Source organism: Grampus griseus (assembly GCF_964374135.1).
Source record: "Grampus griseus genome assembly, contig: HAP1_SCAFFOLD_513, whole genome shotgun sequence".
Lineage (NCBI taxonomy): Eukaryota > Metazoa > Chordata > Mammalia > Artiodactyla > Delphinidae > Grampus > Grampus griseus.
Window position 1 is genome coordinate 87,337 of NW_028132944.1, and position 72,089 is coordinate 159,425.

Genomic DNA, 72,089 nt, shown 5'->3' on the forward strand with positions numbered 1-72,089 from the left:
ATTGAGAGATTACTACAAACAAATATATGCCAATAAAATGGACAACTTGGAAGAAATGGACAAATCCTTAGAAAAGCACAGGTTCTGAGATTGAACCAGGAAGAAATAGAAAATATAATCAAATGACTCACAAGCACTGAAATTAAAGCTGTGATTAAAAATCTTCAAATATACAAAAGCCCAGGGCCAGGTGAGTTGACAGGTGAATTCTATCAAACATTTAGAGAATATCTAACACCTATCCCTCTCAAACTCCTCCAAAATACAGCAGAGGGAGGAACACTCCCGAAATCATTCTATAAGGCCACCATCACCTTGATACCAAAACTAGACAAAGATGTCACAAAGAAAGGAAACTACAGACCAATATCACTGATGAAATAGATGCAAAAATCCTCAACAAAATGCTAGCACACAGAATCCGACAGCACATTAAAAGGATCATACACCTTGATCAAGTGGGGTTTATCCCAGGAACGCAAGGATTATTCAATATACGCAAATCAGGTCCAAGTCGGCGGAGCCTGCCATGCAGACGCACTTCCAGACGCATGCACATCCCCCTCCTTCCTGGATCCAAGACTCACAAGGTCGGCCACCCTGAGTCTTGGCTTCCTGGTTCATAGACTCACGACTTGGGAGAAGGTGAGGAAGATGGTGGAATAGTAAGACACAGAGATCACCTTCCTCAAAACAGATATATCAGAAATACATCTACACATGGAACAACTCCTACAGAACACCTACTGAACGCTGGCAGAAGACCTCAGAAGTCCCAAAAGGCAAGAAACTCCCCACGTACCTGGGTAGGGCAAAAGAAAAAAGAATAAACAGAGACAAAGAATAGGGACAGGACCTGCACCAGTGGGAGGGAGCTGTGAAGGAGGAAAGGTTTCCACACACTAGGAAGTCCCTTCGTGGGCGGAGACTGCGGGTGGCAGAGGGGGGTAGCTTCGGAACCATGGAGGAGAGCGCAGCCACAGGGGTGTGGAGGGCAAAACGGAGAGATAACCTCACAGAGGATCGGTGCCGACCAGCACCCATCAGCCCAAGAGGCTTGTCTGTTCACCCGCCGTGGCGGGCAGGGGCTGGGAGCTGAGGCTCGGGCTTCGGCCAGCGCGCAGGGAGAGGACTGGCAGCCTGAACACAGCCTGAGGGGGCTGGTGCGCCACGGCTGGCCAGGAGGGAGTCTGGGGAAAAGTCTGGACCTGCCGAAGAGGCAGGAGACTTTTTCTTCCCTCTTTGTTTCCTGGTGCACGAGGAGAGGGGATTAAGAGCGCTGCTTGGAGGAGCTCCAGAGACATATACGAGCCACGGCTAACAGAGCGGACCACAGAGACGGGCAGGAGACACTAAGGCTGCTGCTGCCACCACCAAGAAGCCTCTGTGCGAGCACAGGTCACTATCCACACCTCCCTTCCGGGGAGCCTGTGAAGACTGCCACTGTCAGGGTCCCAGGATCCAGGGACAACTTCCCTGGGAGAACTCACGGTGCGTCTCAGGCTGGTGCAACGTCACGCCGGCCTCTGCCACCGCAAGCTCGCTCCACATCGTGCCCCTCCCTCTCCCCGGCCTCACTGAGCCAGATCTCCCAAATCAGTGGCTCCTTTAATGCCGTACTGTCTGAATGAAGAACAGACGTCCTCTGGCGAACTACACGCAGAGGCAGGGCCAAATCCAAAGTTGAGCCCCGGGAGCTATGCAAACAAAGAAGAGAAAGGGAAATCTCTCCCAGCAGCCTCAGGAGCAGCGGATTAAATCTCCACAATCAACTTGATGTACCCTGCATCTGTGGAATACCTGAATAGACAACGAATCATCCCAAATTGAGGAGGTGGACTTTGAGTGCGAGATTTATTTTTTCCCTTTTTCCTCTTTTTGTGAGTGTGTATGAGCATGCTTCTGTGTGAGACTTCGTCTGTATATATTGCTTTCACCATTTGTCCTAGGGTTCTATCCATCCGTTTTTTTTTTTTTTTGTAGTTCTTTTTTTGTTTTTTACTTTCTAAAAAAAATTTTTTCTTAATAATTATTTTTTATTTTAATAATTTTATTTTATCTTAATTTATCTTGTTTTCTTTTACCCTCTTTCTTTCTTTCTACTTTTTCTCCCTTTTATTATGAACCGTATGGATGAAAGGCTCTTGGTGCTGCAGTCAGGAGTCAGTGCTGTGCCTCTAAGGTGGGAGAGCCAACTACAGGACACTGGTCCACAAGAGACCTCCCAACTCCATGTAATATCAAATGGCAAAAATCTCCCAGGGATCTCCATCTAAACATCAACACCCAGCTTCACTCAACGACCAGCAAGCTACAGTGCTGCACACCCTATGCCAAAAAACTAGCAAGTCAGGAACACAACCCCACCCATTAGCAGAGAGGCTGCCTAAAATCATAATAAGGCCACAGACACCCCCAAAGCACACCACCAGTCGTGGACTGGCCCACCAGAGAGACAAGATCCAGCCTCATCCACCAGAACACAGGCACTAGTCCCCTCCACCAGGAAGCCTACACAACCCACTGAACCAGCTTTAGCCACTGGGGACAGAAACCAAAAACAACAGAAACTACAAACCTGCAGGCTGCAAAAAGGAGACCCCAAACACAGAAAGATAAGCAAAATGAGAAGGCAGTAAAAAACACAGCAGATGAAGGAGCAAGATAAAAACCCACCAGATCTAACAAATGAAGAGGAAATAGACACTCTACCTGAAAAAGAATTCAGAATAATGGTAGTAAAGGTGATCCAAAATGTTGGAAATAGAATAGAGAAAATGCAAGAAACATTTAACAAGGAAGTAGAAGAACTAAAGAGGAAACAAACAACGATGAAAAACACAACAAATGAAATTTAAAATACTCTAGAAGGGATCAATAGCAGAATAACTGAGGCAGAAGAACGGATAAGTGACCTGGAAGATAAAATAGTAGAAATTACTACTGCAGAGAAGAATAAGGAAAAAAGAATGAAAAGAACTAAGGACAGTCTCAGAAACTTCTGGGACAACATTAAATTCACCAACATTCGAATCATAGAGGTCCCAGTAGAAGAAGGGAAAAAGAAAGGGACTGAGAAAATATTTGAAGAGATTATAGTTGAAAACTACCCTAACATGGGAAAGGAAATAGTTAATCAAGTCCAGAAAGCACAGAGAGTCCCATACCAGGTAAATCAAAGGAGAAACACACCAAGACACATATTAATCAAACTGACAAAAGTTAAATACAAAGAAAACATATTAAAAGCAGCAAGGGAAAAACAACAAATAACACACAAGGGAATCCCCATAAGGTTAACAGCTGGTCTTTCAGCAGAAACTCTGCAAGCCAGAAGGAACTGGCAGGACATATTTAACGTGATGAAGAAGAAAAACCTACAACCAAGATTACTCTACCCAGCAAGGATCTCGTTCAGATTTGATTTAGAAATTAAAACCTTTACAGACAAGCAAAAGCTGAGAGAGTTCAGCACCACAAAACCAGCATTACAACAAATTCCGAAGGAACTTCTCTAGGCAAGAAACATAAGAGAAAGAAAAGACCTACAATAACGAACCCAAAATAATTTAGAAAATGAGAATAAGAACATACATATGGATAATTGCCTTAAATGTAAATGGACTAAATGCTCCCACCAAAAGACACAGATTGGCTGAATGAAGACAAAAACAAGACGCATATATATGCTGTCTACAAGAGACCCCCTTCAGACCTAGAGACACATACAGACTGAAAGTAAGTGGATGGAAAAAGATATTCCATGCAAATGGAAATCAAAAGAAATCTGGAGTAGTAATTCTCATATCAGACAAAATAGACTTTACAATAAAGACTATTAGAAGAGACAAAGAAGGACACTACATAATGATCAAGGGATTGATCCAAGAAGAACATATAACAATTGTAAATATTTATGGACCCAACATAGGAGTAACCCAATACATAAGGCAAATACTAACAGCCATAAAAGGGGAAATCGACAGTAACACATTCATAGTACAGGACTTTAACATCACACTTTCACCAATGAACAGATCATCCAAAATGAAAATAAATAAGGAAACACAAGCTTTAAATGATACATTAAACAAGAAGGACTTAATTAATATTTATAGGACATTCCATCCAAAAACAAGAGAATACACATTTTTCTCAAGTGCTCATGGAATGTTCTCCAGGATAGATCATATCTTGGGTCACAAATCAAGCCTTGGTAAATTTAAGAAAATTGAAATTGTATTAAGTATCTTTTCCGACCACAACGCTATGAGACTAGATATCAGTTACAGGAACAGATCTGTAAAAAAATACAAACACGTGGAGGTTAAGCATTACACTGCTTAATAACGAAGTGATCACTGAATAAATCAAAGAGGAAATAAAAAAATACCTAGAAAGAAATGACAATGGAAACAAGATGACCCAAAACCTAAGGGATGCAGCAAAAGCAGTTCTGAGAGGGAAGTTTATCACAATACAAGCCCACCTTAAGAAACAGGAAACATCTCGAATAAACAACCTAACCTTACACCTAAAGCAATTAGAGAAAGAAGAACAAAAAAACCCCAAAGTTAGCAGAAGGAAAGAAATCATAAAAGTCAGATCAGAAATAAACGAAAAAGAAATGAAGGAAACAATAGCAAAGATCAATAAAACTAAAAGGTGGTTCTTTGAGAAGATAAACAAAATTGATAAATCATTAGCCAGACTCATTAAGAAAAAAAGGGAGAAGACTCAAATCAATAGAATTAGAAATGAAAAAGGAGAAGTAACAACTGACACTGCAGAAATACAAAAGATCATTAGAGATTACAACAAGAAACTCTATACCAACAAAATGGACAACGTGGAACAAATGGACAAATTCTTAGAAATGCACAACCTGCCAAGACTGAATCAGGAAGAAATAGGAAATTTGAACAAACCAAGCACAAGCACTGAAATTGAAACTGTGATTAAAATTCTTCCAACTAACAAAAGCCAAGGACCAGATTCATTCTACGAGGTCTCCATCACCTTGATACCAAAACCAGACAAGGATGTCACAAAGAAAGAAAACTACAGGCCAATATCATTGATGAACATAGATGCAAAAATCCTCAACAAAATACTAGCAAACAGAATCCATCGGCACATTAAAAGTATCATAAACCATTATCAAGTGGAGTTTATTCCAGGAATGCAAGGATTCTTCAATATACGCAAATCAATCAACGTGATAAACCATATTAACAAATTGAAGACGAAAAACCATATGATCATCTCAATACATGCAGAAGAAGCTTTCAACAAAATTCAACACGCATTTATAATAAAAACCCTGCAGAAAGTAGGCACAGAGAGAACTTTCCTCAACATAATAAAGGCCATATATGACAAGCCCACAGCAAACATCATCCTCAATGGTGAAAAACTGAAAGCATTTCCACTAAGATCAGGAACAAGACAAGGTTGCCCACTCTCACCACTCTTACTCAACATACTTATGGAAGTTTTAGCCACAGCAATCAGAGAAGAAAATGAAATAAAAGGAATCCAAATCAGAAAATAAGAAGTAAAACTGTCACTGTTTGCAGATGACATGATACTAGACATAGAGAATCGTAAAGATGCTACCAGAAAACTACTAGAGCTAATCAATGAATTTGGTAGAGTTGCAGGATACAAAATTAATGCACAGAAATCTCTTGCATTCCTATACACTAATGGTGAAAAATCTGAAAGTGAAATCAAGAAAACACTCCCATTTACCATTGCAACAAAAGGAATAAAGTATCTAGCAATAAACCTACTTACGGAGACAAAAGACCTGTATGCAGAAAATTATAAGACACTGATGAAAGAAATTAAAGATGATACAAAGAGATGGAGAGATATACTATGTTCTTGGATTGGAAGAATCAACATTGTGAAATTGACTCTACTACCCAAAACAATCTGCAGATTCAATGCAAACCCTATCAAATTACCACTGGCATTTTTCACAGAACTAGAACAAAAAATTTCACAATTTGTATGGAAACACAAAAGACCCCGAATAACCAAAGCAATCTTGAGAACGAAAAATGGAGCTGGAGGAATCAGGCTCCCTGACTTCAGACTATACTATAAACCTACAGTAATCAAGACAGCATGATGCTGGCACAAAAACAGAAAGATAGATCAATGGAACAGGATAGAAAGCCCAGAGATAAACCCACGCATATATGGTCACCTTATCTTTGATAAAGGTGGCAGGAAAGTACAGTGGAGAAAGGACAGCCTCTTCAATAAGTGGTGATGGCAAAGCTGGACACGTACATGTAAAAGTATGAGATTAGAACACTGCATAACACCATATACAGAAATAAGCTCAAAATGGATTAAAGACCTAAATGTAAGGCAAGAAACTATCAAACTCTTAGAGGAAAACATAGGCAGAACACTCTATGACATAAATAACAGCAAGATCCTTTTTGACCCACCTCCTAGAGAAATGGAAATAAAAACAAAAATAAACAAATGGGACCTATTGAAACTTCAAAGCTTTTGCACAGAAAAGGAAACCATAAACAAGACCAAAAGACAACCCTCAGAATGGGAGAAAATATTTGCAAATGAAACAACTGACAAAGGATTAATTTCCAAAATTTACAAGCAGCTCATGCAGCTCAATAACAAAAAAACAAACACCCCAATCCAGAAATGATCAGAAGACCTAAATAGACATTTCTCCAAAGAAGATATACAGACTGCCAACAAACACATGAAAGAATGCTCAACATCATTAATCATTAGAGAAATGCAAATCAAAACTGCAATGAGATATCATCTCACACCAGTCAGAATGGCCATCATCAAAAAATCTAGAAACAATAAATGCTGGAGAGGGTGTGGAGTAAAAGGAACACTCTTTCACTGCTGGTGGTAATGTGAATTGGTACAGCCACTATGGAGAACAGATTGGCAGTTCCTTAAAAAACTACAAATAAAACTACCATATGACCCAGCAATCCCACTACTGGGTATATACCCTGAGAAAACCGAAATTCAAAAAGAGTCATGTACTAAAATGTTCATTGCAGCTCTATTTACAGTATCCCAGAGATGGAAACAACCTACGTGTCCATCATCAGATGAATGGATAAAGAAGATGTGGCACATATATACAATGGAATATTACTCAGCCATAAAAATAAACTAAATTGAGCTATTTGTAATGAAGTGGATAGACCTAGAGTCTGTCACACAGAGTGAAGTAAGTCAGAAAGAGAAAGACAAATACCGTATGTTAACACATATATATGGAATTTAAGAAAAAAAAATGTCATGAAGAACCTAGGGGTAAGACAGGAATAAAGACACAGACTTACTGGAGAACAGATTTCAGGATATGGGCACGGGGAAGGGTGCGCTGTGACAAAGCGAGAGAGAGGCATGGACATATATTCACTAGCAAACGTAAGGTTGATAGCTAGTGGGAAGCAGCCACATAGCACAGGGAGATCAGCTTGGTGCTTTGTGACCACCTGGAGGGGTGAGATAGGGAGGGTGGGAGGGAGGGAGATGCAAGAGGGAAGAGATATGGAAAAATATGTATTTGTATAACTGATTCACTTTGCAGAAACTAACACACCATTGCAAAGCAATTATACCCCAATAAAGATGTTAAAAAATAAAAAAGGAAGCTGTAGTAGCTATTCTCATATCAGACAAAATAGACTTCAAAATAAAGACTATTATAAGAGACAAAGAAGGACACTACATAATGATCAAACGATTGATCCAAGAAGAAGATATTACAATTGTAAATATTTATACACCTAATAGGAGCACCTCAATACATAAGGCAAATACTAACAGCCATAAAAGGGGAAATTGATGGTAACACACTCATAGTAGGGGACTTTAACACTCCACTTTCACCAATGGACAGATCATCCAAAATGAAAATAAAGAGGAAACAAGCAACGATGGACTTAATTGATTTATTAATTATTTATATTTGATTTATTAATTGCTTTATATATTATTTATTATAATTATTTAAAACAAGATGGAGATAATTGATATTCATAGGACATTCTATCCAAGAACAAAAGAATAAACATTTTTCTCAAGTGCTCATGGAACATTCTCCAGGATAGATCATATCTTGGGTCACAAATCAAGCCACGGTAAATATAAGAAAATTGAAATTGCAGCAAGTATCTTTCGGACCACAATTCTATGAGACTAAATATCAATTACAGAAAAAGATCTGTAAAAAATACAAACACATCGAAGCTAAACAATACACTACTTAATAACGAAGTGATCACTGAATAAATCAAAGAGAAAATCAAAAAATACCTAGAAACAAATGACAATGGAGACACAACGAACCTAAACCTATGGGATGCAGCAAAAGCAGTTCTAAGAGGGAAGTTTATAGCAATACAATCCTACCTTAAGAAACAGGAAACATGTCGAATAAACAACCTAACCTTGCACCTAAAGCAATTAGAGAAAGAAGAACCAAAAAAACCCCAAACTTAGCAGAAGGAAAGGAAGCATAAAGATCAGATCAGGAATAAATGAAAAAGAAATGAAGGAAATGATAGCAAAGATTAATAAAACTAAAAGCTGGTTCTTTGAGAAGATAAACAAAATTGATAAATCATTAGCCAGACTCATCAAAGAAAAAAAGGGAGAAGACTCAAATCAATAGAATTGGAAATGAAAAAGGAGAAGTAACCACTGATGCTACAGAAATACAAAAGATCATGAGAGATTACTACAAGCAGCTCTATGCCAATAAAATGGACAACCTGGAAGAAATGGACAAATTCTTAGAAATGCACAACCTGCCAAGACTGAATCAGGAAGAAATAGAAAATATGAACAGACCAATCACAAGCACTGAAATTGAAACTGTGATTAAAAATCTTCAAACAAACAAAAGCCATGCACCAGATGACTTCACAGGCAAATTCTATCAAACATTTAGAGAAGAGCTAACACCTATCCTTCTCAAACTCTTCCAAAATATAGCAGCGGGAGGAACACCCCCAAACTCATTCTACGAGACCACCATCACCCTGATACCAAAACCAGATAAGGATGTCACAAAGAAAGAAAACTACAGGCCAATATAACTGATGAACATAGATGAAAAAGTCCTCAACCAAATACTAGCAAACAGAATCCAACAGCACATTAAGAGGATCATACACCATAATCAGGTGGCGTTTTTTCCAGGAATTCAAGGATTCTTCAATATACGCAAATCAATCAATGTGATACACCATATTAACAAATTGAAGGAGAAAACTATATGATCATCTCAATAGATGCAGAGAAAGCTTTCAACAAAATTCAACACCCATTTATGATAAAAATCCTGCAGAAAGTAGTCATAGAGGGAACTTTCCTCAACATAACAAAGGCCATATATGACAAACCCACAGCCAACATCGTCCTCAATAGTGAACAACTGAAACCATTTCCACTAAGATCAGGAACAAGACAAGGTTTCCAACTCTCACCACTATTATTCAACATAGTTTTGGAAGTTTTAGCCACAGCAATCAAAGAAGAAAAGGAAATAAAAGATATCCAAATCAGAAAAGAAGAAGAAAACTGTCAGTGTTTGCAGATGACATGATACTAGACATAGAGAATCCTAAAGATGCTACCACAAAACTACTAGAGCTAATCAATGAATTTTGGAAAGTCACAGGATGCAAAATTAATTCACGGAAATCTCTGGCATTCCTATACACTAATGATGAAATATCTGAAAGTGAAATCAAGAAAACACTCCCATTTACCATTGCTACAAAAAGAGTAAAATATCTAGGAATAAACCTACCTAAGGAGACAAATACCTGTATGCAGAAAATTATAAAACACGGATGAAAGAAATAAAAGATGATACAAATAGATGGAGAGATATACCATGTTCTTGGATTGGAAGAATCAACATTGTGAAAATATCTCTACTACCCAAAACAATCTGCAGATTCAATGCAAACCCTATCAAATTACCACTGGCATTTTTCACAGAACTAGAACAAAAAATTTCACAATTTGTATGGAAACACAAAAGACCCCGAATAGCCAAAGCAACCTTGAGAACAAAAAAACGGAGCTGGAGGAATCAGGCTCCCTGACTTCAGACTATACTACAAATCTACAGTAATCAAGACAGTATGCTACTGGCACAAAAGCAGAAATATAGATCAATGGAACATGATAGAAAGCCCAGAGATAAACCCACGCATATATGGTCACCTTATCTTTGATAAAGGTGGCAGGAAAGTACAGTGGAGAAAGGACAGCCTCTTCAATAAGTGGTGATGGCAAAGCTAGACACGTACATGTAAAAGTATGAGATTAGAACACTGCATAACACCATATACAGAAATAAGCTCAAAATGGATTAAAGACCTAAATGTAAGGCAAGAAACTATCAAACTCTTAGAGGAAAACATAGCCAGGAAACTCTGACATAAATCACAGCAAGATCCTTTTCGACCCACCTCCTAGAGAAATGGAAATAAAAACAAAAATAAACAAATGAGACCTAATGAAACTTCAAAGCTTTTGCACAGCAAAGGAAACCATAAACAAGACAAAAATACAACCCTCAGCATAGGAGAAAATATTTGTAAATGAAGCAACTGAGAAAAGATTAATCTCCAAAATTTACAAGCAGCACATGCAGCTCAATAACAAAAAAACAAAAAACCCAATCCAAAAATGGTCAGAAGACCTAAATAGACATTTCTCCAAAGAAGATATACAGATTGCCAACAAACACATGAAAGAATGCCCAACATCATTAATCATTAGAGAAATGCAAATCAAAACTACAATGAGATATCATCTCACACCAGTCAGAATGGCCATCATCAAAAAATCTAGAAACAATAAATGCTGGAGAGGGTGTGGAGAAAAGGGAAAACTCTTGCACTGCTGGTGGGATGTGAATTGGAACACCCACTATGGAGAACAGTATGGAGGTTCCTTGAAAAACTACAAATAGAACTACCATATGAACCAGCAATCCCACTACTAGGCATATACCCTAAGAAAACCATAATTCAAAAAGAGTCATGTACCAAAATGTTCATTGCAGCTCTATTTACAATATCCAGGAGATGGAAACAACCTAAGTGTCCATCATCGGATTAATGGATAAAGAAGATGTGGCACATATAAACAATGGAATATTTCTCAGCCATAAGAAGAAACAAAATTGAGTTATTTGTAGTGAGGTGGATGAGCCTAGAGTCTGTCATACAGAGTGAAGTAAGTCAGAAAGAGAAAGACAAATACCTTATGCTAACACATACACGTGGAATCTAAGAAAAAAAAATGTCATGAAGAACCTAGGGGTAAGATAGGAGTAAAGACCCAGACCTACTAGAGAATGGATTTGAGGTTATGGGGAGGGGGAAGGGTAAGCTGTGACAAAGTGAGAGAGTGGCATGGACATATTTACACTACCAAACATAAAATAGATAGCTAGTGGGAAACCGTCACATAGCACAGGGAAATCAACTCGGTGCTTTGTGACCACCTAGAAAGGTGGGATAAGGAGGGTGGGAGGGAGGGAGACCCAAGAGGGAAGAGATACGGGAACATATGTATATGTACAACTGATTCACTTTGTTATAAAGCAGAAACTAACACACCATTGTAAAGCAATTATACTCCAATAAAGATGTAAAATATTATATATATATACGCAAATCAATCAATATCATACACCATATAGACAAATTGAAGAATGAAAACCATATGATCATCTCAGTAGATGCAGAAAAAGCTTTCAACACCCATTTGTCATTAAAAAAACCTTCCAGAAAGTAGGCATACAGGGAACGTTCCTCAACATCATATGGGCATATATGACAAACCCACAGCCAACATCGTCCTCAATGGTGAAAAAATAAAACCATTTCCACTAAGATCGGGAACAAGACAAGGTTACCCATTCTCGCCACTATTATTCAATATTGTTTTGGAAGTTTTAACCACAGCAATCAGAGGAGAAAAACAAATAAAAGGAATCCAAATCGGAAAAGAAGAAGTAAAGCTCTCACTGTTTGCAGATGACATGATACACTACATAGAGAATCCTAAACATGATACCAGAAAACTACTAGAACTAATCAATGAATTTGGTAAAGTAGCAGGATACAAAATTAATGCACAGAAATCTCTGGCATTCCTATACACCAATGATCAAAAATCTGAAAGTGAAATTAAGAAAACACTGTCATTTACCATTGCAACCAAAAGAATAAAACACCTAGGAATAAACCTACCCAGGAGACAAAAGACCTGTATGCAGAAAACTAGAATACACTGATGAAGGAAATTAAAGATGATAGAAACAGAGGGAGAGATATTCCATGTTCTTGGATTGCAAGAAGCAACATTATGAAACTGACTATACTACCCAAAGCACTCTACATATTCAATGCAATCTCGACCAAACTACCACCAGCATTTTTCACAGAACTAGAACAAAAAATGTCACAATTTGTATGGAAACACAAAAGACCCTGAATAGCCAAGGCAATCTTGAGAAAGAAAAACAGAGTTGGAGGAATCAAGTTCCTGACTCCAGACTATACTACAACGTTACAGTAATCAAGACAGTATGGCACAAAAACAGAAATATAGATGAATGGTACAGAATAGAAAGCCCAGACATAAACTCGTGCACATATGGTCACCTTATTTTTGATAAAGGAAGCAAGAATATACAATGGAGATAAGGCAGCCTCTTCAATAACTGGTGTTGGGAAAACTGGACAGCACATGTAAAAGAAGGAAATTAGAACACTCCCTAACACCATACACAAAAATACATTCAAAATGGATTAAAGACCTAAATATAATGCCAGACACTATCAAACTCTTAGAGAAAAAAGAGGCAGAACACTCTATGACATAAATCACAGCAAGATCCCTTTTACCCACCTCCTAGAGAAATGGAAATAAAACAAAAAAGAAACAGATGGAATGTAATGAAACTAAAAGCTTTTGCACAGCAAAGGGAACCATAAACAAGACAAAAAGACAAACCTCAGAATGGGAGAAAATATTTCCAAATGAGGAAACTGACAAAGGATTAATTTCCAAACTTTACAAGCAACTCATGCAGCTTTATATCAAAAAAACAAACAATCCAAAATGAGGCAGAAGACCTAAATAGACATTTCTCCAAAGAAGATAATTATGTTGCCAACAAACACATGAAAGAATGCTCAATATCATTAATCATTAGAAAAATGCTTATCAAAACAATAAGGAGATATCAACTCACATCACTCAGAATGGCCATCATGAAAATGAGTACAAACAATAAACGCTGGAGAGGGTGAGGAGAAGAGGAAACCCTCTTGCACTGTTGGGGCGAATGTAAATTTATACAGCCAATATGGAGATCAGTATGGAGGTTCCTTGAAAATCTAAAACTAGCACTAACATAACACCCAGCAATCCCACAACGGGGCATATATCCTGAGAAAACCATAATTGAAAAAGAGTCATGTAACACAATATTCATTGCAGCTCTATTTACAATAGCCAGGACATGGAAGCAACCTAAGTGTCCAACGACAGATGAATGGATAAAGAAGATGTGGCACATATATACAATGGAATATTATTCAGCCATATAAAACAATGAAATTGAGTTATTTGTAGTCACGTGGATAGAACTACAGTTTCTCATACAGAGTGAAGTAAGTCAGAAAGGGAAAAAACAAATACTGTATGCTGACACATGCATATGGATCTAAAAAAAAAAAAAAAGGTAATGAAGAATCTAGGGGCAGGACAGGGATAAAGGAACAGACCTACTAGAGAATGGACTTGAGAACATGGGGAGGGCAGAGGGTAAGCTGGGACAAAGAGATAGAGTGGGAAGTACATATATACACTACCAAAGGTAAAACTGATAGCTGGTGGGAAGAAGACCCAAAGCACAGAGAGATCAACTCACTGCCTTCTGATAAACTAGAGGGGTGGGATAGGGAGGGTGGGAGGAAGGGAGACCCAAGACGGAAGACATCTGGGGATATATGTATATGTATTCCTGATTAACTTGGTTATAATGCAGAAAATAACACACCATTGAAAAGCAATTATACTCCAATAAACATGTTAAAAGAAAAAAAGAAGTTTTCTACTGTTTATTCTCTGTCTTCTTTTTCATCCTTCCAGAACACTCAACCTGCCATATTACTTTCACTGTCCAATATATACAACTTAACTGTCCAATTTGGTACTTTGACATGTTGCCCATGCATTTAGTAATAATCCTTTAATATCTTTCATAATACTACCTGCAGTCTGAAGGAAGAACTTGTCTAGTAACTTTTCTTGGGCAAATAATCAGGAAGCCTCTTAGGAATGTGGTTTTATAATGGGAAAGGAAGAAGAAGAAGAAAATGTAGAGGAGAGGAAGAGAAAGAAGAGACACTTGAGACCTGAGAAACAGTCACCAGCTAAGCATGTGACAGAAGACCCGGACCTAATCTTTCCCTCCAGCTCAGCCACATCTTCACTACTATAAAATATTAAAATATTATAATAAATAGTAATAAAAATAAAATTACAGCATATAATATACAACTGGGAAAACATAAAGTTGTTCACAAATGAACACATCTAATAAATGGCCAAGAAAAATCACTGTTTATATTTTGTTGTATTGAGTGTTAGAAGTTTTCTATTTTCATAAACCCACAGACATGCATACATGTCTTTCAGGTTACTGATTTGAGGTCTTTTATCTTTTGCAACATAGATGCCTCTAGTGGAAAATTGCTCTCTATATGCTGCATTACATTTATCCCTAAAGCTCTTCTCCGTTTTCTTTGCATTTTCATTCATCCCAAAGTATTTTCTATTTATTTGTTATTTCTTCTTCAAGCCATTGTTTATTTGGAATGTGTTTCCAAACTCATAGATATCACAGAAACACAGTAGAATGGTGGTCAGCAGGGGCTGAGGGGTTCGGCAAAAGAGGAGATGTTGGGCAATGGGTACAAGCCTGCAGTCATATGATGAAGAAGCTCTGGGAGTCTATGGAACATCATGGGGTGTCTAGTTAACAACTCTCGGTTGTGTAGTTGAAACTTGCTCAGAAAATAGACCTTAAGCATTCTCATCACACAAACACACACACACACAAATACACAGACATACACATATTTAAATGGTTAATGTTGAAGTGATTAATGTATTAAGTGACCGATGGTGGTAATCACTGCACAAAGTACACATATGTCAAATCATCCCATTATGCACTGTAAATATGTCCAATTTAATTTGTCAATTATACCTCAAAAATACCAGAAGGAAAAGATGAAAGAAGAACCATCATACAAAGCAGTAACAAAGTTTGAGAATCTTTGTGTTCCTTCTCCTCCTTGCCTCTCTTAGGCACAGATACTATTCTCTGAGAGAGTTTCCCCTATCAATTATTCTCTGTAGGCCTTGTATCCAACTCAAAGTGGACTGTCCCTTCTAGTCACCTATACTGACCACATCTGAAGTAGGTAGGGTGAAAAGTGGGGAAAGGAGAGCTGGAAAGTCGTAACAATTCTTGAAAAATCAGTCTTTTTCATTTTGGCACATAGTTTAATTAGTTGTCAATTCCCTCAGAAACTTATTAGGCACCCCACATAATTATGTCCTCCAATCTTATGTATGTCCCAGGGACCTCACTCAGGTCCTTTTCTGGAAGTAATTTTCTGGCCTGATAAATTGCTGCCTTGGTCCTGAACATAATTCAACTACAATGAGGCTCCCTGACACACAGATGGAAAGACTACAACTTCTGTCTCTTTCCTCTGTTGTTACAGTCAACTGAAATTGGACTTCAAGTTCAAAACCACTTCTAATCTCATATCTTACACTTTAGGGATTACAAGTGTTGAGTTTCCTAATTCAACAAGGTTTTGAATATCTCGGCAGTAATTTTTCTTTCTATTTTTCTTTTATTTCTGACCTGCCAACCAGAAGTTTTTCCTGACATATGTCTCTTGAAATACACTGGTCAAGTCAAGAAGTGACCAACATTTGGTCTGCCTCTCAGGATACCATGGACAACCATTACTGCAAACATTTTGCCATTGAATATAATGTATCACCACATTTAAGGTTTCCAATATCAGATTCCTTGCCAACCACCTCCAGACTCTAAGCCAATGCCATAATTTTAAGATTTGTTACAGAAGCCTCCCACCTCAAAGAGTAATTTCTGTGTCAGGTCAAATAACACTAGCTAGAGGAGAGACAACTCCCAAATATCAGTGTTGATTTCTCCCTCGTATAATAGTCTGATAAGCGTTGGGCAGTAATCTGGACATCTTTATTTTCCTGCAGTTCTGGCATCTTGGACTCCTTTACTTCTAGGACCACAAGAAGAGATATGCTTAAAGAACACAACCCTTTTCACGGCTTACTGGACCTGTAAGCTACACACTTAGAAAACAAGCTGCATAGCAACAGTCATTTTGTAAATCTAGATAAACATTGGAAACCCAAGTGTCCCCCCAAAGTGGGGTCAAATCGGTCAGGAAAGTAATTTCAGACGTGAAAAAATATAATAAGACACTGAGGTTGTTGAGTTTTGCCATAAGAAGAGCATGTTGTGCACATGGAGAGCAGGCAGCACTTTGCCAGGTAAGGACCCTTTAAACTTCGCATTATTTGTACTACCCATGAATACAGAACTACTATAATTTTATGCAGAATATCCCAATAATTTCCCAAAGCATTTAATGTGTCATATCACATTATAAATACAGTTAAGTTGGAAAAGAAAAGGAACAGAGAATATGAAAGGGAATATAGTTTAAGAATCTCCGTATGTGCTGTACTAGGTATGTCTGAGCCTCTTTCCTGCTAGAGCAAACATGGTGATGGTGGTTATAGTGGTGACACTGATGATGACAGAGACAATGTTGATTGGCCACTCACAAAGTGCCAGTTATGTGCCCGGCATTGTGGCAACTGAATGACACACATTCATGTAAATTTTATGCCTAAGCAAGTAGGCACTGTAAAGGTGATTTTCCCCACATTTTAGTAAAGGGATTGAACTTCTGTGGCATTAAACAGTTTGTTCCTCAAATCAATCAAACAGTAATTAGGAAAATAACCAGGATTTGAAATTATATACAAAAAATCATCAATGTCACTCTAAATTCAGATGAAAATGATAGTGAGGACCTGAAAATTGGGATCAAAGAAAGATAGAAATCAACCAAAATTATGATGTGATATTACTAAAAGCAGGTTTTAATAGAAAGAAAGTATCTTTACCATCACACAAAAGGATTGCATTTTATTCAGGACATGGAGGATAAGTAACAATTGCTCATCTGGTAAAACCTGCCCAGGTGAGAGACAGACACAGAAGACAGCGAGAAAATCCTCAGAGGGCACCAAGGAGGAGAGATACAGCTTTTCCTCCTGAGGCTCTTGGGTGCTTTCTCAGGGATCTCCAAGGGGAAATGGTATAGTAGCTTCAGATAGGGAAACTCTGATTGTCAGGAATCACCATACGCACACTGCCAGCTGAAGGGTGGAAAATTTCTTCTGTATCCATGATGGGCTTTGAAGAAAAGATGAAGGTGGGGTTGTGGAACTAGGTAAGCCGATTGTCCTAATCCTTTCCAGAGACAGACAAAACCTGAAGCTGTTACTTGTTCTTCGGTGGGCACTTCTGCTGGCATTGCTGGGGAGGTAACACAGGAGTGCATTTCTCAGTGCACTTTATAGGTGGGCAAGGGTCTGTACACTTGGTAGGTGAGCAAGGTTCAGGGCACTTAGCTGGGCACACTGGAGGTAGCTTGCACTGCTGCTTGCACTGCTGCTCTTGAGAAGACATCTTTCTGGAGTCTTAATATCTGAAAGAAAGTATATGACCATGTTCACAAGAAGGAATTCCTTCAGAAAGAAGAGCCAAAGCTTTTATAAGTCAAATAGACAGTATCTCTCCAATCTCAAAGTATGGGTTTTAATCTCTTTAATACATTTTAATGAATTTCTGACTTCTCTCTCATTCTTTAGCAAAACTATTCATCAGCCCAGAGACAACCTTCTCTTTTCTCATACAACATTTCCAAAAAAAATCTTTTCTTTTTTTTTTTTAGCGGTACACGGGCCTCTCACTGTTGCAGCCTCTCCCGTTGCGGAGTACAGGTTCCGGACGCACAGGCTCAGCGGCACAGGCCCAGCCGCTCCGCGGCATGTGGGATCCTCCTGGACCGGGGCACGAACCCGCGTCCCCTGCATCGGCAGGCAGGCTCTCAACAACTGCGCAACCAGGGAAGCCCCAAAATATCTTTTTTTAAAGGAAACAAGCAATGCTTTCTCTTTTTGTTTCTTTCTTCCTTTTTTCTTAATGAAAACATCATCTACAAAACAAGGCCATCACAAATTTTAACATCCTGGGCAAGATCACAAGAAATTTCTATCACCATTTTTTCTCATGAGGTCCCGACACGATTACTTATGCACAAAGCAAAAGGCAATCAGGATGAATGTAAGGGCATCACACCTTCTAAGATTAATGCCTCTGAAATCACAGCAGAGGTCCAACAGAAAGGCACAGAAAAAGGTAAATACTTTACTCTTTATCCCTTCATGTCACAATTTCCTCTTAATTTCTTTTTCAATAGAGGAATTCAAACTAGGTATCAGAAATCTAGTAAATACAATATAACATTGTGCCCAGATTCCAGGTTCCCATCCACTAAGTAACATTATACCCATGATCATAACTTTGGACCCATCAAATTTGCGGTCTCCAGCATAAACTCAACATTCGGGGGCCCGAGAACAAAGTTGAACTGTAGCATCAGACTCACCAGGTTCTCCAAAGTCAATCGGAACTCGAGTAGCAGGAGGATAGCTGTCACTGTCGTGCAGCAGAGGCTCTTTTTATTGGTGTTTGCTGCCCCACCCAGGGGGAAGCGGAGCTACCAAAACCGGCCTGGTTCAGTCATTTCCGAACCCAATGCAAATCCATCCATAACTGGCTTGGCAGGGACTCTGAAAACAGGAAATGTCCTGCGCCAGGATCTCCTCACTAGATTATGTTCTCATGACTCACAGAGTCCCTGCCTTAGCTCTCCGTTTCAGTGGTTTATGGCAGTGAGAGGATTTTGAAGCTCCTCTAACTTGCAGACAAACGTTCCGTTTCTTGATTGGGGAAGATGACCCTTTTCTATCTTTCACCTTCCTTGACTTCTAAAACTGCCTGCCTAGTTGCACTTGAACTGGTGGCCATTTTATTGTGCATACTGGTTTGAGAAAGGCCTGGCTACCTGGTGACACCATTCTCTTTACCTCAAGCCCCTCTCATAATGCATTTCCTCTTGATCCATGGCTTGCTGAGTGAAGTCTCTTCTCCTCTTCTAAAATGGACTGAGGGAAGGTTGCGGATCATCTCCGATGACTTCCCACCGTGATACTGAAATGCGTTTAGTAAAGTGTTGACCTCTAGGGACCCCCTTTTACTGCTTTGCTCCTTCAAATTAAGAACATCCAGCAGTCACATTCTTATGAACTTTGTAAATCTGTTTCACTTCCGGCCACAAGGAATTCACTAGGAGCGTAGTTTCGTCTACCATAATTCCAATCAGCTGGCAGATCAGAACCTAGACTTACAATACAAACCAAGCCTTTTACTCATACCTCCCAAACGTGACATACCACCTGCTCTTACCTAACTTCTCCCAAAGGACCTCTTTGGATTTCTTCAACTTTTGAAGAAACCTCAGAGGAGTGTTTAAATATTCTGGCTTCCTGTTCCTTTGAAATTTTTGGAAAACCCTATCTAATATGCAATGACATTCAAGTCACTAATTTTATATGTATTTAATAGTTACGAATTATTTAAATACGTGTTTTGTTTCACATCAAGTCTAAGGGTAAATTACAGAGAAAGTTGATATCCCATTATTAAAAATGCAGTCACTGAAGTTCATTGCCATTCATATACAACTTCTTAATGATTAATAATAAGTTTGTTAAAATTTTAACCTACATTTTACATTTTCCATTTTGCTCACTGTGGAACATATGTCAAATAAGCCTATTTCCTGCTCTACTTTCTTCATAGAATTTGTCAGTGTGCTGGAAGGAAGGTTTGGTGGTTAATTTATGGGTCAGCTTCCCTGGCATATGGTCCCCAGTTAACTGGTCAAACATTATTCTGGGTGTTTCTGTAAGGATGCTTTTGCAAGAGAGTATTATTTACATCAGTGGCCTGAGTAAAGGCGGTTGCCTTCTCTAAGCTGGGAATTGCTCTTCCAATCCACTGACCTCCTCAATAGAACAAGGCTGACCGTCACCGAGGTAAAAGACGATTACCCTGTTGGATGGGCTTCCAGCAGGCTTTCAGCTCTGCAGATTTTGAGTTTGCCAAACTTTGTAATCTCTCTCTCTCTCTCAATCTCTCTCTCTCTCTCTCTCTTTCTCTCTCTCTCACACTGTCTCTCACTTTCGGTAACACATTTCTCTCTCTCTCTCTCTCTCTCTTTCTATATGTGTATATATATATATATATATATATTTATACATTGCAATATTTAATTTGAATATTTCATCTGGCTTATCATGTACAAGATTACGTATGGTCAATTAAATTAAAACATTTCAAAGTTATTATAAAGTGAAGTTAAAGTAAAAAAATACTATTATTACATGACACCTCTGATGTGGAATTATGACAAATATAATGAACTTTTAGAAAATAACTGAAGTTCAGGAACCAGTGCCCTAGCATGTTCTCCAAATACCTTATTTCTACCTTTTCAGAGATTCAGCTGTCAAGAGTTCCTCTACAGTTCCTCTCTCCTCTCCTGGACCTGAGCACTACTCTTTTCTCTGCTGCCCCCTTGGGCACTGAAGCTTCTCGTGATGGGCCGTGGCTGGTGAAGGGCCCTGTCTGGTTTAGAAATAAAGTTGCAACTCTCACTTTATATTACTGTGGAATGTGGGAACACATGTTTCATGGAATCAGGATGTCCCTCTCACCTGACATGAACACTTCCCTAGAGTGCCGTCGTGTGCTTAAAATTCCTTTATCAGGAAATAAATCCCTTGTATTCCATAAGTAAATATCAGGTTTCAATTGTGTGAAACCAAAAATAGATATAAGATACCATTTAAAACTCACAGCATCACATATAAGTGATTGAGAGTGGGGTTGGGAGTGGAGAGAAGATCAGAGCACTAAGGTCTGAAATCTAGATGAAATATGGACTTAGGGCTCATCTGATATACTTGCTTTCTTCTGCTCTTTCCAAACATGTCTTATGGCTTTGAAAACAGTAATACGAAAAGGTTTTCACTGTTTATTCTCGATCTTCCTTTTCAACCCTCCAGAACCCTCAACCTGCCATATTACCTTCACTGCCCCATATATACAACATAACTGTCCAAGTTGGTGCTTTGACATGTTGCCCATACATTTAGTAATAATCCTTTCCTATCTTTCATAATTCTACCTGCAGTCTGAAGGAAGAACTGGCCTAGTAACGTGTCTTGGGCAATTAATCAGGAAGCTTCTTAGGAATGTCATTTTATAATAGAAAAGGAGGAAGAAGAGGAGAATGAAGAGGAGAGGAAGAGAAAGAGAAGACACTTGAGACTTGAGAAGCGTCACCAGATAAGCATGTGCCAGAAGAACAGGACCTAACGTTTCCCTCAAGCTCAGCCACATCTTCACTACTATAAATTATTTAAATATTATAATAAATTTGTATAAAAATGAAATTACAGTATATAATATATAATTGAGAAAACATAAGTTGTTTAAAAATGAACACATCTAATAAACTGCTAAGAAAAATCACTGCTTCTATTTTGCCCTATTTAGTGTTAGGAGTCTCCTATTTTTATAAACCCACAGACATGCATACATGTCTTTCAGGGTACTGATCTGAGATCTTTTATCTTTTGCAACATAGATGCTTCCAGCCATAAGTTGCTCTCTATGCACTGCATTACATTTTTCCCCAAAGGTCTTCTATGCTTTATTTCCCTTTTCATTCATCCCATCGTATTTTCTATTTCTTTGTTATTTCTTCTTCGAGCCATTGTTTATTTAGGAATCTGTTTCCAAACTCATAGATGTCACAGAAACAGAGACTAGAATGGTGGTCAGCAGGGGCTGAGGGATTCGGCAAAAGAGGAGATGTTGAGCAATGGGTACAAGACTGCATCATACGATGAAGAAGCTCTAGGAGTCTACGGAACATCATGGTGAGTCTAGTTAATAACACTCAGTCGTGTAGTTGAAACTTGCTCAGAAAATAGACCTTAAGCATTCTCATCACACACACACACACACACACACACACACACACAAACACAAATACACAGACATACACATATTTAAATGGTTAATGTTGAAGTGATTAATGTGTTAATTGACCGATGGTGATAATCACTGCACAAAGTACACATATGTCAAATCATCCCATTATGCACCGTAAATATGTCCAATTTAATTTGTTCATTATACCTCAGAAAGACCAGATGGAAAAGATGAAAGAAGAACCATCCTACGAAACAGTAACAAAGTTTGAGAATCTTTGTGTTCCTCCTCCTCCTTGCCTCTCTTAGGCTCTGATACTACTCTCTGAGAGAGCTTCCCTTAACAATTCTTCTCTGCGGGCCTTGTATCCACCTCACAGTGGATAATCCCTTCTCGTCACCTATACTGACCACATCTGAAGTAGGTAGTGTGGAAAGGGGGGAAAGGAGGGCTGGAAAGTCATTACAATTCTTGAAAAATCAGTCTTTTTTGTTTTGGCACATAGTTTATTTAGTTGTCAATTCCCTCAAAAACTTGTTAGACACCCGACATAATTCATTCTTCCAATCATTTCTCTGTCCCAGGGACCTCACTCAGGTCCTTTTCTGGAAGTAATTTTCTGGCCTGATTAAATTTCTGCCTTGATCCCTGAACATAATTCAACTACCATGAGGCCCCCTGACACACAGGTGGATAGACTACAACTTCTGTCTCTTTTCTCTCTTGTTACAGTCAACTGAAATTGGACTTCAAGTTCAAAACCACCTCTAATCTCATATCTTACTCTTTAGGGATTACAAGTGTTGAGTTTCCTAATTCAACAAGGTTTTGAATATCTGGTCTGTATTTTTTTCTTTCCATTATTTTTTTTATTTCTGACCTGCTCGCCAGAAATTTTTTTCTCAACGTACATTTATTGAAATTCCCTGGTCAAATCAACAAGTGACCGATATTTGGTCTGCATCTCAGAATACCATGGACAACCATTACTGCAAACATTTTGCCATTGAATCAAATGTATCACCACATTTATGGCTTCCAATATCAGACTCCTTGCCAACCACCTCCAGACTCTAAGCCAATGCCATAATTTTAAGATTTGTTACAGAAGCCTCCCACCTCAAAGAGTAATTTCTGTGTCAGGTCAAATAACACTAGCTAGAGGAGAGACAACTCCCAAATATCAGTGTTGATTTCTCCCTCGTGTAATAGTCTGATAAGCATTGGGCAGTAATCTGGACATCATTGTTTTCCTGCAGTTCTGGCATCTTGGACTCCTTTACTTCCAGGACCACAAGAAGAGATATGCTTAAAGAACACAACCCTTTTCACGGCTTACTGGACCTGTAAGCTACACACTTAGAAAACAAGCTGCATAGCAACAGTCATTTTGTAAATCTAGATAAACATTGGAAACCCAAGTGTCCCCCCAAAGTGGGGTCAAATCGGTCAGGAAAGTAATTTCCGATGTGAGAAAATATAATAAGACACTGAGGTTGTTGAGTTTTGCAGTAAGAAGAACGTGTTGTGTACATGGAGAGCAGGCAGCACTTTGCCTGGCAAGAACCCTTTACACTTCCCTTTATTTGTACTACCCATGAATTCAGAACTACTATAATTTTATGCAGAATATCCCAATAATTTCCCAAAGCATTTAATGTGTCACATGATGTTATAAATACGGTTAAGTTGGAAAAGAAAAGGAACACAGAATATGAAAGTGTAATATACTTTAAGAATCTCCGTATGTGCTGTGCTCGGTATGTCTGAGCCTCTTTCCTGCTAGGGCAAACATGGTGATGGTGGTGACAGTGATGATGACAGAGATAATGATGACTTGCCACCTCACAAAGTACTAATTATGTGCCCAGCATTGTGGCAACTGAATTACACACATTCATGTAAATTTTATGCCTAAGCCAGTTGGCACTGTAAAGGTGATTTTCCCCACATTTTAGTAAAGGGATTGAACTTCTGAGGAGTTAAATAATTTGTTCCTCAAATCAATCAAGCAATAATTAAGAAAATAACCTGGATTTGAAATTATATACAAATAATCATCGATATAACTCAAAATTCACATAACACTGGTTGTGAGAGCCTGAAATTTGGATCGAAGAAGGGTAGAAATCAACCAAAATTATGATATGATATTGCTAAAAGCAGGTTTTCAAAGAAACAAAATACTTTTACCATCACAAAAAAAATTGTATTTTATTCAGGAAATGGAGGATAAGTAACAATTGCTCATCTGGCAGAAACCGCTGCCTAGATGACAGACACACACAGAAGACAGTGGGAGAATCCTCAGAGGGCGCTCAGGAGGAGAGATACTGCTCTTCCCTCTGAGGCTCTGGGATGCTTTTTCGGATACCTCCCAGAGGGAAGCAGCATAGCAGACTCCGATAGGAAACCTCTGACCGTCAGGAATCCCCACACGCACACTGCAGGCTGAAGGGTGGAAAGCTTCTCCTGTATCCATGATAGGCTTTGAAGAGAAGATGAAGATGGAGCTGTGGAACTAGATGAGCTGATTGTCCTTATCCTTTCCAGAGGCAGATAAAACCTGAAGCTGTTACTTGTCCTTGGGTGGGCACTTCTGCTGGCATTGCTCGGGAGGTGGCACAGGAGTGCATTTCTCAGGGCACTTTATAGGTGGGCAAGGGTCTGTACCCTTGGTAGGTGAGCAAGGATCAGGGCACTTAGTTGGGCATACTGGAGGTAGCTTGCACTGCTCCTTGCACTGCTGCTTGCACTGCTGCTCTTGAGAAGACATCTTTCTGGAGTCTTAATATCTGAAAGAAAGTATATGACCACGTTCACCAGAAGGAATTCCTTCAGAAAGAAGACCCAAAGCTTTGACAACTCAAATAGACAGGATCTCTCCAATCTCAAAATATGGGTTTTAATCTCTTTAATACCTTTTAATGAATTTCTGACTTCTCTCTCGTTCTTTAGCAAATCTATTCATCAGCCCAGAGACAACCTTCTCTTCTCATACAAGATTTCCAAAGAAAATATCTTTTTTTAAAAGAAACCAGCAGTGTTTTCTCTTTTGGTTTCTTTCCTTTTTTGTTTTATTGAAAACGTCATCTTCAAAAAAGGCCGTCACAAGTTCTAAAATCCTCGCCAAGCTCACAAGCAACTTCTATCACCATTTTTTCTCATGAGGTCCCGACAGCATTACTTATGTGCAAAGCAAAGGGCAATCAGGATGAATGTAAGGGCATCACACCTTCTAAGATTAATGCCTCTGAAATCACCGCAGAGGTCCAAGAGAAAGACACAGAAAAAGGTAAATACTTTACTCTTTATCCCTTCGTGTCAAAATTTCCTTTTAATTTCTTGTTCAATAGAGGAATTCAAACTAGGTGTCAGAAATCTAGTAAATACAATATAACATTGTGCCCAGATTCCAGGTTCCCATCCACTAAGTAACATTATACCCTTGATCATAACTTTGGACCCATCAAATTTGCGGTCTCCAGCATAAACTCAACATTCGGGGGCCCGAGAACGAAGTTGAACTGTAGCATCAGACTCACCAGGTTCTCCAAAGTCAATCGGAACTCGAGTAGCAGGAGGATAGCTGTCACTGTCGTGCAGCAGAGGCTCTTTTTATTGGTGTTTGCTGCCCCACCCAGGGGGAAGCGGAGCTACCAAAACCGGCTTGGTTCAGTCATTTCCGAACCCAATGCAAATCCATCCATAACTGGCTTGGCAGGGACTCTGAAAACAGGAAATGTCCTGCGCCAGGATCTCCTCACTAGATTATGTTCTCATGACTCACAGAGTCCCTGCCTTAGCTCTCCGTTTCAGTGGTTTATGGCAGTGGGAGGATTTTGAAGCTCCTCTAACTTGCAGACAAACGTTCCGTTTCTTGATTGGGGAAGATGACCCTTTTCTATCTTTCACCTTCCTTGACTTCTAAAACTGCCTGCCTAGTTGCACTTGAACTGGTGGCCATTTTATTGTGCATACTGGTTTGAGAAAGGCCTGGCTACCTGGTGACACCGTTCTCTTTATCTCAAGCCCCTCTTATAATGCATTTCCTCTTGATCCATGGCTTGCTAAGTGAAGTCTCTTCTCCTCTTCTAAAATGGACTGAGGGAAGGTTGCGGATCATCTCCGATGACTTCCCACCGTGATACTGAAATACGTTTAGTAAAGTGGTCACCTCTAGGGACCCCCTTTCACTGCTTTGCTCCTTCAAATTAAGAACATCCAGCAGTCACATTCTTATGAACTTTGTAAATCTGTTTCACTTCCGGCCACAAGGAATTCACTAGGAGCGTAGTTTCGTCTACCATAATTCCAATCAGCTGGCAGATCAGAACCTAGACTTACAATACAAACCAAGCCTTTTACTCATACCTCCCAAACGTGACATACCACCTGCTCTTACCTAACTTCTCCCAAAGGACCTCTTTGGATTTCTTCAACTTTTGAAGAAAGCTCAGAGGCGTGTTTAAATATTCTGGCTTCCTGTTCCTTTGAAATTTTTGGAAAACCCTATCTAATATGCAATGACATTCAAGTCACTAATTTTATATGTATTTAATTGTTACGAATTATTTAAATACGTGTTTTGTTTCACATCAAGTCTAAGGGTAAATTACAGAGAAAGTTGATATCCCATTATTAAAAATGCAGTCACTGAAGTTCATTGCCATTCATATACAACTTCTTAATGATTAATAATAAGTTTGTTAAAATTTTAACCTACGTTTTACATTTTCCATTTTGCTCACTGTGGAACATATGTCAAATAAGCTTATTTCCTGCTCTACTTTCTTCATAGAATTTGTCAGTGTGCTGGAAGGAAGGTTTGGTGGTTAATTTATGGGTCAGCTTCCCTGGCATATGGTCCCCAGTTAACTGGTCAAACATTATTCTGGGTGTTTCTGTAAGGATGCTTTTGCAAGAGAGTATTATTTACATCAGTGGCCTGAGTAAAGGCGGTTGCCTTCTCTAAGCTGGGAATTGCTCTTCCAATCCACTGACCTCCTCAATAGAACAAGGCTGACCGTCACCGAGGTAAAAGACGATTACCCTGTTGGATGGGCTTCCAGCAGGCTTTCAGCTCTGCAGATTTTGAGTTTGCCAAACTTTGTAATCTCTCTCTCTCTCTCAATCTCTCTCTCTCTCTCTCTCTTTCCCTCTCTCTCTCACTCTCTCTCACATTCTGTAACATATTTCTGTATGTATATATATATATTTATGCATTGCAATATTTAATTTGAATATTTCATCTGGCTTATCATGTACATGATTACCTGTGGTCAATTAAATTAAAACATTTCAAAGTTAATATAAAGTGAAGTTAAAGTAAAAAACTAATGTTACATGACACCTCTGATGTGGAATTATGACAAATATAATGAACTTTTAGAAAATAACTGAAGTTCAGGAACCAGTGCCCTAGCATGTTCTCCAAATACCTTATTTCTACCTTTTCAGAGATTCAGCTGTCAAGAGTTCTTCTACAGTTCCTCTCTCCTCTCCTGGACCTGAGCACTACTCTTTTCTCTGCTGCCCCCTTGGGCACTGAAGCTTCTCGTGATGGGCCGTGGCTGGTGAAGGGCCCTGTCTGGTTTAGAAATAAAGTTGCAACTCTCACTTTATATTACTGTGGAATGTGGGAACACACGTTTCATGGAATCAGGATGTCCCTCTCACCTGACATGAACACTTCCCTAGAGTGCCGTCGTGTGCTTAAAATTCCTTTATCAGGAAATAAATCCCTTGTATTCCATAAGTAAATATCAGGTTTCAATTGTGTGAAACCAAAAATAGATATAAGATACCATTTAAGACTCACAGCATCACATATAAGTGATTGAGAGCGGGGTTGGGAGTGGAGAGAAGATCAGAGCACTAAGGTCTGAAATCTAGATGAAATATGGACTTAGGGCTCATCTGATATACTTGCTTTCTTCTGCTCTTTCCAAACATGTCTTATGGCTTTGAAAACAGTAATACGAAAAGGTTTTCACTGTTTATTCTCGATCTTCCTTTTCAACCCTCCAGAACCCTCAACCTGCCATATTACCTTCACTGCCCCATATATACAACATACCTGTCCAAGTTGGTGCTTTGACATGTTGCCCATACATTTAGTAATAATCCTTTCCTATCTTTCATAATTCTACCTGCAGTCTGAAGGAAGAACTGGCCTAGTAACGTGTCTTGGGCAATTAATCAGGAAGCTTCTTAGGAATGTCATTTTATAATAGAAAAGGAGGAAGAAGAGGAGAATGAAGAGGAGAGGAAGAGAAAGAGAAGACACTTGAGACTTGAGAAGCGTCACCAGATAAGCATGTGCCAGAAGAACAGGACCTAACGTTTCCCTCAAGCTCAGCCACATCTTCACTACTATAAATTATTTAAATATTATAATAAATTTGTATAAAAATGAAATTACAGTATATAATATATAATTGAGAAAACATAAGTTGTTTAAAAATGAACACATCTAATAAACTGCTAAGAAAAATCACTGCTTCTATTTTGCCCTATTTAGTGTTAGGAGTCTCCTATTTTTATAAACCCACAGACATGCATACATGTCTTTCAGGGTACTGATCTGAGATCTTTTATCTTTTGCAACATAGATGCTTCCAGCCATAAGTTGCTCTCTATGCACTGCATTACATTTTTCCCCAAAGGTCTTCTATGCTTTATTTCCCTTTTCATTCATCCCATCGTATTTTCTATTTCTTTGTTATTTCTTCTTCGAGCCATTGTTTATTTAGGAATCTGTTTCCAAACTCATAGATGTCACAGAAACAGAGACTAGAATGGTGGTCAGCAGGGGCTGAGGGATTCGGCAAAAGAGGAGATGTTGAGCAATGGGTACAAGACTGCATCATACGATGAAGAAGCTCTAGGAGTCTACGGAACATCATGGTGAGTCTAGTTAATAACACTCAGTCGTGTAGTTGAAACTTGCTCAGAAAATAGACCTTAAGCATTCTCATCACACACACACACACACACACACACACACACACACACAAACACAAATACACAGACATACACATATTTAAATGGTTAATGTTGAAGTGATTAATGTGTTAATTGACCGATGGTGATAATCACTGCACAAAGTACACATATGTCAAATCATCCCATTATGCACCGTAAATATGTCCAATTTAATTTGTTCATTATACCTCAGAAAGACCAGATGGAAAAGATGAAAGAAGAACCATCCTACGAAACAGTAACAAAGTTTGAGAATCTTTGTGTTCCTCCTCCTCCTTGCCTCTCTTAGGCTCTGATACTACTCTCTGAGAGAGCTTCCCTTAACAATTCTTCTCTGCGGGCCTTGTATCCACCTCACAGTGGATAATCCCTTCTCGTCACCTATACTGACCACATCTGAAGTAGGTAGTGTGGAAAGGGGGGAAAGGAGGGCTGGAAAGTCATTACAATTCTTGAAAAATCAGTCTTTTTTGTTTTGGCACATAGTTTATTTAGTTGTCAATTCCCTCAAAAACTTGTTAGACACCCGACATAATTCATTCTTCCAATCATTTCTCTGTCCCAGGGACCTCACTCAGGTCCTTTTCTGGAAGTAATTTTCTGGCCTGATTAAATTTCTGCCTTGATCCCTGAACATAATTCAACTACCATGAGGCCCCCTGACACACAGGTGGATAGACTACAACTTCTGTCTCTTTTCTCTCTTGTTACAGTCAACTGAAATTGGACTTCAAGTTCAAAACCACCTCTAATCTCATATCTTACTCTTTAGGGATTACAAGTGTTGAGTTTCCTAATTCAACAAGGTTTTGAATATCTGGTCTGTATTTTTTTCTTTCCATTATTTTTTTTATTTCTGACCTGCTCGCCAGAAATTTTTTTCTCAACGTACATTTATTGAAATTCCCTGGTCAAATCAACAAGTGACCGATATTTGGTCTGCATCTCAGAATACCATGGACAACCATTACTGCAAACATTTTGCCATTGAATCAAATGTATCACCACATTTATGGCTTCCAATATCAGACTCCTTGCCAACCACCTCCAGACTCTAAGCCAATGCCATAATTTTAAGATTTGTTACAGAAGCCTCCCACCTCAAAGAGTAATTTCTGTGTCAGGTCAAATAACACTAGCTAGAGGAGAGACAACTCCCAAATATCAGTGTTGATTTCTCCCTCGTGTAATAGTCTGATAAGCATTGGGCAGTAATCTGGACATCATTGTTTTCCTGCAGTTCTGGCATCTTGGACTCCTTTACTTCCAGGACCACAAGAAGAGATATGCTTAAAGAACACAACCCTTTTCACGGCTTACTGGACCTGTAAGCTACACACTTAGAAAACAAGCTGCATAGCAACAGTCATTTTGTAAATCTAGATAAACATTGGAAACCCAAGTGTCCCCCCAAAGTGGGGTCAAATCGGTCAGGAAAGTAATTTCCGATGTGAGAAAATATAATAAGACACTGAGGTTGTTGAGTTTTGCAGTAAGAAGAACGTGTTGTGTACATGGAGAGCAGGCAGCACTTTGCCTGGCAAGGACCCTTTACACTTCCCTTTATTTGTACTACCCATGAATTCAGAACTACTATAATTTTATGCAGAATATCCCAATAATTTCCCAAAGCATTTAATGTGTCACATGATGTTATAAATACGGTTAAGTTGGAAAAGAAAAGGAACACAGAATATGAAAGTGTAATATACTTTAAGAATCTCCGTATGTGCTGTGCTCGGTATGTCTGAGCCTCTTTCCTGCTAGGGCAAACATGGTGATGGTGGTGACAGTGATGATGGCAGAGATAATGATGACTTGCCACCTCACAAAGTACTAATTATGTGCCCAGCATTGTGGCAACTGAATTACACACATTCATGTAAATTTTATGCCTAAGCCAGTTGGCACTGTAAAGGTGATTTTCCCCACATTTTAGTAAAGGGATTGAACTTCTGAGGAGTTAAATAATTTGTTCCTCAAATCAATCAAGCAATAATTAAGAAAATAACCTGGATTTGAAATTATATACAAATAATCATCGATATAACTCAAAATTCACATAACACTGGTTGTGAGAGCCTGAAATTTGGATCGAAGAAGGGTAGAAATCAACCAAAATTATGATATGATATTGCTAAAAGCAGGTTTTCAAAGAAACAAAATACTTTTACCATCACAAAAAAAATTGTATTTTATTCAGGAAATGGAGGATAAGTAACAATTGCTCATCTGGCAGAAACCGCTGCCTAGATGACAGACACACACAGAAGACAGTGGGAGAATCCTCAGAGGGCGCTCAGGAGGAGAGATACTGCTCTTCCCTCTGAGGCTCTGGGATGCTTTTTCGGATACCTCCCAGAGGGAAGCAGCATAGCAGACTCAGATAGGAAACCTCTGACCGTCAGGAATCCCCACACGCACACTGCAGGCTGAAGGGTGGAAAGCTTCTCCTGTATCCATGATAGGCTTTGAAGAGAAGATGAAGATGGAGCTGTGGAACTAGATGAGCTGATTGTCCTTATCCTTTCCAGAGGCAGATAAAACCTGAAGCTGTTACTTGTCCTTGGGTGGGCACTTCTGCTGGCATTGCTCGGGAGGTGGCACAGGAGTGCATTTCTCAGGGCACTTTATAGGTGGGCAAGGGTCTGTACCCTTGGTAGGTGAGCAAGGATCAGGGCACTTAGTTGGGCATACTGGAGGTAGCTTGCACTGCTCCTTGCACTGCTGCTTGCACTGCTGCTCTTGAGAAGACATCTTTCTGGAGTCTTAATATCTGAAAGAAAGTATATGACCACGTTCACCAGAAGGAATTCCTTCAGAAAGAAGACCCAAAGCTTTGACAACTCAAATAGACAGGATCTCTCCAATCTCAAAATATGGGTTTTAATCTCTTTAATACCTTTTAATGAATTTCTGACTTCTCTCTCGTTCTTTAGCAAATCTATTCATCAGCCCAGAGACAACCTTCTCTTCTCATACAAGATTTCCAAAGAAAATATCTTTTTTTAAAAGAAACCAGCAGTGTTTTCTCTTTTGGTTTCTTTCCTTTTTTGTTTTATTGAAAACGTCATCTTCAAAAAAGGCCGTCACAAGTTCTAAAATCCTCGCCAAGCTCACAAGCAACTTCTATCACCATTTTTTCTCATGAGGTCCCGACAGCATTACTTATGTGCAAAGCAAAGGGCAATCAGGATGAATGTAAGGGCATCACACCTTCTAAGATTAATGCCTCTGAAATCACCGCAGAGGTCCAAGAGAAAGACACAGAAAAAGGTAAATACTTTACTCTTTATCCCTTCGTGTCAAAATTTCCTTTTAATTTCTTGTTCAATAGAGGAATTCAAACTAGGTGTCAGAAATCTAGTAAATACAATATAACATTGTGCCCAGATTCCAGGTTCCCATCCACTAAGTAACATTATACCCTTGATCATAACTTTGGACCCATCAAATTTGCGGTCTCCAGCATAAACTCAACATTCGGGGGCCCGAGAACGAAGTTGAACTGTAGCATCAGACTCACCAGGTTCTCCAAAGTCAATCGGAACTCGAGTAGCAGGAGGATAGCTGTCACTGTCGTGCAGCAGAGGCTCTTTTTATTGGTGTTTGCTGCCCCACCCAGGGGGAAGCGGAGCTACCAAAACCGGCTTGGTTCAGTCATTTCCGAACCCAATGCAAATCCATCCATAACTGGCTTGGCAGGGACTCTGAAAACAGGAAATGTCCTGCGCCAGGATCTCCTCACTAGATTATGTTCTCATGACTCACAGAGTCCCTGCCTTAGCTCTCCGTTTCAGTGGTTTATGGCAGTGGGAGGATTTTGAAGCTCCTCTAACTTGCAGACAAACGTTCCGTTTCTTGATTGGGGAAGATGACCCTTTTCTATCTTTCACCTTCCTTGACTTCTAAAACTGCCTGCCTAGTTGCACTTGAACTGGTGGCCATTTTATTGTGCATACTGGTTTGAGAAAGGCCTGGCTACCTGGTGACACCGTTCTCTTTATCTCAAGCCCCTCTTATAATGCATTTCCTCTTGATCCATGGCTTGCTAAGTGAAGTCTCTTCTCCTCTTCTAAAATGGACTGAGGGAAGGTTGCGGATCATCTCCGATGACTTCCCACCGTGATACTGAAATACGTTTAGTAAAGTGGTCACCTCTAGGGACCCCCTTTCACTGCTTTGCTCCTTCAAATTAAGAACATCCAGCAGTCACATTCTTATGAACTTTGTAAATCTGTTTCACTTCCGGCCACAAGGAATTCACTAGGAGCGTAGTTTCGTCTACCATAATTCCAATCAGCTGGCAGATCAGAACCTAGACTTACAATACAAACCAAGCCTTTTACTCATACCTCCCAAACGTGACATACCACCTGCTCTTACCTAACTTCTCCCAAAGGACCTCTTTGGATTTCTTCAACTTTTGAAGAAACCTCAGAGGAGTGTTTAAATATTCTGGCTTCCTGTCCCTTTGAAATTTTTGGAAAACCCTATCTAATATGCAATGCCATTCATGTCACTAATTTTATATGTATTTAATAGTTACGAATTATTTAAATACACGTTTTGTTTCACATCAAATCTAGGGGTAAATTCCAGAGAAAGCTGATATCCCTTTGTTAAAAATGCAGTCACTGAAGTTCATTGCCATTCATATACCACTTCTTAATGATTAATAATAAGTTTGTTAAAATTTTAACCTACGTTTTACATTTTCCATTTTGCTCACTGTGGAACATATGTCAAATAAGCCTATTTCCTGCTCTACTTTCTTCATAGAATTTGTCAGTGTGCTGGAAGGAAGGTTTGGTGGTTGATTTATGGGTCAGCTTCCCTGGCATATGGACCCCGGTTATCTGGGCAAATATTATTCTGGGTGTTTCTGTAAGGATGCTTTTGCATAGACTATTATTTACATCAGTGACCTGAGTAAAGGCGGTTGCCTTCTATAAGGTGGGAATTCCTCTTCCAATCCATGGACTGCCTCAATATAGCAAGGCTGACCGTCACCGAGGTAAAAGACGATTACCCTGTTGGATGGGCTTCTAGCAGGCTTTCAGCTCTGCAGATTATGAGTTTGCCAAACATTGTAATCTATCTCTCTCAATCTCTCTCTCTCTCTCTCTTTCCCTCTCTCTCTCACTCTCTCTCACATTCTGTAACATATTTCTGTATGTATATATATATATTTATGCATTGCAATATTTAATTTGAATATTTCATCTGGCTTATCATGTACAAGATTACGTATGGTCAATTAAATTAAAACATTTCAAAGTTATTATAAAGTGAAGTTAAAGTAAAAAAATACTATTATTACATGACACCTCTGATGTGGAATTATGACAAATATAATGAACTTTTAGAAAATAACTGAAGTTCAGGAACCAGTGCCCTAGCATGTTCTCCAAATACCTTATTTCTACCTTTTCAGAGATTCAGCTGTCAAGAGTTCCTCTACAGTTCCTCTCTCCTCTCCTGGACCTGAGCACTACTCTTTTCTCTGCTGCCCCCTTGGGCACTGAAGCTTCTCGTGATGGGCCGTGGCTGGTGAAGGGCCCTGTCTGGTTTAGAAATAAAGTTGCAACTCTCACTTTATATTACTGTGGAATGTGGGAACACACGTTTCATGGAATCAGGATGTCCCTCTCACCTGACATGAACACTTCCCTAGAGTGCCGTCGTGTGCTTAAAATTCCTTTATCAGGAAATAAATCCCTTGTATTCCATAAGTAAATATCAGGTTTCAATTGTGTGAAACCAAAAATAGATATAAGATACCATTTAAGACTCACAGCATCACATATAAGTGATTGAGAGCGGGGTTGGGAGTGGAGAGAAGATCAGAGCACTAAGGTCTGAAATCTAGATGAAATATGGACTTAGGGCTCATCTGATATACTTGCTTTCTTCTGCTCTTTCCAAACATGTCTTATGGCTTTGAAAACAGTAATACGAAAAGGTTTTCACTGTTTATTCTCGATCTTCCTTTTCAACCCTCCAGAACCCTCAACCTGCCATATTACCTTCACTGCCCCATATATACAACATACCTGTCCAAGTTGGTGCTTTGACATGTTGCCCATACATTTAGTAATAATCCTTTCCTATCTTTCATAATTCTACCTGCAGTCTGAAGGAAGAACTGGCCTAGTAACGTGTCTTGGGCAATTAATCAGGAAGCTTCTTAGGAATGTCATTTTATAATAGAAAAGGAGGAAGAAGAGGAGAATGAAGAGGAGAGGAAGAGAAAGAGAAGACACTTGAGACTTGAGAAGCGTCACCAGATAAGCATGTGCCAGAAGAACAGGACCTAACGTTTCCCTCAAGCTCAGCCACATCTTCACTACTATAAATTATTTAAATATTATAATAAATTTGTATAAAAATGAAATTACAGTATATAATATATAATTGAGAAAACATAAGTTGTTTAAAAATGAACACATCTAATAAACTGCTAAGAAAAATCACTGCTTCTATTTTGCCCTATTTAGTGTTAGGAGTCTCCTATTTTTATAAACCCACAGACATGCATACATGTCTTTCAGGGTACTGATCTGAGATCTTTTATCTTTTGCAACATAGATGCTTCCAGCCATAAGTTGCTCTCTATGCACTGCATTACATTTTTCCCCAAAGGTCTTCTATGCTTTATTTCCCTTTTCATTCATCCCATCGTATTTTCTATTTCTTTGTTATTTCTTCTTCGAGCCATTGTTTATTTAGGAATCTGTTTCCAAACTCATAGATGTCACAGAAACAGAGACTAGAATGGTGGTCAGCAGGGGCTGAGGGATTCGGCAAAAGAGGAGATGTTGAGCAATGGGTACAAGACTGCATCATACGATGAAGAAGCTCTAGGAGTCTACGGAACATCATGGTGAGTCTAGTTAATAACACTCAGTCGTGTAGTTGAAACTTGCTCAGAAAATAGACCTTAAGCATTCTCATCACACACACACACACACACACAAACACAAATACACAGACATACACATATTTAAATGGTTAATGTTGAAGTGATTAATGTGTTAATTGACCGATGGTGATAATCACTGCACAAAGTACACATATGTCAAATCATCCCATTATGCACCGTAAATATGTCCAATTTAATTTGTTCATTATACCTCAGAAAGACCAGATGGAAAAGATGAAAGAAGAACCATCCTACGAAACAGTAACAAAGTTTGAGAATCTTTGTGTTCCTCCTCCTCCTTGCCTCTCTTAGGCTCTGATACTACTCTCTGAGAGAGCTTCCCTTAACAATTCTTCTCTGCGGGCCTTGTATCCACCTCACAGTGGATAATCCCTTCTCGTCACCTATACCGACCACATCTGAAGTAGGTAGTGTGGAAAGGGGGGAAAGGAGGGCTGGAAAGTCATTACAATTCTTGAAAAATCAGTCTTTTTTGTTTTGGCACATAGTTTATTTAGTTGTCAATTCCCTCAAAAACTTGTTAGACACCCGACATAATTCATTCTTCCAATCATTTCTCTGTCCCAGGGACCTCACTCAGGTCCTTTTCTGGAAGTAATTTTCTGGCCTGATTAAATTTCTGCCTTGATCCCTGAACATAATTCAACTACCATGAGGCTCCCTGACACACAGGTGGATAGACTACAACTTCTGTCTCTTTTCTCTCTTGTTACAGTCAACTGAAATTGGACTTCAAGTTCAAAACCACCTCTAATCTCATATCTTACTCTTTAGGGATTACAAGTGTTGAGTTTCCTAATTCAACAAGGTTTTGAATATCTGGTCTGTATTTTTTTCTTTCCATTATTTTTTTTATTTCTGACCTGCTCGCCAGAAATTTTTTTCTCAACGTACATTTATTGAAATTCCCTGGTCAAATCAACAAGTGACCGATATTTGGTCTGCATCTCAGAATACCATGGACAACCATTACTGCAAACATTTTGCCATTGAATCAAATGTATCACCACATTTATGGCTTCCAATATCAGACTCCTTGCCAACCACCTCCAGACTCTAAGCCAATGCCATAATTTTAAGATTTGTTACAGAAGCCTCCCACCTCAAAGAGTAATTTCTGTGTCAGGTCAAATAACACTAGCTAGAGGAGAGACAACTCCCAAATATCAGTGTTGATTTCTCCCTCGTGTAATAGTCTGATAAGCATTGGGCAGTAATCTGGACATCATTGTTTTCCTGCAGTTCTGGCATCTTGGACTCCTTTACTTCCAGCACCACAAGAAGAGATATGCTTAAAGAACACAACCCTTTTCACGGCTTACTGGACCTGTAAGCTACACACTTAGAAAACAAGCTGCATAGCAACAGTCATTTTGTAAATCTAGATAAACATTGGAAACCCAAGTGTCCCCCCAAAGTGGGGTCAAATCAGTCAGGAAAGTAATTTCAGATGTGAGAAAATATAATAAGACACTGAGGTTGTTGAGTTTTGCAGTAAGAAGAACGTGTTGTGTACATGGAGAGCAGGCAGCACTTTGCCTGGCAAGGACCCTTTACACTTCCCTTTATTTGTACTACCCATGAATTCAGAACTACTATAATTTTATGCAGAATATCCCAATAATTTCCCAAAGCATTTAATGTGTCACATGATGTTATAAATACGGTTAAGTTGGAAAAGAAAAGGAACACAGAATATGAAACTGTAATATACTTTAAGAATCTCCGTATGTGCTGTACTAGGTATGTCTGAGCCTCTTACCTGCTAGAGCAAACATGGTGGTGGCGGTGATGGTGGTGACAGTGATGATGACAGAGACAATGATAATTGGCCACCTTACAAAGGGCCAATTATGTGTCTGGCATCGTGGCAACGGAATTACACACATTCATGTAAATTTTATGCCTAATCAAGTTGACACTGTAAAGGTGATTTTCCCCACATTTTAGTAAAGGGATTGAACTTCTGAGGAGTTAAATAATTTGTTCCTCAAATCAATGAAGCGATAATTAAGAAAATAACCTGGATTTGAATTTACATACAAGTAATCATCGATATAACTCAAAATTCACATAACACTGGTTGTGAGAGCCTGAAATTTGGATCGAAGAAGGGTAGAAATCAACCAAAATTATGATATGATATGATATTGCTAAAAGCAGGGTTTCAAAGAAAGAAAATACTTTTACTATCACACAAAAGAAGTGTATTTTATTCAAGAAATGGAGGATAAGTAACAATTGCTCATCTGGCAGAAACCACTGCCCAGGTGACAGACACACACAGAAGACACTGAGAGAATCCTCAGAGGGCGCTCAGGAGGAGAGATACTGCCCTTCCCTCTGAGGCTCTGGGATGCTTTTTCGGATACCTCCCAGAGGGAAGCAGCATAGCAGACTCAGATAGGAAACCTCTGACCGTCAGGAATCCCCACACGCACACTGCAGGCTGAAGGGTGGAAAGCTTCTCCTGTATCCATGATAGGCTTTGAAGAGAAGATGAAGATGGAGCTGTGGAACTAGATGAGCTGATTGTCCTTATCCTTTCCAGAGGCAGATAAAACCTGAAGCTGTTACTTGTCCTTGGGTGGGCACTTCTGCTGGCATTGCTCGGGAGGTGGCACAGGAGTGCATTTCTCAGGGCACTTTATAGGTGGGCAAGGGTCTGTACCCTTGGTAGGTGAGCAAGGATCAGGGCACTTAGTTGGGCATACTGGAGGTAGCTTGCACTGCTCCTTGCACTGCTGCTTGCACTGCTGCTCTTGAGAAGACATCTTTCTGGAGTCTTAATATCTGAAAGAAAGTATATGACCACGTTCACCAGAAGGAATTCCTTCAGAAAGAAGACCCAAAGCTTTGACAACTCAAATAGACAGGATCTCTCCAATCTCAAAATATGGGTTTTAATCTCTTTAATACCTTTTAATGAATTTCTGACTTCTCTCTCGTTCTTTAGCAAATCTATTCATCAGCCCAGAGACAACCTTCTCTTCTCATACAAGATTTCCAAAGAAAATATCTTTTTTTAAAAGAAACCAGCAGTGTTTTCTCTTTTGGTTTCTTTCCTTTTTTGTTTTATTGAAAACGTCATCTTCAAAAAAGGCCGTCACAAGTTCTAAAATCCTCGCCAAGCTCACAAGCAACTTCTATCACCATTTTTTCTCATGAGGTCCCGACAGCATTACTTATGTGCAAAGCAAAGGGCAATCAGGATGAATGTAAGGGCATCACACCTTCTAAGATTAATGCCTCTGAAATCACCGCAGAGGTCCAAGAGAAAGACACAGAAAAAGGTAAATACTTTACTCTTTATCCCTTCGTGTCAAAATTTCCTTTTAATTTCTTGTTCAATAGAGGAATTCAAACTAGGTGTCAGAAATCTAGTAAATACAATATAACACTGTGCCCAGATTCCAGGTTCCCATCCACTAAGTAACATTATACCCTTGATCATAACTTTGGACCCATCAAATTTGCGGTCTCCAGCATAAACTCAACATTCGGGGGCCCGAGAACGAAGTTGAACTGTAGCATCAGACTCACCAGGTTCTCCAAAGTCAATCGGAACTCGAGTAGCAGGAGGATAGCTGTCACTGTCGTGCAGCAGAGGCTCTTTTTATTGGTGTTTGCTGCCCCACCCAGGGGGAAGCGGAGCTACCAAAACCGGCTTGGTTCAGTCATTTCCGAACCCAATGCAAATCCATCCATAACTGGCTTGGCAGGGACTCTGAAAACAGGAAATGTCCTGCGCCAGGATCTCCTCACTAGATTATGTTCTCATGACTCACAGAGTCCCTGCCTTAGCTCTCCGTTTCAGTGGTTTATGGCAGTGGGAGGATTTTGAAGCTCCTCTAACTTGCAGACAAACGTTCCGTTTCTTGATTGGGGAAGATGACCCTTTTCTATCTTTCACCTTCCTTGACTTCTAAAACTGCCTGCCTAGTTGCACTTGAACTGGTGGCCATTTTATTGTGCATACTGGTTTGAGAAAGGCCTGGCTACCTGGTGACACCGTTCTCTTTATCTCAAGCCCCTCTTATAATGCATTTCCTCTTGATCCATGGCTTGCTGAGTGAAGTCTCTTCTCCTCTTCTAAAATGGACTGAGGGAAGGTTGCGGATCATCTCCGATGACTTCCCACCGTGATACTGAAATACGTTTAGTAAAGTGGTCACCTCTAGGGACCCCCTTTCACTGCTTTGCTCCTTCAAATTAAGAACATCCAGCAGTCACATTCTTATGAACTTTGTAAATCTGTTTCACTTCCGGCCACAAGGAATTCACTAGGAGCGTAGTTTCGTCTACCATAATTCCAATCAGCTGGCAGATCAGAACCTAGACTTACAATACAAACCAAGCCTTTTACTCATACCTCCCAAACGTGACATACCACCTGCTCTTACCTAACTTCTCCCAAAGGACCTCTTTGGATTTCTTCAACTTTTGAAGAAAGCTCAGAGGCGTGTTTAAATATTCTGGCTTCCTGTCCCTTTGAAATTTTTGGAAAACCCTATCTAATATGCAATGACATTCAAGTCACTAATTTTATATGTATTTAATAGTTACGAATTATTTAAATACGTGTTTTGTTTCACATCAAGTCTAAGGGTAAATTACAGAGAAAGTTGATATCCCATTATTAAAAATGCAGTCACTGAAGTTCATTGCCATTCATATACAACTTCTTAATGATTAATAATAAGTTTGTTAAAATTTTAACCTACGTTTTACATTTTCCATTTTGCTCACTGTGGAACATATGTCAAATAAGCCTATTTCCTGCTCTACTTTCTTCATAGAATTTGTCAGTGTGCTGGAAGGAAGGTTTGGTGGTTAATTTATGGGTCAGCTTCCCTGGCATATGGTCCCCAGTTAACTGGTCAAACATTATTCTGGGTGTTTCTGTAAGGATGCTTTTGCAAGAGAGTATTATTTACATCAGTGGCCTGAGTAAAGGCGGTTGCCTTCTCTAAGCTGGGAATTGCTCTTCCAATCCACTGACCTCCTCAATAGAACAAGGCTGACCGTCACCGAGGTAAAAGACGATTACCCTGTTGGATGGGCTTCCAGCAGGCTTTCAGCTCTGCAGATTTTGAGTTTGCCAAACTTTGTAATCTCTCTCTCTCTCTCAATCTCTCTCTCTCTCTCTCTCTTTCTCTCTCTCTCACACTGTCTCTCACTTTCGGTAACACATTTCTCTCTCTCTCTCTCTCTCTCTCTCTTTCTATATGTGTATATATATATATATATTTATACATTGCAATATTTAATTTGAATATTTCATCTGGCTTATCATGTACAAGATTACGTATGGTCAATTAAATTAAAACATTTCAAAGTTATTATAAAGTGAAGTTAAAGTAAAAAAATACTATTATTACATGACACCTCTGATGTGGAATTATGACAAATATAATGAACTTTTAGAAAATAACTGAAGTTCAGGAACCAGTGCCCTAGCATGTTCTCCAAATACCTTATTTCTACCTTTTCAGAGATTCAGCTGTCAAGAGTTCCTCTACAGTTCCTCTCTCCTCTCCTGGACCTGAGCACTACTCTTTTCTCTGCTGCCCCCTTGGGCACTGAAGCTTCTCGTGGTGGGCCGTGGCTGGTGAAGGGCCCTGTCTGGTTTAGAAATAAAGTTGCAACTCTCACTTTATATTACTGTGGAATGTGGGAACACATGTTTCATGGAATCAGGATGTCCCTCTCACCTGACATGAACACTTCCCTAGAGTGCCGTCGTGTGCTTAAAATTCCTTTATCAGGAAATAAATCCCTTGTATTCCATAAGTAAATATCAGGTTTCAATTGTGTGAAACCAAAAATAGATATAAGATACCATTTAAGACTCACAGCATCACATATAAGTGATTGAGAGTGGGGTCGGGAGTGGAGAGAAGATCAGAGCACTAAGGTCTGAAATCTAGATGAAATATGGACTTAGGGCTCATCTGAAATACTTGCTTTCTTCTGCTCTTTCCAAACATGTTTTATGGCTTTGAAGACAGTAATACGAAAAGGTTTTCACTGTTTATTCTCGGTCTTCCTTTTCAACCCTCCAGAACCCTCAACCTGCCATATTACCTTCACTGCCCCATATATACAACATAACTGTCCAAGTTGGTACTCTGACATGTTGCCCATGCATTTAGTAATAATCCTTTCCTATCTTTCATATTCTACCTGCAGTCTGAAGGAAGAACTGGCCTAGTAACGTGTCTTGGGCAATTAATCAGGATGCTTCTTAGGAATGTCATTTTATAATGGAAAAGGAGGAAGAAGAGGAGAATGAAGAGGAGAGGAAGAGAAAGAGGAGACACTTGAGATTTGAGAAGAGTCACCAGATAAGCATGTGCCAGAAGACCATGACCTAACCTTTCTCTCAAGCTCAGCCACACCTTCACTACTATAAACCATTTAAATATTATAATAAATAGCTATAAAAATGAAATTACAGTATATAACATATAATTGAGAAAACATAAAGTTGTTCAAAAATGAACACATCTAATAAACTGCCAAGAAAAATCACTGCTTATATTTTGCTCTATTTAGTGTTAGGTGTTTTCTTTTTTCATAAACCCACAGACATGCATACATGTCTTTCAGGTTACTGATCTGAGATCCTTTATCTTTTGCAACATAGATGCCTCCAGCCGTTAGTTGCTCTCTATGCACTGCATCACATTTATCCCTAAAGGTCTTCTACGTTTTATTTGCATTTTCATTCATCCCAAAGTATTTTCTATTTATTTGTTATTTCTTCTTCGAGCCATTGTTTATTTAGGAATGTGTTTCCAAACTCAAAGATGTCACAGAAACAGAGACTAGAATGGTGGTCAGCAGGGGCCGAGGGGTTCGGCAAAAGAGGAGATGTTGGACAATGGGTACAAGACTGCATCATACGATGAAGAAGCTCTGGGAGTCTACGGAACATCATAGTGAGTCTAGTTAATAACACTCAGTTGTGTAGTTGAAACTTGCTCAGAAAATAGACCTTAAGCATTCTCATCACGCACACACACACACACACACACACACACACACACAATTACACGGACATAGGCATATTTAAATAGTTAATGGTGAAGTGATTAATGTATTAAGTGACTGATGGTGGTAATCACTGCACAAAGTACACATATGTCAAATCATCTCATTATGCTCCACAAATATGTCCAGTTGAATTTGTCAATAAGACCTCAGTAATACCAGATGGAAAAGGTGAAAGAAAAACCATCCTACAAAACCATAAGAAAGTTTCAGAATCTTTGTGTTCCTTGTCCTCCTTGTCTCTCTTAGGCTCTGATACTACTCTCTGAGAGAGCTTCCCTTAACAATTCTTCTCTGCGGGCCTTGTATCCACCTCACAGTGGATAATCCCTTCTAGTCACCTATACTGACCACATCTGAAGTAGGTAGTGTGGAAAGTGGGGAAAGGAGGGCTGGAAAGTTGTTACAAAGTTGTTACAAAGTTCTTGAAAAATCAGTCTTTTTTGTTTTGGCACATACTTTATTTAGTTGTCAATTCCCTCAAAAACTTATTAGGCACCCGACATAATTCATTCTTCCAATCATTTCTGTGTCCCACGGACCTCACTCAGGTCCTCTTCTGGAAGTAATTTTCTGGCCTGATTAAATTCCTGCCTTGATCCCTGAACATAATTCAACTACCATGAGGCTCCCTGACGCACAGTTGGATAGACTACAACTTCTGCCTCTTTTCTCTGTTGTTACAGTCAACTGAAATTGGACTTCAAGTTCAAAACCACTTCTAATCTCATATCTTACACTTTAGGGCTTACAAGTGTTGAGTTTCCTAATTCATCAAGCTTCTGAATATCTGGGCTATTCTTTTCTTTCCATATTTTTTTTATTTCTGACCTGCCAACCGGAAATTTTTTTCTGAACATACATTAATTGAAATACCCTGGTCAAATCAACAAGTGACCAATATTTGGTCTGCATCTCAGAATACCATGGACAACCATTACTGCAAACATTTTGCCATTGAATCAAATGTATCACCACATTTATGGCTTCCAATATCAGATTCCTTGCCAACCACCTCCAGACTCTAAGCCAATGCCATAATTTAAAGATTTTTTTATAGAAGCCTCCCACCTCAAAGAGTAATTTCTGTGTCAGGTCAAATAACACTAGCTAGAGGAGAGACAACTCCCAAATATCAGTGTTGATTTCTCCCTCGTGTAATAGTCTGATAAGTGTTGGGCAGTAATCTGGACATCTTTGTTTTCCTGCAGTTCTGGAATCTTGGACTCCTTTACTTCTAGGACCACAAGAAGAGATATGCTTAAAGAACACAACCATTTTCACGGCTTTCTGGATCTGTAAGCTACACACTTAGAAAACAAGCTGCATAGCAACAGTCATTTTGTAAATCTAGGTAAACATTGGAAACCCAAGTGTCCCCCCAAAGTGGGGTCAAATCTGTCAGGAAAGTAATTTCAGACGTGAGAAAATATAATAAGACACTGAGGTTGTTGAGTTTTGCAGTAAGAAGAACGTGTTGTGTACATGGAGAGCAGGCAGCACTTTGCCTGGCAAGGACCCTTTACACTTCCCTTTATTTGTACTACCCACGAATTCAGAACTACTATAATTTTATGCAGAATATCCCAATAATTTCCCAAAGCATTTAATGTGTCACATGATGTTATAAATACGGTTAAGTTGGAAAAGAAAAGGAACACAGAATATGAAAGTGTAATATACTTTAAGAATCTCCGTATGTGCTGTGCTCGGTATGTCTGAGCCTCTTTCCTGCTAGGGCAAACATGGTGATGGTGGTGACAGTGATGATGACAGAGATAATGATGACTTGCCACCTCACAAAGTACTAATTATGTGCCCAGCATTGTGGCAACTGAATTACACACATTCATGTAAATTTTATGCCTAAGCCAGTTGGCACTGTAAAGGTGATTTTCCCCACATTTTAGTAAAGGGATTGAACTTCTGAGGAGTTAAATAATTTGTTCCTCAAATCAATCAAGCAATAATTAAGAAAATAACCTGGATTTGAAGTTATATACAAATAATCATCGATATAACTCAAAATTCACATAACACTGGTTGTGAGAGCCTGAAATTTGGATCGAAGAAGGATAGAAATCAACCAAAATTATGATATGATATTGCTAAAAGCAGGTTTTCAAAGAAACAAAATACTTTTACCATCACAAAAAAAATTGTATTTTATTCAGGAAATGGAGGATAAGTAACAATTGCTCATCTGGCAGAAACCGCTGCCTAGATGACAGACACACACAGAAGACAGTGGGAGAATCCTCAGAGCGTGCTCAGGAGGAGAGATACTGCTCTTCCCTCTGAGGCTCTGGGATGCTTTTTCGGATACCTCCCAGAGGGAAGCAGCATAGCAGACTCAGATAGGAAACCTCTGACCGTCAGGAATCCCCACACGCACACTGCAGGCTGAAGGGTGGAAAGCTTCTCCTGTATCCATGATAGGCTTTGAAGAGAAGATGAAGATGGAGCTGTGGAACTAGATGAGCTGATTGTCCTTATCCTTTCCAGAGGCAGATAAAACCTGAAGCTGTTACTTGTTCTTGGGTGGGCACTTCTGCTGGCATTGCTCGGGAGGTGGCACAGGAGTGCATTTCTCAGGGCACTTTATGGGTTGGCAAGGGTCTGTACCCTTTTTAGGTGAGCAAGGATCAGGGCACTTTGTTGGGCACACTGGAGGTATCTTGCACTGCTGCTTGCACTGCTGCTCTTGAGAAGACATCTTTCTGGAGTCTTAATATCTGAAAGAAAGTATATGATCATGTTCACCAGAAGGAATTCCTTCAGAGAGAAGACCCAAAGCTTTGACAACTCAAATAGACAGGATCTCTCCAATCTCTAAATATGGGTGTTAATCTCTTTAATACCTTTTAATGAATTTCTGACTTCTCTCTCGTTCTTTAGCAAATCTATTCATCAGCCCAGAGACAACCTTCTCTTTTCTCATACAACATTTCCAAAGAAAATATCTTTTTTTAAAAGAAACCAGCAGTGTTTTCTCTTTTGGTTTCTTTGTTCTTTTTTTAATGAAAACCTCATCTTTAAAAAAGGCCATCACAAGTTCTAAAATCCTGGGCAAACTCACAAGCAATTTCTATCACCATTTTTTCTCATGAGGTCCCGACACGATTACTTATGTACAAAGCAAAGTGCAATCAGGATGAATGTAAGGGCATCACACCTTCTAAGATTAATGCCTCTGAAATCACAGCAGAGGTCCAAGAGAAAGGCACAGAAAAAGATAAATACTTTACTCTTTATCCCTTCATGTCAAAATTTCCTTTTAATTTCTTGTTCAATACAGGAATTCAAACTAGGTATCAGAAATCTAGTAAATACAATATAACATTGTGCCCAGATTCCAGGTTCCCATCCACTAAGTAACATTATACCCTTGATCGTAACTTTGGACCCATCAAATTTGCGGTCTCTAGCATAAACTCAACATTCGGGGGCCCGAGAACAAAGTTGAACTGAAGAATCATACTCACCAGGTTCTCCAAAGTCAATCAGAACTTGAGTAGCAGGAGGATAGCTGTCACTGTCATGCAGCAGAGGCCCTTTTTATTGGTGTTTGCTGCCCCAACCAGGGGGAAGCGGAGCTACCAAAACTGGCCTGGTTCAGTCATTTCCCAACCAAATGCAAATCCATCCATAACTGGCTTGGCAGGGACTCTGAAAACAGGAAATGTCCTGCGCCAGGATCTCCTCACTAGATTATGTTCTCATGACTCACAGAGTCCCTGCCTTAGCTCTCCGTTTCAGTGGTTTATGGCAGTGGGAGGATTTTGAAGCTTCTCTAACTTGCAGACAAACGTTCCGTTTCTTGATTGGGGAAGATGACCCTTTTCTATCTTTCACCTTCCTTGACTTCTAAAACTGCCTGCCTAGTTGCACTTGAACTGGTGGCCATTTTATTGTGCATACTGGTTTGAGAAAGGCCTGGCTACCTGGTGACACCGTTCTCTTTATCTCAAGCCCCTCTTATAATGCATTTCCTCTTGATCCATGGCTTGCTGAGTGAAGTCTCTTCTCCTCTTCTAAAATGGACTGAGGGAAGGTTGCGGATCATCTCCGATGACTTCCCACCGTGATACTGAAATACGTTTAATAAAGTGGTCACCTCTAGGGACCCCCTTTCACTGCTTTGCTCCTTCAAATTAAGAACATCCAGCAGTCACATTCTTATGAACTTTGTAAATCTGTTTCACTTCCGGCCACAAGGAATTCACTAGGAGTGTAGTTTCGTCTACCATAATTCCAATCAGCTGGCAGATCAGAACCTAGACTTACAATACAAACCAAGCCTTTTACTCATACCTCCCAAACGTGACATACCACCTGCTCTTACCTAACTTCTCCCAAAGGACCTCTTTGGATTTCTTCAACTTTTGAAGAAACCTCAGAGGAGTGTTTAAATATTCTGGCTTCCTGTCCCTTTGAAATTTTTGGAAAACCCTATCTAATATGCAATGCCATTCATGTCACTAATTTTATATGTATTTAATAGTTACGAATTATTTAAATACAGGTTTTGTTTCACATCAAATCTAGGGGTAAATTCCAGAGAAAGCTGATATTCCTTTGTTAAAAATGCAGTCACTGAAGTTCATTGCCATTCATATACCACTTCTTAATGATTAATAATAAGTTTGTTAAAATTTTAACCTACGTTTTACATTTTCCATTTTGCTCACTGTGGAACATATGTCAAATAAGCCTATTTCCTGCTCTACTTTCTTCATAGAATTTGTCAGTGTGCTGGAAGGAAGGTTTGGTGGTTGATTTATGGGTCAGCTTCCCTGGCATATGGACCCCGGTTATCTGGGCAAATATTATTCTGGGTGTTTCTGTAAGGATGCTTTTGCATAGACTATTATTTACATCAGTGACCTGAGTAAAGGCGGTTGCCTTCTATAAGGTGGGAATTCCTCTTCCAATCCATGGACTGCCTCAATATAGCAAGGCTGACCGTCACCGAGGTAAAAGACGATTACCCTGTTGGATGGGCTTCTAGCAGGCTTTCAGCTCTGCAGATTATAAGTTTGCCAAACTTTGTAATCTCTCTATCTCTCTCAATCTCTCTCTCTCTCTCTCTTTCCCTCTCTCTCTCACTCTCTCTCACATTCTGTAACATATTTCTGTACGTATATATATATATTTATGCATTGCAATATTTAATTTGAATATTTCATCTGGCTTATCATGTACATGATTACCTGTGGTCAATTAAATTAAAACATTTCAAAGTTAATATAAAGTGAAGTTAAAGTAAAAAACTAATGTTACATGACACCTCTGATGTGGAATTATGACAAATATAATGAACTTTTAGAAAATAACTGAAGTTCAGGAACCAGTGCCCTAGCATGTTCTCCAAATACCTTATTTCTACCTTTTCAGAGATTCAGCTGTCAAGAGTTCCTCTACAGTTCCTCTCTCCTCTCCTGGACCTGAGCACTACTCTTTTCTCTGCTGCCCCCTTGGGCACTGAAGCTTCTCGTGGTGGGCCGTGGCTGGTGAAGGGCCCTGTCTGGTTTAGAAATAAAGTTGCAACTCTCACTTTATATTACTGTGGAATGTGGGAACACACGTTTCATGGAATCAGGATGTCCCTCTCACCTGACATGAACACTTCCCTAGAGTGCCGTCGTGTGCTTAAAATTCCTTTATCAGGAAATAAATCCCTTGTATTCCATAAGTAAATATCAGGTTTCAATTGTGTGAAACCAAAAATAGATATAAGATACCATTTAAGACTCACAGCATCACATATAAGTGATTGAGAGCGGGGTTGGGAGTGGAGAGAAGATCAGAGCACTAAGGTCTGAAATCTAGATGAAATATGGACTTAGGGCTCATCTGATATACTTGCTTTCTTCTGCTCTTTCCAAACATGTCTTATGGCTTTGAAAACAGTAATACGAAAAGGTTTTCACTGTTTATTCTCGATCTTCCTTTTCAACCCTCCAGAACCCTCAACCTGCCATATTACCTTCACTGCCCCATATATACAACATAACTGTCCAAGTTGGTGCTTTGACATGTTGCCCATACATTTAGTAATAATCCTTTCCTATCTTTCATAATTCTACCTGCAGTCTGAAGGAAGAACTGGCCTAGTAACGTGTCTTGGGCAATTAATCAGGAAGCTTCTTAGGAATGTCATTTTATAATAGAAAAGGAGGAAGAAGAGGAGAATGAAGAGGAGAGGAAGAGAAAGAGAAGACACTTGAGACTTGAGAAGCGTCACCAGATAAGCATGTGCCAGAAGAACAGGACCTAACGTTTCCCTCAAGCTCAGCCACATCTTCACTACTATAAATTATTTAAATATTATAATAAATTTGTATAAAAATGAAATTACAGTATATAATATATAATTGAGAAAACATAAGTTGTTTAAAAATGAACACATCTAATAAACTGCTAAGAAAAATCACTGCTTCTATTTTGCCCTATTTAGTGTTAGGAGTCTCCTATTTTTATAAACCCACAGACATGCATACATGTCTTTCAGGGTACTGATCTGAGATCTTTTATCTTTTGCAACATAGATGCTTCCAGCCATAAGTTGCTCTCTATGCACTGCATTACATTTTTCCCCAAAGGTCTTCTATGCTTTATTTCCCTTTTCATTCATCCCATCGTATTTTCTATTTCTTTGTTATTTCTTCTTCGAGCCATTGTTTATTTAGGAATCTGTTTCCAAACTCATAGATGTCACAGAAACAGAGACTAGAATGGTGGTCAGCAGGGGCTGAGGGATTCGGCAAAAGAGGAGATGTTGAGCAATGGGTACAAGACTGCATCATACGATGAAGAAGCTCTAGGAGTCTACGGAACATCATGGTGAGTCTAGTTAATAACACTCAGTCGTGTAGTTGAAACTTGCTCAGAAAATAGACCTTAAGCATTCTCATCACACACACACACACACACACACACACACACACACACAAACACAAATACACAGACATACACATATTTAAATGGTTAATGTTGAAGTGATTAATGTGTTAATTGACCGATGGTGATAATCACTGCACAAAGTACACATATGTCAAATCATCCCATTATGCACCGTAAATATGTCCAATTTAATTTGTTCATTATACCTCAGAAAGACCAGATGGAAAAGATGAAAGAAGAACCATCCTACGAAACAGTAACAAAGTTTGAGAATCTTTGTGTTCCTCCTCCTCCTTGCCTCTCTTAGGCTCTGATACTACTCTCTGAGAGAGCTTCCCTTAACAATTCTTCTCTGCGGGCCTTGTATCCACCTCACAGTGGATAATCCCTTCTCGTCACCTATACTGACCACATCTGAAGTAGGTAGTGTGGAAAGGGGGGAAAGGAGGGCTGGAAAGTCATTACAATTCTTGAAAAATCAGTCTTTTTTGTTTTGGCACATAGTTTATTTAGTTGTCAATTCCCTCAAAAACTTGTTAGACACCCGACATAATTCATTCTTCCAATCATTTCTCTGTCCCAGGGACCTCACTCAGGTCCTTTTCTGGAAGTAATTTTCTGGCCTGATTAAATTTCTGCCTTGATCCCTGAACATAATTCAACTACCATGAGGCCCCCTGACACACAGGTGGATAGACTACAACTTCTGTCTCTTTTCTCTCTTGTTACAGTCAACTGAAATTGGACTTCAAGTTCAAAACCACCTCTAATCTCATATCTTACTCTTTAGGGATTACAAGTGTTGAGTTTCCTAATTCAACAAGGTTTTGAATATCTGGTCTGTATTTTTTTCTTTCCATTATTTTTTTTATTTCTGACCTGCTCGCCAGAAATTTTTTTCTCAACGTACATTTATTGAAATTCCCTGGTCAAATCAACAAGTGACCGATATTTGGTCTGCATCTCAGAATACCATGGACAACCATTACTGCAAACATTTTGCCATTGAATCAAATGTATCACCACATTTATGGCTTCCAATATCAGACTCCTTGCCAACCACCTCCAGACTCTAAGCCAATGCCATAATTTTAAGATTTGTTACAGAAGCCTCCCACCTCAAAGAGTAATTTCTGTGTCAGGTCAAATAACACTAGCTAGAGGAGAGACAACTCCCAAATATCAGTGTTGATTTCTCCCTCGTGTAATAGTCTGATAAGCATTGGGCAGTAATCTGGACATCATTGTTTTCCTGCAGTTCTGGCATCTTGGACTCCTTTACTTCCAGCACCACAAGAAGAGATATGCTTAAAGAACACAACCCTTTTCACGGCTTACTGGACCTGTAAGCTACACACTTAGAAAACAAGCTGCATAGCAACAGTCATTTTGTAAATCTAGATAAACATTGGAAACCCAAGTGTCCCCCCAAAGTGGGGTCAAATCGGTCAGGAAAGTAATTTCCGATGTGAGAAAATATAATAAGACACTGAGGTTGTTGAGTTTTGCAGTAAGAAGAACGTGTTGTGTACATGGAGAGCAGGCAGCACTTTGCCTGGCAAGAACCCTTTACACTTCCCTTTATTTGTACTACCCATGAATTCAGAACTACTATAATTTTATGCAGAATATCCCAATAATTTCCCAAAGCATTTAATGTGTCACATGATGTTATAAATACGGTTAAGTTGGAAAAGAAAAGGAACACAGAATATGAAAGTGTAATATACTTTAAGAATCTCCGTATGTGCTGTGCTCGGTATGTCTGAGCCTCTTTCCTGCTAGGGCAAACATGGTGATGGTGGTGACAGTGATGATGACAGAGATAATGATGACTTGCCACCTCACAAAGTACTAATTATGTGCCCAGCATTGTGGCAACTGAATTACACACATTCATGTAAATTTTATGCCTAAGCCAGTTGGCACTGTAAAGGTGATTTTCCCCACATTTTAGTAAAGGGATTGAACTTCTGAGGAGTTAAATAATTTGTTCCTCAAATCAATCAAGCAATAATTAAGAAAATAACCTGGATTTGAAGTTATATACAAATAATCATCGATATAACTCAAAATTCACATAACACTGGTTGTGAGAGCCTGAAATTTGGATCGAAGAAGGGTAGAAATCAACCAAAATTATGATATGATATTGCTAAAAGCAGGTTTTCAAAGAAACAAAATACTTTTACCATCACAAAAAAAATTGTATTTTATTCAGGAAATGGAGGATAAGTAACAATTGCTCATCTGGCAGAAACCGCTGCCTAGATGACAGACACACACAGAAGACAGTGGGAGAATCCTCAGAGGGCGCTCAGGAGGAGAGATACTGCTCTTCCCTCTGAGGCTCTGGGATGCTTTTTCGGATACCTCCCAGAGGGAAGCAGCATAGCAGACTCAGATAGGAAACCTCTGACCGTCAGGAATCCCCACACGCACACTGCAGGCTGAAGGGTGGAAAGCTTCTCCTGTATCCATGATAGGCTTTGAAGAGAAGATGAAGATGGAGCTGTGGAACTAGATGAGCTGATTGTCCTTATCCTTTCCAGAGGCAGATAAAACCTGAAGCTGTTACTTGTCCTTGGGTGGGCACTTCTGCTGGCATTGCTCGGGAGGTGGCACAGGAGTGCATTTCTCAGGGCACTTTATAGGTGGGCAAGGGTCTGTACCCTTGGTAGGTGAGCAAGGATCAGGGCACTTAGTTGGGCATACTGGAGGTAGCTTGCACTGCTCCTTGCACTGCTGCTTGCACTGCTGCTCTTGAGAAGACATCTTTCTGGAGTCTTAATATCTGAAAGAAAGTATATGACCACGTTCACCAGAAGGAATTCCTTCAGAAAGAAGACCCAAAGCTTTGACAACTCAAATAGACAGGATCTCTCCAATCTCAAAATATGGGTTTTAATCTCTTTAATACCTTTTAATGAATTTCTGACTTCTCTCTCGTTCTTTAGCAAATCTATTCATCAGCCCAGAGACAACCTTCTCTTCTCATACAAGATTTCCAAAGAAAATATCTTTTTTTAAAAGAAACCAGCAGTGTTTTCTCTTTTGGTTTCTTTCCTTTTTTGTTTTATTGAAAACGTCATCTTCAAAAAAGGCCGTCACAAGTTCTAAAATCCTCGCCAAGCTCACAAGCAACTTCTATCACCATTTTTTCTCATGAGGTCCCGACAGCATTACTTATGTGCAAAGCAAAGGGCAATCAGGATGAATGTAAGGGCATCACACCTTCTAAGATTAATGCCTCTGAAATCACCGCAGAGGTCCAAGAGAAAGACACAGAAAAAGGTAAATACTTTACTCTTTATCCCTTCGTGTCAAAATTTCCTTTTAATTTCTTGTTCAATAGAGGAATTCAAACTAGGTGTCAGAAATCTAGTAAATACAATATAACATTGTGCCCAGATTCCAGGTTCCCATCCACTAAGTAACATTATACCCTTGATCATAACTTTGGACCCATCAAATTTGCGGTCTCCAGCATAAACTCAACATTCGGGGGCCCGAGAACGAAGTTGAACTGTAGCATCAGACTCACCAGGTTCTCCAAAGTCAATCGGAACTCGAGTAGCAGGAGGATAGCTGTCACTGTCGTGCAGCAGAGGCTCTTTTTATTGGTGTTTGCTGCCCCACCCAGGGGGAAGCGGAGCTACCAAAACCGGCTTGGTTCAGTCATTTCCGAACCCAATGCAAATCCATCCATAACTGGCTTGGCAGGGACTCTGAAAACAGGAAATGTCCTGCGCCAGGATCTCCTCACTAGATTATGTTCTCATGACTCACAGAGTCCCTGCCTTAGCTCTCCGTTTCAGTGGTTTATGGCAGTGGGAGGATTTTGAAGCTCCTCTAACTTGCAGACAAACGTTCCGTTTCTTGATTGGGGAAGATGACCCTTTTCTATCTTTCACCTTCCTTGACTTCTAAAACTGCCTGCCTAGTTGCACTTGAACTGGTGGCCATTTTATTGTGCATACTGGTTTGAGAAAGGCCTGGCTACCTGGTGACACCGTTCTCTTTATCTCAAGCCCCTCTTATAATGCATTTCCTCTTGATCCATGGCTTGCTGAGTGAAGTCTCTTCTCCTCTTCTAAAATGGACTGAGGGAAGGTTGCGGATCATCTCCGATGACTTCCCACCGTGATACTGAAATACGTTTAGTAAAGTGGTCACCTCTAGGGACCCCCTTTCACTGCTTTGCTCCTTCAAATTAAGAACATCCAGCAGTCACATTCTTATGAACTTTGTAAATCTGTTTCACTTCCGGCCACAAGGAATTCACTAGGAGCGTAGTTTCGTCTACCATAATTCCAATCAGCTGGCAGATCAGAACCTAGACTTACAATACAAACCAAGCCTTTTACTCATACCTCCCAAACGTGACATACCACCTGCTCTTACCTAACTTCTCCCAAAGGACCTCTTTGGATTTCTTCAACTTTTGAAGAAAGCTCAGAGGCGTGTTTAAATATTCTGGCTTCCTGTCCCTTTGAAATTTTTGGAAAACCCTATCTAATATGCAATGACATTCAAGTCACTAATTTTATATGTATTTAATAGTTACGAATTATTTAAATACGTGTTTTGTTTCACATCAAGTCTAAGGGTAAATTACAGAGAAAGTTGATATCCCATTATTAAAAATGCAGTCACTGAAGTTCATTGCCATTCATATACAACTTCTTAATGATTAATAATAAGTTTGTTAAAATTTTAACCTACGTTTTACATTTTCCATTTTGCTCACTGTGGAACATATGTCAAATAAGCCTATTTCCTGCTCTACTTTCTTCATAGAATTTGTCAGTGTGCTGGAAGGAAGGTTTGGTGGTTAATTTATGGGTCAGCTTCCCTGGCATATGGTCCCCAGTTAACTGGTCAAACATTATTCTGGGTGTTTCTGTAAGGATGCTTTTGCAAGAGAGTATTATTTACATCAGTGGCCTGAGTAAAGGCGGTTGCCTTCTCTAAGCTGGGAATTGCTCTTCCAATCCACTGACCTCCTCAATAGAACAAGGCTGACCGTCACCGAGGTAAAAGACGATTACCCTGTTGGATGGGCTTCCAGCAGGCTTTCAGCTCTGCAGATTTTGAGTTTGCCAAACTTTGTAATCTCTCTCTCTCTCTCAATCTCTCTCTCTCTCTCTCTCTTTCTCTCTCTCTCACACTGTCTCTCACTTTCGGTAACACATTTCTCTCTCTCTCTCTCTCTCTCTCTCTTTCTATATGTGTATATATATATATATATTTATACATTGCAATATTTAATTTGAATATTTCATCTGGCTTATCATGTACAAGATTACGTATGGTCAATTAAATTAAAACATTTCAAAGTTATTATAAAGTGAAGTTAAAGTAAAAAAATACTATTATTACATGACACCTCTGATGTGGAATTATGACAAATATAATGAACTTTTAGAAAATAACTGAAGTTCAGGAACCAGTGCCCTAGCATGTTCTCCAAATACCTTATTTCTACCTTTTCAGAGATTCAGCTGTCAAGAGTTCCTCTACAGTTCCTCTCTCCTCTCCTGGACCTGAGCACTACTCTTTTCTCTGCTGCCCCCTTGGGCACTGAAGCTTCTCGTGATGGGCCGTGGCTGGTGAAGGGCCCTGTCTGGTTTAGAAATAAAGTTGCAACTCTCACTTTATATTACTGTGGAATGTGGGAACACATGTTTCATGGAATCAGGATGTCCCTCTCACCTGACATGAACACTTCCCTAGAGTGCCGTCGTGTGCTTAAAATTCCTTTATCAGGAAATAAATCCCTTGTATTCCATAAGTAAATATCAGGTTTCAATTGTGTGAAACCAAAAATAGATATAAGATACCATTTAAGACTCACAGCATCACATATAAGTGATTGAGAGTGGGGTCGGGAGTGGAGAGAAGATCAGAGCACTAAGGTCTGAAATCTAGATGAAATATGGACTTAGGGCTCATCTGAAATACTTGCTTTCTTCTGCTCTTTCCAAACATGTTTTATGGCTTTGAAGACAGTAATACGAAAAGGTTTTCACTGTTTATTCTCGGTCTTCCTTTTCAACCCTCCAGAACCCTCAACCTGCCATATTACCTTCACTGCCCCATATATACAACATAACTGTCCAAGTTGGTACTCTGACATGTTGCCCATGCATTTAGTAATAATCCTTTCCTATCTTTCATATTCTACCTGCAGTCTGAAGGAAGAACTGGCCTAGTAACGTGTCTTGGGCAATTAATCAGGATGCTTCTTAGGAATGTCATTTTATAATGGAAAAGGAGGAAGAAGAGGAGAATGAAGAGGAGAGGAAGAGAAAGAGGAGACACTTGAGATTTGAGAAGAGTCACCAGATAAGCATGTGCCAGAAGACCATGACCTAACCTTTCTCTCAAGCTCAGCCACACCTTCACTACTATAAACCATTTAAATATTATAATAAATAGCTATAAAAATGAAATTACAGTATATAACATATAATTGAGAAAACATAAAGTTGTTCAAAAATGAACACATCTAATAAACTGCCAAGAAAAATCACTGCTTATATTTTGCTCTATTTAGTGTTAGGTGTTTTCTTTTTTCATAAACCCACAGACATGCATACATGTCTTTCAGGTTACTGATCTGAGATCCTTTATCTTTTGCAACATAGATGCCTCCAGCCGTTAGTTGCTCTCTATGCACTGCATCACATTTATCCCTAAAGGTCTTCTACGTTTTATTTGCATTTTCATTCATCCCAAAGTATTTTCTATTTATTTGTTATTTCTTCTTCGAGCCATTGTTTATTTAGGAATGTGTTTCCAAACTCAAAGATGTCACAGAAACAGAGACTAGAATGGTGGTCAGCAGGGGCCGAGGGGTTCGGCAAAAGAGGAGATGTTGGACAATGGGTACAAGACTGCATCATACGATGAAGAAGCTCTGGGAGTCTACGGAACATCATAGTGAGTCTAGTTAATAACACTCAGTTGTGTAGTTGAAACTTGCTCAGAAAATAGACCTTAAGCATTCTCATCACGCACACACACACACACACACACACACACACACACACAATTACACGGACATAGGCATATTTAAATAGTTAATGGTGAAGTGATTAATGTATTAAGTGACTGATGGTGGTAATCACTGCACAAAGTACACATATGTCAAATCATCTCATTATGCTCCACAAATATGTCCAGTTGAATTTGTCAATAAGACCTCAGTAATACCAGATGGAAAAGGTGAAAGAAAAACCATCCTACAAAACCATAAGAAAGTTTCAGAATCTTTGTGTTCCTTGTCCTCCTTGTCTCTCTTAGGCTCTGATACTACTCTCTGAGAGAGCTTCCCTTAACAATTCTTCTCTGCGGGCCTTGTATCCACCTCACAGTGGATAATCCCTTCTAGTCACCTATACTGACCACATCTGAAGTAGGTAGTGTGGAAAGTGGGGAAAGGAGGGCTGGAAAGTTGTTACAAAGTTGTTACAAAGTTCTTGAAAAATCAGTCTTTTTTGTTTTGGCACATACTTTATTTAGTTGTCAATTCCCTCAAAAACTTATTAGGCACCCGACATAATTCATTCTTCCAATCATTTCTGTGTCCCACGGACCTCACTCAGGTCCTCTTCTGGAAGTAATTTTCTGGCCTGATTAAATTCCTGCCTTGATCCCTGAACATAATTCAACTACCATGAGGCTCCCTGACGCACAGTTGGATAGACTACAACTTCTGCCTCTTTTCTCTGTTGTTACAGTCAACTGAAATTGGACTTCAAGTTCAAAACCACTTCTAATCTCATATCTTACACTTTAGGGCTTACAAGTGTTGAGTTTCCTAATTCATCAAGCTTCTGAATATCTGGGCTATTCTTTTCTTTCCATATTTTTTTTATTTCTGACCTGCCAACCGGAAATTTTTTTCTGAACATACATTAATTGAAATACCCTGGTCAAATCAACAAGTGACCAATATTTGGTCTGCATCTCAGAATACCATGGACAACCATTACTGCAAACATTTTGCCATTGAATCAAATGTATCACCACATTTATGGCTTCCAATATCAGATTCCTTGCCAACCACCTCCAGACTCTAAGCCAATGCCATAATTTAAAGATTTTTTTATAGAAGCCTCCCACCTCAAAGAGTAATTTCTGTGTCAGGTCAAATAACACTAGCTAGAGGAGAGACAACTCCCAAATATCAGTGTTGATTTCTCCCTCGTGTAATAGTCTGATAAGTGTTGGGCAGTAATCTGGACATCTTTGTTTTCCTGCAGTTCTGGCATCTTGGACTCCTTTACTTCTAGGACCACAAGAAGAGATATGCTTAAAGAACACAACCATTTTCACGGCTTTCTGGATCTGTAAGCTATACACTTAGAAAACAAGTTGCATAGCAACAGTCATTTTGTAAATCTAGGTAAACATTGGAAACCCAAGTGTCCCCCCAAAGTGGGGTCAAATCTGTCAGGAAAGTAATTTCAGACGTGAGAAAATATAATAAGACACTGAGGTTGTTGAGTTTTGCAGTAAGAAGAACGTGTTGTGTACATGGAGAGCAGGCAGCACTTTGCCTGGCAAGGACCCTTTACACTTCCCTTTATTTGTACTACCCACGAATTCAGAACTACTATAATTTTATGCAGAATATCCCAATAATTTCCCAAAGCATTTAATGTGTCACATGATGTTATAAATACGGTTAAGTTGGAAAAGAAAAGGAACACAGAATATGAAAGTGTAATATACTTTAAGAATCTCCGTATGTGCTGTGCTCGGTATGTCTGAGCCTCTTTCCTGCTAGAGCAAACATGGTGATGGTGGTGACAGTGATGATGACAGAGATAATGATGACTTGCCACCTCACAAAGTACTAATTATGTGCCCAGCATTGTGGCAACTGAATTACACACATTCATGTAAATTTTATGCCTAAGCCAGTTGGCACTGTAAAGGTGATTTTCCCCACATTTTAGTAAAGGGATTGAACTTCTGAGGAGTTAAATAATTTGTTCCTCAAATCAATCAAGCAATAATTAAGAAAATAACCTGGATTTGAAGTTATATACAAATAATCATCGATATAACTCAAAATTCACATAACACTGGTTGTGAGAGCCTGAAATTTGGATCGAAGAAGGATAGAAATCAACCAAAATTATGATATGATATTGCTAAAAGCAGGTTTTCAAAGAAACAAAATACTTTTACCATCACAAAAAAAATTGTATTTTATTCAGGAAATGGAGGATAAGTAACAATTGCTCATCTGGCAGAAACCGCTGCCTAGATGACAGACACACACAGAAGACAGTGGGAGAATCCTCAGAGGGTGCTCAGGAGGAGAGATACTGCTCTTCCCTCTGAGGCTCTGGGATGCTTTTTCGGATACCTCCCAGAGGGAAGCAGCATAGCAGACTCAGATAGGAAACCTCTGACCGTCAGGAATCCCCACACGCACACTGCAGGCTGAAGGGTGGAAAGCTTCTCCTGTATCCATGATAGGCTTTGAAGAGAAGATGAAGATGGAGCTGTGGAACTAGATGAGCTGATTGTCCTTATCCTTTCCAGAGGCAGATAAAACCTGAAGCTGTTACTTGTTCTTGGGTGGGCACTTCTGCTGGCATTGCTCGGGAGGTGGCACAGGAGTGCATTTCTCAGGGCACTTTATGGGTTGGCAAGGGTCTGTACCCTTTTTAGGTGAGCAAGGATCAGGGCACTTTGTTGGGCACACTGGAGGTATCTTGCACTGCTGCTTGCACTGCTGCTCTTGAGAAGACATCTTTCTGGAGTCTTAATATCTGAAAGAAAGTATATGATCATGTTCACCAGAAGGAATTCCTTCAGAGAGAAGACCCAAAGCTTTGACAACTCAAATAGACAGGATCTCTCCAATCTCTAAATATGGGTGTTAATCTCTTTAATACCTTTTAATGAATTTCTGACTTCTCTCTCGTTCTTTAGCAAATCTATTCATCAGCCCAGAGACAACCTTCTCTTTTCTCATACAACATTTCCAAAGAAAATATCTTTTTTTAAAAGAAACCAGCAGTGTTTTCTCTTTTGGTTTCTTTGTTCTTTTTTTAATGAAAACCTCATCTTTAAAAAAGGCCATCACAAGTTCTAAAATCCTGGGCAAACTCACAAGCAATTTCTATCACCATTTTTTCTCATGAGGTCCCGACACGATTACTTATGTACAAAGCAAAGTGCAATCAGGATGAATGTAAGGGCATCACACCTTCTAAGATTAATGCCTCTGAAATCACAGCAGAGGTCCAAGAGAAAGGCACAGAAAAAGATAAATACTTTACTCTTTATCCCTTCATGTCAAAATTTCCTTTTAATTTCTTGTTCAATACAGGAATTCAAACTAGGTATCAGAAATCTAGTAAATACAATATAACATTGTGCCCAGATTCCAGGTTCCCATCCACTAAGTAACATTATACCCTTGATCGTAACTTTGGACCCATCAAATTTGCGGTCTCTAGCATAAACTCAACATTCGGGGGCCCGAGAACAAAGTTGAACTGAAGAATCATACTCACCAGGTTCTCCAAAGTCAATCAGAACTTGAGTAGCAGGAGGATAGCTGTCACTGTCATGCAGCAGAGGCCCTTTTTATTGGTGTTTGCTGCCCCAACCAGGGGGAAGCGGAGCTACCAAAACTGGCCTGGTTCAGTCATTTCCCAACCAAATGCAAATCCATCCATAACTGGCTTGGCAGGGACTCTGAAAACAGGAAATGTCCTGCGCCAGGATCTCCTCACTAGATTATGTTCTCATGACTCACAGAGTCCCTGCCTTAGCTCTCCGTTTCAGTGGTTTATGGCAGTGGGAGGATTTTGAAGCTTCTCTAACTTGCAGACAAACGTTCCGTTTCTTGATTGGGGAAGATGACCCTTTTCTATCTTTCACCTTCCTTGACTTCTAAAACTGCCTGCCTAGTTGCACTTGAACTGGTGGCCATTTTATTGTGCATACTGGTTTGAGAAAGGCCTGGCTACCTGGTGACACCGTTCTCTTTATCTCAAGCCCCTCTTATAATGCATTTCCTCTTGATCCATGGCTTGCTGAGTGAAGTCTCTTCTCCTCTTCTAAAATGGACTGAGGGAAGGTTGCGGATCATCTCCGATGACTTCCCACCGTGATACTGAAATACGTTTAATAAAGTGGTCACCTCTAGGGACCCCCTTTCACTGCTTTGCTCCTTCAAATTAAGAACATCCAGCAGTCACATTCTTATGAACTTTGTAAATCTGTTTCACTTCCGGCCACAAGGAATTCACTAGGAGTGTAGTTTCGTCTACCATAATTCCAATCAGCTGGCAGATCAGAACCTAGACTTACAATACAAACCAAGCCTTTTACTCATACCTCCCAAACGTGACATACCACCTGCTCTTACCTAACTTCTCCCAAAGGACCTCTTTGGATTTCTTCAACTTTTGAAGAAACCTCAGAGGAGTGTTTAAATATTCTGGCTTCCTGTCCCTTTGAAATTTTTGGAAAACCCTATCTAATATGCAATGCCATTCATGTCACTAATTTTATATGTATTTAATAGTTACGAATTATTTAAATACAGGTTTTGTTTCACATCAAATCTAGGGGTAAATTCCAGAGAAAGCTGATATTCCTTTGTTAAAAATGCAGTCACTGAAGTTCATTGCCATTCATATACCACTTCTTAATGATTAATAATAAGTTTGTTAAAATTTTAACCTACGTTTTACATTTTCCATTTTGCTCACTGTGGAACATATGTCAAATAAGCCTATTTCCTGCTCTACTTTCTTCATAGAATTTGTCAGTGTGCTGGAAGGAAGGTTTGGTGGTTAATTTATGGGTCAGCTTCCCTGGCATATGGTCCCCAGTTAACTGGTCAAACATTATTCTGGGTGTTTCTGTAAGGATGCTTTTGCAAGAGAGTATTATTTACATCAGTGGCCTGAGTAAAGGCGGTTGCCTTCTCTAAGCTGGGAATTGCTCTTCCAATCCACTGACCTCCTCAATAGAACAAGGCTGACCGTCACCGAGGTAAAAGACGATTACCCTGTTGGATGGGCTTCCAGCAGGCTTTCAGCTCTGCAGATTTTGAGTTTGCCAAACTTTGTAATCTCTCTCTCTCTCTCAATCTCTCTCTCTCTCTCTCTCTTTCCCTCTCTCTCTCACTCTCTCTCACATTCTGTAACATATTTCTGTATGTATATATATATATTTATGCATTGCAATATTTAATTTGAATATTTCATCTGGCTTATCATGTACATGATTACCTGTGGTCAATTAAATTAAAACATTTCAAAGTTAATATAAAGTGAAGTTAAAGTAAAAAATACTATTATTACATGACACCTCTGATGTGGAATTATGACAAATATAATGAACTTTTAGAAAATAACTGAAGTTCAGGAACCAGTGCCCTAGCATGTTCTCCAAATACCTTATTTCTACCTTTTCAGAGATTCAGCTGTCAAGAGTTCCTCTACAGTTCCTCTCTCCTCTCCTGGACCTGAGCACTACTCTTTTCTCTGCTGCCCCCTTGGGCACTGAAGCTTCTCGTGATGGGCCGTGGCTGGTGAAGGGCCCTGTCTGGTTTAGAAATAAAGTTGCAACTCTCACTTTATATTACTGTGGAATGTGGGAACACACGTTTCATGGAATCAGGATGTCCCTCTCACCTGACATGAACACTTCCCTAGAGTGCCGTCGTGTGCTTAAAATTCCTTTATCAGGAAATAAATCCCTTGTATTCCATAAGTAAATATCAGGTTTCAATTGTGTGAAACCAAAAATAGATATAAGATACCATTTAAGACTCACAGCATCACATATAAGTGATTGAGAGCGGGGTTGGGAGTGGAGAGAAGATCAGAGCACTAAGGTCTGAAATCTAGATGAAATATGGACTTAGGGCTCATCTGATATACTTGCTTTCTTCTGCTCTTTCCAAACATGTCTTATGGCTTTGAAAACAGTAATACGAAAAGGTTTTCACTGTTTATTCTCGATCTTCCTTTTCAACCCTCCAGAACCCTCAACCTGCCATATTACCTTCACTGCCCCATATATACAACATAACTGTCCAAGTTGGTGCTTTGACATGTTGCCCATACATTTAGTAATAATCCTTTCCTATCTTTCATAATTCTACCTGCAGTCTGAAGGAAGAACTGGCCTAGTAACGTGTCTTGGGCAATTAATCAGGAAGCTTCTTAGGAATGTCATTTTATAATAGAAAAGGAGGAAGAAGAGGAGAATGAAGAGGAGAGGAAGAGAAAGAGAAGACACTTGAGACTTGAGAAGCGTCACCAGATAAGCATGTGCCAGAAGAACAGGACCTAACGTTTCCCTCAAGCTCAGCCACATCTTCACTACTATAAATTATTTAAATATTATAATAAATTTGTATAAAAATGAAATTACAGTATATAATATATAATTGAGAAAACATAAGTTGTTTAAAAATGAACACATCTAATAAACTGCTAAGAAAAATCACTGCTTCTATTTTGCCCTATTTAGTGTTAGGAGTCTCCTATTTTTATAAACCCACAGACATGCATACATGTCTTTCAGGGTACTGATCTGAGATCTTTTATCTTTTGCAACATAGATGCTTCCAGCCATAAGTTGCTCTCTATGCACTGCATTACATTTTTCCCCAAAGGTCTTCTATGCTTTATTTCCCTTTTCATTCATCCCATCGTATTTTCTATTTCTTTGTTATTTCTTCTTCGAGCCATTGTTTATTTAGGAATCTGTTTCCAAACTCATAGATGTCACAGAAACAGAGACTAGAATGGTGGTCAGCAGGGGCTGAGGGATTCGGCAAAAGAGGAGATGTTGAGCAATGGGTACAAGACTGCATCATACGATGAAGAAGCTCTAGGAGTCTACGGAACATCATGGTGAGTCTAGTTAATAACACTCAGTCGTGTAGTTGAAACTTGCTCAGAAAATAGACCTTAAGCATTCTCATCACACACACACACACACACACACACACACACACACAAACACAAATACACAGACATACACATATTTAAATGGTTAATGTTGAAGTGATTAATGTGTTAATTGACCGATGGTGATAATCACTGCACAAAGTACACATATGTCAAATCATCCCATTATGCACCGTAAATATGTCCAATTTAATTTGTTCATTATACCTCAGAAAGACCAGATGGAAAAGATGAAAGAAGAACCATCCTACGAAACAGTAACAAAGTTTGAGAATCTTTGTGTTCCTCCTCCTCCTTGCCTCTCTTAGGCTCTGATACTACTCTCTGAGAGAGCTTCCCTTAACAATTCTTCTCTGCGGGCCTTGTATCCACCTCACAGTGGATAATCCCTTCTCGTCACCTATACTGACCACATCTGAAGTAGGTAGTGTGGAAAGGGGGGAAAGGAGGGCTGGAAAGTCATTACAATTCTTGAAAAATCAGTCTTTTTTGTTTTGGCACATAGTTTATTTAGTTGTCAATTCCCTCAAAAACTTGTTAGACACCCGACATAATTCATTCTTCCAATCATTTCTCTGTCCCAGGGACCTCACTCAGGTCCTTTTCTGGAAGTAATTTTCTGGCCTGATTAAATTTCTGCCTTGATCCCTGAACATAATTCAACTACCATGAGGCCCCCTGACACACAGGTGGATAGACTACAACTTCTGTCTCTTTTCTCTCTTGTTACAGTCAACTGAAATTGGACTTCAAGTTCAAAACCACCTCTAATCTCATATCTTACTCTTTAGGGATTACAAGTGTTGAGTTTCCTAATTCAACAAGGTTTTGAATATCTGGTCTGTATTTTTTTCTTTCCATTATTTTTTTTATTTCTGACCTGCTCGCCAGAAATTTTTTTCTCAACGTACATTTATTGAAATTCCCTGGTCAAATCAACAAGTGACCGATATTTGGTCTGCATCTCAGAATACCATGGACAACCATTACTGCAAACATTTTGCCATTGAATCAAATGTATCACCACATTTATGGCTTCCAATATCAGACTCCTTGCCAACCACCTCCAGACTCTAAGCCAATGCCATAATTTTAAGATTTGTTACAGAAGCCTCCCACCTCAAAGAGTAATTTCTGTGTCAGGTCAAATAACACTAGCTAGAGGAGAGACAACTCCCAAATATCAGTGTTGATTTCTCCCTCGTGTAATAGTCTGATAAGCATTGGGCAGTAATCTGGACATCATTGTTTTCCTGCAGTTCTGGCATCTTGGACTCCTTTACTTCCAGGACCACAAGAAGAGATATGCTTAAAGAACACAACCCTTTTCACGGCTTACTGGACCTGTAAGCTACACACTTAGAAAACAAGCTGCATAGCAACAGTCATTTTGTAAATCTAGATAAACATTGGAAACCCAAGTGTCCCCCCAAAGTGGGGTCAAATCGGTCAGGAAAGTAATTTCCGATGTGAGAAAATATAATAAGACACTGAGGTTGTTGAGTTTTGCAGTAAGAAGAACGTGTTGTGTACATGGAGAGCAGGCAGCACTTTGCCTGGCAAGAACCCTTTACACTTCCCTTTATTTGTACTACCCATGAATTCAGAACTACTATAATTTTATGCAGAATATCCCAATAATTTCCCAAAGCATTTAATGTGTCACATGATGTTATAAATACGGTTAAGTTGGAAAAGAAAAGGAACACAGAATATGAAAGTGTAATATACTTTAAGAATCTCCGTATGTGCTGTGCTCGGTATGTCTGAGCCTCTTTCCTGCTAGGGCAAACATGGTGATGGTGGTGACAGTGATGATGACAGAGATAATGATGACTTGCCACCTCACAAAGTACTAATTATGTGCCCAGCATTGTGGCAACTGAATTACACACATTCATGTAAATTTTATGCCTAAGCCAGTTGGCACTGTAAAGGTGATTTTTCCCACATTTTAGTAAAGGGATTGAACTTCTGAGGAGTTAAATAATTTGTTCCTCAAATCAATCAAGCAATAATTAAGAAAATAACCTGGATTTGAAATTATATACAAATAATCATCGATATAACTCAAAATTCACATAACACTGGTTGTGAGAGCCTGAAATTTGGATCGAAGAAGGGTAGAAATCAACCAAAATTATGATATGATATTGCTAAAAGCAGGTTTTCAAAGAAACAAAATACTTTTACCATCACAAAAAAAATTGTATTTTATTCAGGAAATGGAGGATAAGTAACAATTGCTCATCTGGCAGAAACCGCTGCCTAGATGACAGACACACACAGAAGACAGTGGGAGAATCCTCAGAGGGCGCTCAGGAGGAGAGATACTGCTCTTCCCTCTGAGGCTCTGGGATGCTTTTTCGGATACCTCCCAGAGGGAAGCAGCATAGCAGACTCAGATAGGAAACCTCTGACCGTCAGGAATCCCCACACGCACACTGCAGGCTGAAGGGTGGAAAGCTTCTCCTGTATCCATGATAGGCTTTGAAGAGAAGATGAAGATGGAGCTGTGGAACTAGATGAGCTGATTGTCCTTATCCTTTCCAGAGGCAGATAAAACCTGAAGCTGTTACTTGTCCTTGGGTGGGCACTTCTGCTGGCATTGCTCGGGAGGTGGCACAGGAGTGCATTTCTCAGGGCACTTTATAGGTGGGCAAGGGTCTGTACCCTTGGTAGGTGAGCAAGGATCAGGGCACTTAGTTGGGCATACTGGAGGTAGCTTGCACTGCTCCTTGCACTGCTGCTTGCACTGCTGCTCTTGAGAAGACATCTTTCTGGAGTCTTAATATCTGAAAGAAAGTATATGACCACGTTCACCAGAAGGAATTCCTTCAGAAAGAAGACCCAAAGCTTTGACAACTCAAATAGACAGGATCTCTCCAATCTCAAAATATGGGTTTTAATCTCTTTAATACCTTTTAATGAATTTCTGACTTCTCTCTCGTTCTTTAGCAAATCTATTCATCAGCCCAGAGACAACCTTCTCTTCTCATACAAGATTTCCAAAGAAAATATCTTTTTTTAAAAGAAACCAGCAGTGTTTTCTCTTTTGGTTTCTTTCCTTTTTTGTTTTATTGAAAACGTCATCTTCAAAAAAGGCCGTCACAAGTTCTAAAATCCTCGCCAAGCTCACAAGCAACTTCTATCACCATTTTTTCTCATGAGGTCCCGACAGCATTACTTATGTGCAAAGCAAAGGGCAATCAGGATGAATGTAAGGGCATCACACCTTCTAAGATTAATGCCTCTGAAATCACCGCAGAGGTCCAAGAGAAAGACACAGAAAAAGGTAAATACTTTACTCTTTATCCCTTCGTGTCAAAATTTCCTTTTAATTTCTTGTTCAATAGAGGAATTCAAACTAGGTGTCAGAAATCTAGTAAATACAATATAACATTGTGCCCAGATTCCAGGTTCCCATCCACTAAGTAACATTATACCCTTGATCATAACTTTGGACCCATCAAATTTGCGGTCTCCAGCATAAACTCAACATTCGGGGGCCCGAGAACGAAGTTGAACTGTAGCATCAGACTCACCAGGTTCTCCAAAGTCAATCGGAACTCGAGTAGCAGGAGGATAGCTGTCACTGTCGTGCAGCAGAGGCTCTTTTTATTGGTGTTTGCTGCCCCACCCAGGGGGAAGCGGAGCTACCAAAACCGGCTTGGTTCAGTCATTTCCGAACCCAATGCAAATCCATCCATAACTGGCTTGGCAGGGACTCTGAAAACAGGAAATGTCCTGCGCCAGGATCTCCTCACTAGATTATGTTCTCATGACTCACAGAGTCCCTGCCTTAGCTCTCCGTTTCAGTGGTTTATGGCAGTGGGAGGATTTTGAAGCTCCTCTAACTTGCAGACAAACGTTCCGTTTCTTGATTGGGGAAGATGACCCTTTTCTATCTTTCACCTTCCTTGACTTCTAAAACTGCCTGCCTAGTTGCACTTGAACTGGTGGCCATTTTATTGTGCATACTGGTTTGAGAAAGGCCTGGCTACCTGGTGACACCGTTCTCTTTATCTCAAGCCCCTCTTATAATGCATTTCCTCTTGATCCATGGCTTGCTAAGTGAAGTCTCTTCTCCTCTTCTAAAATGGACTGAGGGAAGGTTGCGGATCATCTCCGATGACTTCCCACCGTGATACTGAAATACGTTTAGTAAAGTGGTCACCTCTAGGGACCCCCTTTCACTGCTTTGCTCCTTCAAATTAAGAACATCCAGCAGTCACATTCTTATGAACTTTGTAAATCTGTTTCACTTCCGGCCACAAGGAATTCACTAGGAGTGTAGTTTCGTCTACCATAATTCCAATCAGCTGGCAGATCAGAACCTAGACTTACAATACAAACCAAGCCTTTTACTCATACCTCCCAAACGTGACATACCACCTGCTCTTACCTAACTTCTCCCAAAGGACCTCTTTGGATTTCTTCAACTTTTGAAGAAAGCTCAGAGGTGTGTTTAAATATTCTGGCTTCCTGTTCCTTTGAAATTTTTGGAAAACCCTATCTAATATGCAATGACATTCAAGTCACTAATTTTATATGTATTTAATTGTTACGAATTATTTAAATACGTGTTTTGTTTCACATCAAGTCTAAGGGTAAATTACAGAGAAAGTTGATATCCCATTATTAAAAATGCAGTCACTGAAGTTCATTGCCATTCATATACAACTTCTTAATGATTAATAATAAGTTTGTTAAAATTTTAACCTACGTTTTACATTTTCCATTTTGCTCACTGTGGAACATATGTCAAATAAGCCTATTTCCTGCTCTACTTTCTTCATAGAATTTGTCAGTGTGCTGGAAGGAAGGTTTGGTGGTTAATTTATGGGTCAGCTTCCCTGGCATATGGTCCCCAGTTAACTGGTCAAACATTATTCTGGGTGTTTCTGTAAGGATGCTTTTGCAAGAGAGTATTATTTACATCAGTGGCCTGAGTAAAGGCGGTTGCCTTCTCTAAGCTGGGAATTGCTCTTCCAATCCACTGACCTCCTCAATAGAACAAGGCTGACCGTCACCGAGGTAAAAGACGATTACCCTGTTGGATGGGCTTCCAGCAGGCTTTCAGCTCTGCAGATTTTGAGTTTGCCAAACTTTGTAATCTCTCTCTCTCTCTCAATCTCTCTCTCTCTCTCTCTCTTTCTCTCTCTCTCACACTGTCTCTCACTTTCGGTAACACATTTCTCTCTCTCTCTCTCTCTTTCTATATGTGTATATATATATATATATATATATTTATACATTGCAATATTTAATTTGAATATTTCATCTGGCTTATCATGTACATGATTACCTGTGGTCAATTAAATTAAAACATTTCAAAGTTAATATAAAGTGAAGTTAAAGTAAAAAACTAATGTTACATGACACCTCTGATGTGGAATTATGACAAATATAATGAACTTTTAGAAAATAACTGAAGTTCAGGAACCAGTGCCCTAGCATGTTCTCCAAATACCTTATTTCTACCTTTTCAGAGATTCAGCTGTCAAGAGTTCCTCTACAGTTCCTCTCTCCTCTCCTGGACCTGAGCACTACTCTTTTCTCTGCTGCCCCCTTGGGCACTGAAGCTTCTCGTGGTGGGCCGTGGCTGGTGAAGGGCCCTGTCTGGTTTAGAAATAAAGTTGCAACTCTCACTTTATATTACTGTGGAATGTGGGAACACACGTTTCATGGAATCAGGATGTCCCTCTCACCTGACATGAACACTTCCCTAGAGTGCCGTCGTGTGCTTAAAATTCCTTTATCAGGAAATAAATCCCTTGTATTCCATAAGTAAATATCAGGTTTCAATTGTGTGAAACCAAAAATAGATATAAGATACCATTTAAGACTCACAGCATCACATATAAGTGATTGAGAGCGGGGTTGGGAGTGGAGAGAAGATCAGAGCACTAAGGTCTGAAATCTAGATGAAATATGGACTTAGGGCTCATCTGATATACTTGCTTTCTTCTGCTCTTTCCAAACATGTCTTATGGCTTTGAAAACAGTAATACGAAAAGGTTTTCACTGTTTATTCTCGATCTTCCTTTTCAACCCTCCAGAACCCTCAACCTGCCATATTACCTTCACTGCCCCATATATACAACATAACTGTCCAAGTTGGTGCTTTGACATGTTGCCCATACATTTAGTAATAATCCTTTCCTATCTTTCATAATTCTACCTGCAGTCTGAAGGAAGAACTGGCCTAGTAACGTGTCTTGGGCAATTAATCAGGAAGCTTCTTAGGAATGTCATTTTATAATAGAAAAGGAGGAAGAAGAGGAGAATGAAGAGGAGAGGAAGAGAAAGAGAAGACACTTGAGACTTGAGAAGCGTCACCAGATAAGCATGTGCCAGAAGAACAGGACCTAACGTTTCCCTCAAGCTCAGCCACATCTTCACTACTATAAATTATTTAAATATTATAATAAATTTGTATAAAAATGAAATTACAGTATATAATATATAATTGAGAAAACATAAGTTGTTTAAAAATGAACACATCTAATAAACTGCTAAGAAAAATCACTGCTTCTATTTTGCCCTATTTAGTGTTAGGAGTCTCCTATTTTTATAAACCCACAGACATGCATACATGTCTTTCAGGGTACTGATCTGAGATCTTTTATCTTTTGCAACATAGATGCTTCCAGCCATAAGTTGTGCTCTCTATGCACTGCATTACATTTTTCCCCAAAGGTCTTCTATGCTTTATTTCCCTTTTCATTCATCCCATCGTATTTTCTATTTCTTTGTTATTTCTTCTTCGAGCCATTGTTTATTTAGGAATCTGTTTCCAAACTCATAGATGTCACAGAAACAGAGACTAGAATGGTGGTCAGCAGGGGCTGAGGGATTCGGCAAAAGAGGAGATGTTGAGCAATGGGTACAAGACTGCATCATACGATGAAGAAGCTCTAGGAGTCTACGGAACATCATGGTGAGTCTAGTTAATAACACTCAGTCGTGTAGTTGAAACTTGCTCAGAAAATAGACCTTAAGCATTCTCATCACACACACACACACACACACACACACACACACACAAACACAAATACACAGACATACACATATTTAAATGGTTAATGTTGAAGTGATTAATGTGTTAATTGACCGATGGTGATAATCACTGCACAAAGTACACATATGTCAAATCATCCCATTATGCACCGTAAATATGTCCAATTTAATTTGTTCATTATACCTCAGAAAGACCAGATGGAAAAGATGAAAGAAGAACCATCCTACGAAACAGTAACAAAGTTTGAGAATCTTTGTGTTCCTCCTCCTCCTTGCCTCTCTTAGGCTCTGATACTACTCTCTGAGAGAGCTTCCCTTAACAATTCTTCTCTGCGGGCCTTGTATCCACCTCACAGTGGATAATCCCTTCTCGTCACCTATACTGACCACATCTGAAGTAGGTAGTGTGGAAAGGGGGGAAAGGAGGGCTGGAAAGTCATTACAATTCTTGAAAAATCAGTCTTTTTTGTTTTGGCACATAGTTTATTTAGTTGTCAATTCCCTCAAAAACTTGTTAGACACCCGACATAATTCATTCTTCCAATCATTTCTCTGTCCCAGGGACCTCACTCAGGTCCTTTTCTGGAAGTAATTTTCTGGCCTGATTAAATTTCTGCCTTGATCCCTGAACATAATTCAACTACCATGAGGCCCCCTGACACACAGGTGGATAGACTACAACTTCTGTCTCTTTTCTCTCTTGTTACAGTCAACTGAAATTGGACTTCAAGTTCAAAACCACCTCTAATCTCATATCTTACTCTTTAGGGATTACAAGTGTTGAGTTTCCTAATTCAACAAGGTTTTGAATATCTGGTCTGTATTTTTTTCTTTCCATTATTTTTTTTATTTCTGACCTGCTCGCCAGAAATTTTTT